Below are 60948 nucleotides of genomic sequence, written 5' to 3' on the forward strand. Positions count from 1 at the left end.
TTATTTATTTTTTTGGGTGAAGAGGTTCTTCATTTTTTGAGTGACAAAGAATCCATCAAAATCTTTTGGGAAGTGGTTGGATTGTTTTTGAGGTTTGATATGTATAAAAGCACTATAAAATCCTCCAAAATCCAGCATTTAATGAAATCCTTAAAAATCAGTATATTTTTGAATATCAGCAGATTTGAATGGATAATTTTAAATCTTAATTGAATACATCAAGATTTTAAAGGACTGTTTAAAATCTCAGTTGAATACCCACAGACTTTTAAAATACAAAAAAATATTGTAGACTTCTTAATTGAATACACCCCCCTTAATCTAAAAAATCATGAAATATCATATTACTTGACTAGATTAAGGCTCTACTATTTTAATATGATTAGCATATTAATGTATATTGACGTTTTATAAATGACTGTATTAATTACTTGGCTTAGTTATTGGAAATCTATAAAAATTTATTATTGTTTCCTTGCTTAGAAATAAGTTTTGTATTATTTGAGTTCTCATCCACCAAACATCTTGTTGATCAAGTATAAAATTTTGAGTTGAGCATTCAACCAAAACTATATTAGTAGTTTTTCCATAGTATAAGGAAAATTAGACTTTTTTTTATATTTCTTTTAATACATAAATATATGTTTTGGTCATTTAACCAACTTATAAAATCTGATTAGAAATATAAAATAATATGGATGTGTATTAAGTAGTTAAGGGTGTGTACGTATTTAAAATTTCTCAGTTATAATTTAACAAAATAGAGAAAAAAAAAAGAAAAAAAAGGACGAACTACAAAAGCAATAAGGAGATAAATTCTCTCACGTTCAATAATATATCCTTTATTGTTTAAAGGATTAAATACTTGTTACTTCCTGTACTTTGTCCAGTAAAACAGTTTAGTTCAAAATTTTAAAATTAAACAGGTTAGTCCTTATTCTCTCTAATTTTCACACAATAGGTCTAAAATGACTATTTTACCCCTCTTTTTTTAAATAATTTTTCCGTCTTTTTATTATTATTATTATTTTCCCTCTTATTTATTTATTTATTTATTTTTCTGCTTCTCTATCTTTCTCCTCTCTCTCTCTCTGAGATCGATTCTTATTCTCTGCTCTCGCTTTCTCTCTTTCTTACTGTTTTTTGTTGTTGTTAAATACTGTTTAGTCCTTGTATTTTGCCTCTCTCATCGTTTCAGTCCCTGGCATTCTAATTTAATCTAAAAACTCTCTGATCTCACAATTTCTCTCTAATAGGTCCCTTCCGCGTCAAATTAGGAGTTAGCCTTGGGTGAAATGTCCAATATACCCCTATGTTATTTCTTTTTCCTTTTTTTAACTTTTTCCTTTTTGTTGTAGAGAAACTGAATTTGAGAGGAATTTGCTGTGTATTCTCATTGATAATAGGGACCTCTTTATATAGAGGATTACAATGCATATAATCTCAATCATACAAGGAAAGTAATCGTATATTGAATAGGAATCTAGATCATTCTAATTTAACCCTATTACCACTATGTCAAGTAACCTAGAGTTTGGGTCAAACACGAATTAGGGTTTACTTGAACACTCCCCTTTGTGTTGCCCAAACGCGGTGTTTCTCTCGTTGCCTTGTTAAAAACCTTGTCGAGTAATAAAAACCTAGTGGGACAAAAATAACCTCGGTCGAAGGGGAAAAAGAGCACAACACACCCTTCATGTTTCGAGGTGAACATGTAGACATCTCTCCCTGATATCTGCGTCTCCCCCTGATGACTACGATCATGGGAGTTCAAATAATTTTCGCAAGCCAATTCTTGCCACATGTTTCTTGAACGTGTATTTGGGCAATGACTTAGTAAACAAGTCTACCACATTATCCTCAGATCGAACCTAGTTCACTTTGGTATTTGAGGAGAGTCTGTTGTTGCTGATTATGCTTGGTGTTGTCGCTTTGGATGTAGCATTGCTTCATTTGTTCAAAACGAACAGCATTATCCTAAATGCTCGTAGGCTCATCTTGTGGTATACTTCAAACCACAATTGTTTGAACATGCGTGATTATGGATCCAATCCATAAATATTCACGAACCACTTCGTGAAGAGCAATAATCTCTGCATGGTTCGAAGATATAGCGACTACGGTCTATTTTGTAGACCACCAAGATATCACAGTCTTTTCCCATGGTGAACACTTAACCAGTTTGGCAGCGACCTTTTTGTGGGTTAGAGAGGTACCCAGTATCAGCAAAACCTTCCAAAACACTTATATCGTTTTGAGATGGGAATAGAGGAAGCAGGCCAGTGTTGGCGGCGTTCCTAGTGTGTGATGGGTCCGAATCCATCATCTCTCTGTAGGGATAGAGCAAGCCCATATCAATCGTACATCTCAAGTACTGAAGATATCTTTTACACCAATCAAAATGGCATCGCGTTGGTGCATAGCTATACCTTAGCTAACAAGTTCACTGCAAACGAGATGTCTGGTCTTGTGCATTGAGCTAAGTACAATAATGCGTCTATTGTACTTAAGTAAGGCACTTCTGCCTCTAGCACATCTTCGTCGTCATCCTTCAGACGAAGAGGATCCTTTTCAGGATCAAGACTATGGATGATCATGGTGGTGCTTGAAGGTTTGACCTTGTGAAAATGCCTAAGCATCTATCGACACTATGCTCAAGTTCCAAACTGAGACATAATCGTGTTCTCCCATAATCCTTCATCTCAAAATAGGATTTCAAGTGTTCAGCGGTTTCCCTTAACTCTTTAAGGGCTTCTAATGAAGATCATGTCCAACATGAACCGCGAAGGAATCCAAAACTTGTTATGGAAACGCGTTGGCATATCTCTTCCCAATCAAGTAGTCATTTTAGCGAGCATTTCAACCTCTTTGTAAACGCTCTCCGTAGTCTAGAGCCACTTGACTTGGGTAAATCAAGTTCACCATGAACCTTCATGTATATTCTGTATCTAGATCCCTATAAAGATACGTAGTGACCACATTTGTAAGCTGCATGTTCAGTTATTCGAGAACTACCAAACTGACAGGGTAGTGGAATGCAATGACATCCAAGACGAGAGAATATGTCTCATCGTAGTCGATTTCAGGGCGTTTTATGAGGAGCCTTGCGCCATAAGGCGAGATTACCATCTCTTTTTCTCACTACGCTTTCTAACGAAGACCCATTAGTCAACAGGTTTTATGTTAGGAGGTGTTGGCATCACTAGCTCGAAAACCTTCGTCTTCGTTAGAGAATCCATCTTAACCTGGATCGCATCTTTCCATTTAGGCCAAATCTCTCTACGTTGGCATTCATTCATCAACGGAGCGTGGTTCGATATCATCGAACTCAACAAACTCTTGTGCAACGAAATGCGCGACTACATTATCAATTATGATGGAGTTTCTATCCCACGTCTCATGTACACTAGTGTAAGTTTCATAGAGCTCTATATTCTCGGGAATAGGTTCTGACGTTGAGGCGTCCCCCAACAATAGCCCTAACCCGGAAGATTCTCATGAGACGGATTTTGAGTCTTGATGATCAAATGATTGGAATGTGCCAAAGTGTCATTCGAACCTACGGGCCTCCCACGCATCCTAGCTGGGGCCATGGCCTGTGACGCTAGAGTGTTACTCTCTTTGGCGTTGGCGCCATGCCTACCTCCGTATAGGGTGGCGCTAGGTCCTCTCGTAGGGACGTCCTTCCTTGCAGGCTTGTTTGCAGCATATTTGTATGATCTCGTCACTTTAACAGGGATCGAGATGAGACATAGTGGGGACATGCCACGAAAATTCATGTCGTTCCTGCTTAACATCCGTGTTCTTATCTCCTCCCAACGACGGGAAGACTGTCTCATCAAAGTGACAACCCGCAAATCTAGCGGTAATGAGATCGCCTTGCAAGGGCATTAAGTGGTGGACGATTGTTGGAGACTCAAATCCAACGTAGTTGCCCATTCGTCTATAAGGACCCATCATAGAGCGCTGTGGTGGCGCAATTGCACATAAATGGCTCACTCAAATATGAGTAAGTACGATACTTGTACCCAGTCACTAGCTGTAACGCAGAGGTACATTGAGTGGCGGTGGGTCGTAGACAAATTAGCATAGCTGCATGCGATATTGCATCACCCCAAGCGGATGTAAGAAGATTGGTGCTTATTACCAATGTTCGGACTACCATCGTAGTCGTTTCCGCAAGACCATTTTGGTGTGTAAATGGGAATATGATGTCCAACATCAGTCCCATTGCAATATCCATCGAAAGTCTTTCGATGGAAACTCTCTAGCATACTCAAATCCAATTGGCTGAATAGGATGATGTGGGGAGTGAGCCCGTTGTCATATGATATGTGCTAGGAGTGTATCATAAGCAGCATTTATAAGTGGACAATGGCACAACATGTGACCAGCATGTTTGCGTGTCAACCACCATCATGAAATATTTAAGCGTCTGCAAGTTGGTTGAATCAATCCACAGAATCCCCATGGATTCTTTGTAAGAACAGAATGAGTACGTTCATTTCCTTTGCATAGGACGGTCTTAGTCCTAATTTCCCTAAGGAACGGGCTTTGTAAAACGATCGAGAGGCTTTAGAAGCAACCAATGAGTATTTTGGTTAGGTCTGAGCGTCTGAAATTCTATTTGAAGCAAGTTGGTGATTGCAACATCACCTGGGGCGTCATTACCATGATGGACGCTATCCATAGCGTTATGGATAGGGAATGCGCTAGCCCTAGGCTGGTGGTGGACGGAGGCAGTACCCTAGGCAGCTGCGTCAGTCACACTTAGTCCAGAAATCAATTTTTGATTCATGCTTCATTTCGCTTGAAGGAAATGATGCCCATGTGAAGTCTTTAGTAGATGGATCATCATATCATGACCAGGATGACCTATCCTGTTGTGACAAAGCCAGTATGTGTCTAAATCCAAGAGATCTTCTCTCGTAACTTTAATGGATTTAACAGCTCGAATAGTGACATAAAATCCACTAGAGAGACACATAAACTTCTCTAAGATGCGCCTTTATTCGCAATCATTAGAGGTATTGCAAAGGAACTCATTTCCGTTCTCTACATGCGTTTTCGCAAGGAATCCATCGGCTATTTATAGTGTGATTCACCCTAGAAGCGTAGAGAGTTTATGTGACAGTAATTAAGGTGTCATTTGGCAAGTGGAACTTGGGCTATTCCATGTCCTTGAATTAATACTGATGGCCCAGCCATTGTAGTCACAAAAGTCATATGCTTAGAATCAAAATGGAGTCATAAAGAACTCGAAGTTTTATTCATAAGCCAATAGAGTTACATCATTGTCTCTATGACTAAACGAAATCTAATCCAAAATGATAGCTAATGCAAAACAATGGTAGTCATCTAACTTCTTTCAGTAATTCCAAAATAAATGTAACCAGGTGAGTAGAGAGATGTCGGTGGAGCAAGGCTCGCTTAAGTACCACTAATCTCAGAACCTTCCTAGTCATCACATTTACTTTGAGTGAGCCTACTTTGAAGAAAAGCTAAACCATTGGCATTTACTACAAAAATATATGGCAATTGCCTATTACATCTTTTGGAAAAATAAAGACTGAAACAGAATTAGCGATCTATTGATCCCAGCCAGATTTGTAGTCTTCAACCCTTTACTCTAGATCATCTTCTTGATCTTCTTATTCCATATAGTGAGCTTCCCTTGCTTCACAATATGCTTTGTAGGCAGTGACAATTTATTCACGAGCTCTACAAATGTATGCCCAATGATCAGACACTCCACATCGAGAACATACATCTCTTTGCTCAAACTCCATTGATTGAGGCGCTTTGAAAGCGACATTTAGATGGCTCTTAGTATTGGTGGCGCCACCAATATGTCTAGAGGCGTTGCCTCCTTCTCTCTTTCCACGTTTACCTCTTCGGTTGCGTGTTCACCTATTTTGGTGATTACCTTCCCAAGTAGAGTGATTATATGGACCAGAATGTCCAAATGTATTCCTAAGATTAGGGTTTCGCTTTTGGAGCCCTCTCTTTGGGGCGCGACTATAATTGGATTTTGGAATATGCTATGTTCCCACGGATCTCGAATTATAGTTCTTCACAAGGATGTTGTCATGCTTTTCAGCGACATTCATACCTCCAATGAACTCATGAAACCTTGTGATTTGTCTTGTAACATCTATTCGATAGTTCTTAGCAACCATCAATGCAGAGACGGGGCAAGTAGAGAGAGTCTTTTCAATCAACATCGCATTTGTGATCTCTTTACCACATAATTCCATTAAGGATTTAATGCGAAGCGCTTCCGAGTTGTAGTCAAGAGCTGACTTGAAATCACAGAAGCGGAGGCTATGCCATCTCACTTCTAGGTCAGGAAGCAGGGAGTCATGGACGTTGCCAAATCTATCTTCGAGTGAGACCCACAGCCTTCTGGGGTCTTCTTCATTCATACACTCGTACTAGAGCGAATCATCCATATGATGAGTCATTAGGATGATGGCTTTCGCCTTATTTGCCTCTAAGGCTGCTCTATTTGCTTCCAAAGCTTGACCTTGTACTAGAGCGAATCATCCATATGACGAGTCCTTAGGATGATGGCTTTCGCCTTATTTGCCTCTAAGGTTGCTCTATTTGCTTCCAAAGCTTGACCTTGCTCAACAGTTAACACATCCTGGCTAGGCTCAAGAATCGTATCCAAGATTCCATCGGCCTTGAGATGCTGGCGGATATCACGAACCCACATGTGATATTCAGAGCCAGTTGTTCCCAATGGAGCAAAGTCCAATTTATTCAGGTTACTCATCCTGAAAGAGAACAAGAAATTATGATTAGTTTCGGAGCGAAAAAGGCTACCACGAAAACAAATAAAATTCATGAGCGTAGTCGCTTCCAAGAAATTCGATTCCAAGAGGGGTTGGATTAGATCGAAACAATGATGTTTGCGGTCGATCATTTTATCTCAACAAACTCTAAGTTTGGAGAAATCTACAAGCTCTAAGCTTGGAGTGAGCACGAACCCCCACAATTCGGCTTAATTTGGTCTCCCCTATGATAAAGAAAGGGGGGTAGAAGAAGGGTGGTTGCGAGTCCCCGAGAAAAAGAAGTGAAAATGAATATAAAAAAACTTCAAAAATAGGAACTTTTAGTAAACCATACCTCTTAGGATTGCAGAGCGTATTCGATCCTCATTGTCGGATTGCAGACGAGCTTCAGTCCTAGGAGAATCAAACTTGTTGAAATTCGGAGCAAATTCACTTCTGAACAGCTCCAACTTCGATTGGTGTACAGGTCTCAAAAATACTCCAATAGGGCTTAAATTTGGAGGTTAGATAGAGGAGATAGACATGAATAACTTCTATGAAGGAAGAATTTTGATCTGAAGTTCTGAACTAGGCGTTTCGGGGCTTGCAAACTGACTGATATGCACAGGAACGAGCATGCTGAACAGCTCCCACCTCGAATAGTGTACACGTCTCAAAACGACTCCAATAGGGCTGAAATTTCTAATTCAAATAGAAGAGACAGAGATGAACAACTTTGATGAAGAAAGTATTTTGATCAGAGGTTCTGAACAAGACCTTTTGGCGCATGAAAGCAGATTGATCTGCACAGAAACGAGCGTGCTGCTGTGTTGCAGGGGCAGCAGGCGTGCGGCAATGCTGTAGGGGCAGTAGGCAACACACGGGTGCGCAAGGGCTGCAGGGGCAGCATAGGGCATGGCTAACAAGGGCTAGGAGCTTGCGGCAGTTTTGGTGAGAAGAGTTTTCCTTTTTGTTTTTAGGGCTAGGGTTAGGGCTCGTGCTAATAACGTGTTGTAGAGAAACTGAATTTGAGAGGAATTTGCTGTGTATTCTCATTGATAATAGGGGTATCTTTATATAGAGGATTACAATGCATAGAATCTCAATCATATAAGGAAAGTAATCGTACATTGAATAGGAATCTAGATCCTTCTAATTTAACCCTATTACAACTAGGTCAAGTAACCTAGAGTTTGGGCCAAACACAAATTAGGGTTTACTTGATCACTTTTTAATTTATTTTTTTCTTTTTCTTTTTTAATTTCTTTTTCCCTTTTTTTATTTTTATTTTTTAATTTCTTTTTTCCTTTTTTCTTTTCCTTTTTAATGACCATAATTCTTGCTGCATCAGTAGCGCCATGTCGGCGAACCAATCCAGAACGACCCGAAATCCCAATTATTGTTCTCCACACCGACGACCATTTTTCTTTTCCATCACTATTCTTCTTCTTCACTTATGGTTTTGGTCAACTTGGCCATCAAAAACCACCATTTCAACCAGACCCAAAATCCAAATCACCATTTTGAGTAAGACCCAAAAACCTCAGAGTCTGAAAAATTGGTAGTTTTCAGTTAAAAGTTTCCAAATTGAGGCCTGATGTGGAGAGAGAAAGTGGGATTTGAGTGAGAGCGAGAGAAGTAGGCTGTGAAAACAAGAGGGGAGTGGTTGAGCGGCGAATCTCCGAGCTGATTGGGATCTGCTTATGTTTGAGAGATGGCATTGGCAACGATGGAGACGAGGGCGGATCCGCTAAGAGACAACGAAGGGAGATGGCTTCAGAGAAGGTGAAGAAGTGATCGATCAGCTCCTAGCCTCTTGCTTTTGCTCGATGTCCATCTATACACCGCCAAGCTAGGTCTTTGCTGGGTTTGGTTTCAATTTGGGGAGAGAAACAGATGGGTTGTGGAGTTTGATCGGAATGAGATTGGTGGGTTGAGGAAGGAGAAAGTAGGCATAACGAAAAGAAAAAAAAAAGTAAAAAGGAACAAGAAAAAAAGAAGAAAAAGCAAAAAAGAAATTAAAAAGGAAAAAGAAAAAAAAAATTAAAAAGGAAAAAGAAAAAAGAAAAAAGAAATAACAGAGGGGTATATTGGAAATTTCACTCAAGGTTAACTCCTAATTTGACGCGGAATGGACCTATTGGAGGGAAATTGTGAGGTTAGTGAGTTTTTAGATTAAATTAGAATAGAATGTCATGGACTGAAACGATGAGAGATGCAAAATACATTGACTAAACAGTATTTAACATTTTTTTTTTTTTTTAAAAGAGGATCAAAGGTTTTCATTAGGGGTAGGCACTTTGTACCGAAAATGTGGTTACCGACCCGAACAGCACCGAAAAAGCGGTTCGGTAACCGCACCGAACTAAAACGGTGTCGTTTCATGGTCACACCTCACCGAACCGCATAAAAGAGGTTCTGTTGCGGTTTCGGGTCATAAACCGCCCTATTTAAACTGACCCGCACCGAATTTTTTTTAATTACATTTTATTTATTTATTATTTCTCTATTGATGGAAATGTTGGTTTTTAATATATAAGAAGTCTATTTTTGTTTAGGTTTTCAGTTTGTAATAAGTTTCTATGTTTGCTTGATCATTGATATATATATATATATATATATATATATATGGGTTTGTTAAGTGTTCAAATATGGTCTTTTTGCAAGTTGCTTGATATTTGGGTGACATTTGCCAATTTGTGTGAACTCTAAATGCATTCAAAATTTATTTATGCGTTATTGAAACTGTTAGGTAAAAATAAGCATGATTTTGACCCTCTCTTTCTAGTTGAAATTAATAAATTGGTCCAAACCGAAATCGACCTGCACCGCACCGAAAAATGGTGTAACCGAAATAATCGGTTCATCCCTTTTGTAATGCAGTTGCGGTTTGATATATAGGCCAACCGAAAAAAGCGGTTTGGGCCTTAAACCGAACCGAACCGCACCGCGTCCACCCCTAGGTTTCACTTTTGCCCTCATGGTGACTCGAACCCATGAATTCGTACATAGGTAGTGGGTGCTCGAACCACTGAGCTAACACCACTTCGTCTCTCTCTTTCTGTTTTAGTAATTAGCTAATCACCTATTCATATTCAGCATGTGTGCTCAAATTTGTCTGTGTCGGCAGACTCATCAGTGAAGCTATGTATGGTAGAGATCCATGGGGCCTCCCTAAACGCGGAGGATTCGGCCATTGACGATGACTGCAGCTAGAAGTTGCATGACCTCGATCGGGCTTGGGTCGATGAGGCTCAGGTCCGACTCCGATAGGATCGAACTTGAATTTAGATATTGTTAGTCCATACCCATAAGCATAGCCACATACATACCCATAATCAGTTACCATTTTAATACTTATTGTTTTTGCTCTGGCATTGCGCTCCAACAATCAAAGGTGAAGAAGAACAATACCAGATTCATCAACCCAGACCTGTCGAAGAACGAAGGAATAGACCTGGACGACATCTTCTACCCAAAACACCAACGTCTAAACACTAGACTTAGACCCAGATCGGGGTCCTGCTTTGCTGCGTTCAAATCCTGTCAGATTAGTCCTGAAGGAACTCACTGCTCCGAATTAGATTTCGGTTACCAACCTGCAAGACTGGATTTGGAGCATATGTTAACTCTTGAAATCAAAGAAGGAAAGGGAGATCCTGTCCGATGAACACCGTCATGGAAGAAGGAAGAGGAAGAAGAAGAAAAAGAAAGAAAGCAAAAAATTGAAGAAGAAGGAGAAAAAGGAAGAAAGGAAAAAAATAATAATAATAATAAATAAAAATTTGAAAATAAAGTAAAAAGTGAGGGGTAAAATAGTCATTTTGGACCTATTGTGTGAGAATTAGAGAGAATAAGGACCAACCTGTTTAATTTTAAAATTTTAGACTGAACTGTTTTACGGCGCAAAGTACAGGGAGTAACAAGTATTTAATCTTTGTTTAAATTATGATTTTATCCTTTATATATGAAGTTAATTATTGTTAAGAACCCTTAATAAATCAAGACAATTATAGAATTTTTAAAATTTCAACCATAAGCACTATTTGCTTAATTAACACTGATACATATTTTGGTTCATAATATATATATATATATATATATATATATATATATATATATATACGGAGGCGTTCCAAAGAGGACGTCCGCACTTTCGCTAAAGTGCGGACGGCGCTGCTGCAGCTCAGCTCGGGGAGCGACAAAGCGGCGAGGGTTGCCGGAAGGACGCCAGGGGTCGGGCGGAGCCGTCTGCAGTCGGTGGAGTCACCGGCGACGTCGTTGGAGGGCTGCCCAGAAAACCTGCAGTTGCAGGTCGGGTTGCTGCCCAGAACCTGCAACCCCGACCTCCTCCGACCTTGAACACTGCCCAGAACAGTCCAAGATGCCTCTGGCCTCCCTTCTGCAAGCCCCGCGCCGCCGCCGCCGCCGCAGCCTGGAACGCCTCCGTTGCATCGCCGTCCGCTTCAGAACGGGCCTATATATATATATATATATATATATATATTTAATTAACCCGAGGGGCGATAATATCATTCATCTCAAGCCAGAATAGACTGTTACATATCCTTCTGCTGCCATCTATAGACAGACAATAAGATAGTGGTAGTACCCACAGTGGTACATAGACATTAGACCTACTCATTATACATTTAAATACGTAGATAACGAGAATCCTCCTTTGGTACTACTCCAGAGCAAGGTTTTAAATATCTATCGGAACTTTGAAAAATGGAGATATCATAAATATCGGGGATATAGAAGAAAATATATCGTTTTTGAAAGAGTCAATTTATTAGAATTACATATAAATACATATGAATGACAACTTCATCTACATCCAAAAAGAGACTCTAGGTGTTGAAAAACCGCTCGCTGGTCTTCGAAATTGCAATAATTAGACCAAGACATATGACTTATATAGTACGAATTGTAGTAATGAACATGATAGTTATAGATTTCTTTAGAGCTGCCAACTGTTTCCCCTATAAGGGGATAATAAGGATGAATCTAACTGGATGACTGATTATATACTTCTCCATATTGATTATATCCATAAGCGTCATAGCCAAATTGATTGCTGCCTTCATGAGATTCATTTGAGATCTCATTGCGCTCTGTGCCTAAACTGATAGAGTCAAAACTTAAGGCAATTGAAGAAACATCAGATGGGGTACTTTGATCATCAGTTGCACTTCTAGTCCTCCTTCCATATCGGGTCTTCTCTTGAGCACCATGACCAGATATTCTCACTCCGTGGTCTTCATCTTGGGTGGTGATCAAAATTACATTCATAGGTAAATTAGTTTAATCCTCCACTCACAAAAGATTGTCCATATTCATATTTTTCACCTTCACCACCTGTTCCGCTTCCACCCTCTCCACTATCATCAGAACTATTTGGAGTTGCTGTACCACCCCACGCGCATCATCAATATCTGAATTATCTTCTGGGTTTTTAACAACTTCTTCATATAAGCCATCTCTACGTTGATTCCAGCATTAGTTGCAGTTTTTACAACTTGTGGAAGAGGTCTTCCAGCTTCACCATCGAGGTGTGCATGCATAATCCAATCATGAAATTGATCAATGTCATTACCAAGCGACACACCTAGATTCGCCTTGAGGGGATTTTATCATCACCTAGATTCGCATTGAGAGGATTTTCTACTCACCTAAATTCACCTTGAGTGGGCTTCTCCTCACCCAGATTTGTGTTGAGGAGATCTCTCTTCACACAGATTTGAATTTAGAGAATTACTGAGTTTTTTCTATTTTTTTGTTTTTTGTTTTTCCATCAGATTTTACATATATTTCTTTACTTTATTTAGGATATATCCCAAATATCTAATATATCGGGGATAATTGACGATGTCGGAGAAATTTCACAGAAACGGTAAAAGATAAGATATTCACCCCCTAAGATATATCGGACCGTCGAAAAAGGGAGATATCGGAGGATATATTTGAAATATCACAGATATTTAAAACCCTGCTCCAAAGGAACTAGAGGTACATAGAGTGCACCAAAAAAAAGAGCCTTAGTTTCCTAAAAGGAATTATTGTAAAAGACAAAGCTAAAACATAGTAAAGAGCTAGGGCAACAACCCCAGCCCAAAATACTAAGCCCAAGAGCCTCAGAAGGAAGGGTTCCAACTCAGAGCTCATCAAGTTGGCTTGGTCTAAGCCTAACATCTCCCTGACGTCATGTCATACGCAGCAATACCAGTGCCTTCGCTCGATTCGTTCTGCCCTGACCCATGCCACCGCGCCCCACACCGCGACGAACCCAACCACCTCGCCCCACGCCGCCACAGCTCAGGCTGTTAAGACCCGATCTAGAATCACGCCTGTCCAATGCGCAAAACATCTACACCACCGTTGATTCAGAATCCAACGCTACCGATCCTGAACACCCACAAACCCCGCTGCCAGTCTTGATTCGAAATGTTGCCTGAAAACTCAAACCAACGCCGTCTGGTACCCCCGAGCACACAACACCCACCCAAGAAGCTTCCTCGACTAGTTACAAATCGAACACCGGTCTGGCAGCACACCTCAGACGTTGACGAGGCTGGAGGTCAACTAAGACGTCAGGCGCCACTGGACGAGCACAATTTCAAAATTAGAAAAAAACCGGTCTTAGGGTGTTTAGGTTAGAGAGAGAGAGAGAGAGATAGAGAGAGAGAGAGAGTTTTACATACTAATTTGAACATATTAGACTTTGCTATATTGCAAAATATGAACCCCTAATCATGCATATATGTCATAGGAATTTGAAATTAATAGAACTATATTGAAAAATAACCCCTTTGTTGTAGAGAAACTGAATTTGAGAGGAATTTGCTGTGTATTCTCATTGATAATAGGGGCCTCTTTATATAGAGGATTACAATGCATAGAATCTCAATCATACAAGGAAAGTAATTCTACATTGATTAGGATTCTAGATCCTTCTAATTAAATCCTATTACCACTAGGTCAAGTAACCTAGAGTATGGGCTAAACACAAATTAGGTTTTCCTTCAACACTCCCCCTTGTGTTTCCCAAACGCGGTGCTTCTCTCGTTGCCTCATTAAAAACCTTGCCGAGTAACAAAAACCCAGTGGGACAAAAAATAACCTCGGTCGAAGGGGAAAAAGAGCACAACACACCCTTCACGATTCGAGACGAACATGTAGACATCTCCCCCTGATGTCTGCACCTCCCCTTGATGACTACGATCATGGGAGTTTAGATAATTTCCGCAAGCCAATTCTTGCCACATGTTTCTCGAACGTGGAATTGGGCAATGACTTAGTACACAAGTCTGCCTCACTGTCCTCAGATCGAACCTAGTTCACTTTGATCTCGAGGAGTGTCTGTTGTTGCTGATTATGCTTGGTGTTATCGCTTTTGATGTAGCCTTGCCTTATTTGTTCAAAACAAGCAGCATTATCCTAAATGCTCGTAGGCTCATCTGTGGTAGACTTCAAACCACAATTATTCGAACATGCGTAATTATGGATCCAATCCATATACATTCACGAACCACTTCGTGAAGAGCAATGATCTCTGCATTGTTCGAAGATATAGCGACTAGGGTCTATTATGTAGACCTCCAAGATGTCACGGTCTTTTCCCATGGTGAATACTTAACCGGATTGGAAATGACCATTGTGTGGGTCAGACAGATACCCAACATCAGCAAAACCTTCCAAAACACATGTCGTTTTGGAATGGGGATAGAGAACGCAGACCAGCGTTGGCGGCGTTTATGGTGTGTGATGGGTCAGAATCCATCATCTCTTCGTAGGGATAGAACAAGCCCATATCAATCGTACATCTCAAATATCGAAAGATATCTTTTACACCAATCCAATGGCGTCGCGTTGGCGCAGAGCTATATCTAGCTAACAAGTTCACAACATATGAGATGTCTGATCTTGTGCATTGAGATAAGTACAATCAAGGTTCTAAAAAACGCTAGGCGCTAGTCGGGCGGTGACCCAGGGACTAGCGCCTAGGGGCCTAGGCGGGGACTAGGCGGTTTTTTTTTAAATAATTTTTAAATTATTTTAATGACATATAATAATATAAATGACAATATTTAAAGTCTAAAAATTAATTATAAATATAAAAATAGTCAAAATATAGAATAAATTAGGGTTTATGACTGCCTAGAACCGCCTAGCCCGCCTAGTCCCCGCCTAGTCCCCGCCTAGCACCGCCTAGTCCCCGCCTAGCACCGCCTAGCACCACCGCCTAGCCCGCCTAGTCCCCGCCTAGAAGCCCAGCGCCTAAGGGAAACGCCTAGGCCAAAATCGGAGCGGTTCCTTGCCGCCTAGGCGGCCGCCTAGGCCGATTTTTAGAACATTGAGTACAATAATGCGCCTATTGTACTAAGTAAGGCACTTTTACCTCTTAGCACATCTTCGTCATCATCCTTTCGAAGAAGATAATCCTTTTCAGGATCAAGACTACGGACGATCATGGGGGTGCTTGAAAGCTTGACCTTGTCAAAATGCCTAAGCATCTATCGACACGATGCTCAAGTTCTAAACCGAGACATAATCGTGTTCTCCCAAAATCCTTCATCTCAAACTCAGATTTCAAGTGTTCAGCAGTTTCCCTTAACTCTTTAAGGGCTTCTAATGAAGATCATGTCCAACATGAACTGCGATAGAATCTGAAACTTGTCATAGAAACGCGTGGGCATATCCCTTCCCAATCAAGTAGTCACTTTAGTGAGCGTTTCAACCTCTTTGTAAACGCGCTCCATGGTCTAGAGCCACTTGACTTGGGTAAATGAAGTTCACCATGAACCTTCATGTATATTCCGTATCTAGATCCCTATAGAGATACGTAGTGACCACATTTGTAAGCTGCATGTTCAGTTATTCGGAAACTACCAAACTGACAGAGTAGTGGAGTGCAATGACATCCATTACGAGAGAATATGTCTCATCGTAGTCGATTCCAGGGCGTTTTGTGAGAAGCCTTGCGCCATAAGGCGAGATTACCATATCTTTTTCTCACTACGCTTTCTAACGAAGACCCATTAGTCAACAGGTTTTATGTTAGGAGGTGTTGGCATCTCTAGCTCGAAAACCTTCCTCTTCGTTAGAGAATCCATCTTAACCTGGATCGCATCTTTCCATTTAGGCCAAAAACTCTCTACGTTGGCATTCATTCATCAACGGAGCGTGGTTCGATATCATTGGACTCAGCAAACTCATGCGCAACAAAATGCGTAACTACATCATCAATTATGATGGAGTTTCTATCCCACGTCTCATGTACACTAGTGTAATTTTCATAAAGCTCTATATTCTCAGGAATAGGTTCTGGCGTTGAGGCGTCCCCCAACGATAACCATAACCAGGAAGATTCTCATTAGACGGATTTTGAGTCTTGATGATCAAAGGATTGGAATGTGCCAAAGTATCCTTCGAACCCACGGGCCTCCCACGCATCCTAGCTGGGGCCATGGCCTGTAACGCCAGAGTGCCACTCTCTTTGGCATTGGCGCCATGCCTACCTCAATGTAGGGTGGCGCTTACGTCCTCTCGTAGGGACGTCCTTCCTTACAGGCATGTTTGCAGCATATTTGTGTGATCTCGTCACTTTAATAGGGATCAAGATGAGACATAGTGGGGACAGACTACGACAATTCCTGTCGTTCCTGTTGAATATTCGTGTTCTTATCTCCCCCTTACGACGGGAAGACTGTCTCATCAAAGTGACAACCAGCAAATCTAGCGGTAAAGAGATCGCCTTGCAAGGGCATTAAAGTAGCGGACGATTGTTGGAAGCTCAAATCCAACGTAGTTGCCCATTCGTCTTGTAAGGACCCATCATAGAGCGATGTGGCTGCACAATTGGCACATAAATGGCTCACTCAAATGTGCGTAAGTACAAAAGACGTGTACCCAGTCACTAGCTGTAACGCAGAGGTACATTGAGTGGCGGTAGGTCGTAGACGAATTAGCATAGCTGCATGCGATATTGCATCACCCCAAGCGGATGTAAGAAGATTGATGCGCATTACCAATGTTCGGACTACCATCGTAGTAGTTTCCGCGAGACCAATTGGGTGTGCTCATGGGAATATGATGTCTAACATCAGTCCCAAATGCAATAACCATCGAAAGTCTTCGATGTAAGCTCACTAGCATAATCAAATCCAATTGACTAAATAGGATGATTTGGGGAGTGAGCCCATTGTCATATGATATGTGCTAGGAGTGTAGCATAAGCAGCATTTATAGGTGGACAATGGCACAACACGTGACCAGCGTGTTTGCGTGTCAACCAACATCATAAAATATTTAAGCGTCCGCAAGTTGGTTGAATTAATCCACAAAATCCCGACGGATTCTATGTAAGAGTAGAATGAGTATTTTCATATCCTTTGCATAGGACGGTCTCAGTCCTAATTTCCCGAAGGAACAGGCTTTGCAAAATGAGAGAGGGGCCTTAGGAGCAACCAATGAGGATTTTAGTTGGGCCTGAGCGTCTGTAGCGCTATTAGAAGCAAAAAGTGTGACTACATCTCCCATCATGGCGTCGGAGCCATGGAAATTAGCATGTATGGCGTCATGGCCACAAGGAGGAACAACCATGGAGTTATGCTCATGGTTGGCGCCTTTTATGGCGTCATCAGATTCTTGCTTCATTTTGCTCAAAATGATGGATGTCCGAGTGAAGTCTGTAGTAGACGGATCATCATATCATGACCAGGATGACTTATCCTGTCTTGACAAAGCCAATATGTGTCTAAATCCCAGAGATCTTCGCTCGTAACTTTATTGGATTAATAGCTCGAATAGTGACATAGAGTCCACTAGAGAGACACATAAACTTCTCTAAGATGCGCCTTTATTCGCAATCATTAGAGGTGATGCAAAGGAACTCATTTCCGTTCTCTACATGCATTTTCGCATGGAATTCGTTGGCTATTCATAGGGTACTATTTGCCCCTAAGAGCATAGAGAGTTTCTGTGACAACTGTAATCAAGGTGCCATTTGGCAAGTGGAACTTGGGCTATTCCATGTCCTTGAATTAATACCGATGCTCTAGCCATCGTAGTCACAAAGTCATATGCTCAGAATCAAAATTGAGTCATAATGAAAAGAACTCGAAATTTTATTCATAAGCCAACGGAATACATCATTGTTTCTATGATCAAAGAAAATCTAATCCAATAAAAAGTAATATGGCAATCGCCTACATCTCATGGAAAATAAAAAGACTTAATCAAAATAGCCAATTTCTGGGTCTTGATCCTTGTAGTCTTCCACCCTTGGATCTAGATCGCCATCTTGATCTTCTTATGCCATGTAATTTGCTTCCCTTGCTTCACGATACGTCTTGTATGCGTTTGCAACATTCTGGGGTGCGGTACATGTTTTGGCCCAATGTTCAGTTGATCCACATCGAAAACAAACATCATTATGGTCAGGCTCCCTTGATCGAGGCGCCATTGGGGCGCGATTTGGACGACCTATCCTCTTGGTGGCGTTACCACCATGGTCGGAGGCTCTGCCTCTTTCTCTCTGCACACGTTGACCTCCACGGTTCCTTGCACGCCTCTCTTGGCGATTTCCTTCCTCTTTAGGGCGAACATATGGACCGGAACGTCCAGAATTGTCCCTATCCTTAGGGTTTCGCTCCTTGCGTCCTCCATTGGGAGCGCGACTATAATTAGACTCCGGAATAGGCTTAGTTCCCACAGGTCTAGCATTATAGTTCTTCACAAGGTTATTATCGTGCTTTTCAGCTACGTTCATGGCGCCAATGAGCTCATGAAACCTTGTGATACGTCCTGCATTTACATCAATCCGATAATTCTTTAAAATCATCAGTGCAGAGACGGGGAAGGTAGAGAGAGTCTTCTCGATCAACATCGTATCAGTTATGGCTTGGCCACAATACTCCATCAGAGACTTGATACGAAGAGCTTCTGAGTTATAATCAAGCACAGACTTGAAATCACAAAAGCGGAGGCTATGCCATCGCACTTCTAAATCAGGAAGCAGGGAGTCACGAACGTTGCCAAATCGCTGCTCAAGTTCTACCCATAGCTTTCTTGGGTCTTCTTCATTGAGGTATTCATTTTGGAGCGCGTCATTCATGTGCCTTATCATGAGAATTATGGCTTTAGCTTGTTTTGCTTCAAAAGCAGTAGCTTGCTCAATGGAGAGCACATTCTGACTAGGCTCTTGGATGGTTTCCAGAATTCCATCAGCCTTAAGATGTTGGCGCACATCTCGGACCCACCTATGGTATCCTGCGCCAGTTGTCTCGAGTGGAACAAAACTCAACTTGTTCATGTAACTCATCTTGAAAAACAACACAAGATTAGGGTTAGTTTCAGAGCGAAAAGGCTACCACGAAAAACTATTAAATTTCTGAGCTTAGTCGCTTCCAAGAAAATCCGATTCCAAGAGGGGTTTTGGATTAGATCGAAACGACGATGTATGTGGTCAATCGTTTTCTTCTCAACAAACTCTAAGTTTGGAGGACTCTACAAGCTCCAAGCTTGGAATGAGCACGAACCCCCACAGTTCGGCTATTGGTCTCCCCTATGAAGAAGAAATGGGGGTAGAAGAAGGGATGTTGGAAGTCCCCGAGAAAAGAAGAAGAAATTGAAAAAAAAAAACTTCAAAAACGAGAACTTTTAGAAAAAATTACCTTAAAAGATGGTCGGAAAAGTCGTCGTCGGAAATTTTACTATAGCAGCCGGAAAACTTGCCGGAAAGTCGCAGGAAGTCTGCCGGAAAAGTTGCCGGCGGTGGTTGACAGGAGTTGACTGTGGTTAACCTGATCGCTGACGTGGCACTGGTGCTGACGTGGCTACTGCTAATGCTGACGTGGATGATTGCGTGGCAGATGACGTCAGGGTCTTCTGCTGCTGGGCTTCAGATTATTGGGCTTCAGGCTGCTGGGCCGAGTACTTAGGCTACAGGGGCTTGGGATGACTGCAGCTGGGCCTAGGGTCGACCGAGTTGGGTTTTGTTGACCGAAGCACAGATAGGAGGTGCAGGCGGCGGTTCAGCGGTTCAGCGGTTCAGTTGGTTCCGGCGGTCGGTTCGAGTCGATCTAGACCGGTTCCGGTGGTGATCTTTCGGATCTGGTGGTCTGAGGTCCGTTTGCAGCTTCTGGTGGAGTTTGGTGACGGTGGGCAGGGGGGAAGGCGTCGAACCGGGTAGAGAGGTTAACTGTATTTCCGGTGGCCGGTTCGTATATTTTCTGGCCGGTTCTGGGGACAGAGCCGCCGGTTCTGGACTCCTGGAGTTGAGATCTTCAAGGTGGGCGGCGGTGGTTTCTGGGATTTGAAGGCTACGAATTTAGGATTTCAGGGCTAGGGCTTCGTGCTGATAACGTGTTGTAGAGAAACTGAATTTGAGAGGAATTTGCTGTGTATTCTCATTGATAATATGGACCTCTTTATATAGAGGATTACAATGCATAGAATCTCAATCAAACAAGGAAAGTAATTCTACATTGATTATGATTCTAGATCATTCTAATTAAATCCTATTACCATTAGGTCAAGTAACCTAGAGTTTGGGCTAAACACAAATTAGGTTTTCCTTCAACACCCTTAACCAATAAAGAATCACTGATGAAATTTGAAATTAATAGAACTATATTGAAAAATAACCCCTTAACCAATAAAGAATCACTGATGAAGCCTATGTTGTTGGGTTGGGCCTAAATTTTGAACCGAATTTGGTAGGGTGCATCAAACTATGTAGTGCAACACAAGGATAACACACCCATAAAAAAATTAATTTATTATCGTGAAAATCATTAAACAAATAACAACATATACTACACTTTAAAATCTTAAAAAACATATACTACACTTGATCTTAGCCAAAAAACCAAGAAAGGTATGCTTGATAACATGGCCTGTCTCCTATTTTGTACGCTCTTTCACTTCCCTGCTTTTCGCTGTCTCCTATGTGGGATGTGAAGAGACCAAGCTTAACAAAACCAGCATGTTTAGCAGATTTCATTGCAAAGAACCTAGTTGACATCATCAAATTAACAGGGGAGAATTCAAATCTTCTTTTATTCTGGTTATACCAACTGATTTTTCTCTGTCAGTTTCCTGGCTAGAAGATCATAATTCAATTGGGAGGAAAAAAATAAAAATAAAAGCCTCTGAATAAGAAACCAAGCATGTGTAACTTGGCTTCATGGACACCTTGAATCATCATCTACGGAGACTCTGATGATGACTGGTGGAGGAGAAGGTTGCTCCTGCTCCTTCATCGCTTCGGCTTCTTGGGCTAGTTTTGCCATATACTTCTGCATTTCTTTATTCTTTCCCCAAAGAAGAATATACAAGCCAATTATCACAATGATAGACCCCAACAAGCTGCTCAATGCCAATGTAGCACCCAACGAGCAAAGTTAGCACCATATGTAGTTTATTATGAATTATGAATAAGTATCAGCAATCAAGTCTGGAATACATAGGAAAATTCACCTTCCAAGGTGGAGTTGTTCATGAAACATGGGGATACCGATCACCGCTGCCATAATCTGAACAAGGGGGCTAAATGCTGCAGTAAACACAGGTCCCCTTTTCTTCACACACCATGACATCCCCACAAAGCCCAAGCCTGATGCTATCATCCCCTGAACACACCAATAGCTTTCTTATGAACCAAGAAATCACTTGGAGACACAGAAAGTTTAGTAGTTCTTGTGTAATTAAAGTTGTTTTCTAAGGTTCACAGTAAAATCTTTTAAAATCAGGAAACCAATAATGACACTCCAATTTTAGCTTTACACATTAAAATGTTCGGTTTGTAGTAGAAGCTAAAATTGGATTGTAATTGTCGCTAACCGTGATAAGAGGAAGAGTATGCTTACGGCAAACATGACAGTGAGAACTTGTGCTTTTCCCTTCAGAACCCACACGGAGAGGTTCTTACTAGTGCACAAACCTAAGATTCCGGACTGAATGGCACCAAAGAAGTTCATTATAGTAGTGCTGGAATACTGACATGGATATAGCTTGCCTATGTTTGATTGCACTAGAAACCATGAAGACCATAACAGTGTTCCTGCAACCAAAGCTATTGAACCAACAGTCCATCTCCCTTTGTTTCTGGTGCTGCTCAGCTTGATACCATGATCCATCATGGTAATTTGAGTACTTGTAGATTTCGAATGATCAAACAAAGGAACTCCTTTGTAAAGTGTCAATATCGCTGCACCACATAAGCACACCAGTGTACCGAGTACTTTGGCTCTACCGCTATTGCATTTCAAGTTCACCTTCTCTAACCTGTCAGCAGAAGGAGAGTAACATACATTTTCGTGAAGTAGCCGAAAATATTCATGATGTAACTGAGATTTCTGTGATTACTTCTTACCCGAATGGTACTGCCATGATGAATGTGACCATAGGCACCATGTTGACAAAGGCACAAGCAAAAGTAGCAGATGTGTATTGGATTCCAAGGAGAAAGAAGTACTGTGTTATGGATGACCTTCAAGAAATTAAGCATTATATTTCAGCTGAATAAGAATGGAAAATACAAATCTAGATGGGAAAATTAATGAATCTGTTTTTAGATTTAACTAACCCAACAATGGCACTCAAGAAGAGGTAACATACAATCCTTGGTGTGAGTTTTGGTCTACTATTCCTGCAAGCAAAGCTTTGTATGTATGAATAGATATCCAAAAAATGAGTTTCCGCAAATAGCATTGAAACTGAGAGAATCAAGGTTGCTTACCTTTCCCAAAAGTAGCTAATTGGAGCCAAGAAGATGGTCGAAATTGTCAACCGATACGTAATGAGAACCAAATGGTTCATTCCTTCATCAAGCACTTTCTTGAGCAGAATATTCACTATGGCAAACGCAAAATCTATGGCTACCATAGCAATGAAAGGCTTCCATTCGTCGAATCCCTTCATCTCCCCGGCCATTCTATCAGTCTCAGTTAGACTAGTAGAAGAAACTCTTCATAGCTAGCTATCACTCACTCCTGGAAAACAAAGTTTCTCAAGTTTTATAACAAACAAAACCTAGAGGCAGGGAGACCTACAAGACCTCTCAATTTCTGCCTTTTTATCACTGATTTCTCATGTGCTTGATGAGAGGTAATTAATAGACAAGGCTCCAGAATAAGTGGGTACAAAGCAAGATTAAAATTCTTCAAATCATATCATCAATGCTTTAAGCAACCAACTTTGACATTATAAAATGTTTGATTCCCCTTCTTTTTTGCTTTCTTTTGACTGATCCTTTCCATTTCTTAATGTATATGGTAGTTTATCAGGAAATGGGAATCATTTGCAAGGCTCATATACAATTTATGAAACCCCATTTGCTACTTTTTTTTTACACTTAAATACCAGGTGATGTTCTTGAACTTGATCCTGCTTTTTACTCTTTAGAGTCAACAATTTTACTGTATATAACTTATCATAGGCTTTTAGGCATCTTTTTAGTGGTGGTGTAGGGAGATAAATATATACTCTGAACTCTGCTATTGTACCATGCATGGCATCTAATACTTCCTCTTAGAAAACAGAATGAAACATCAAATGTGTGGTCTAGAACAACTTGTCAAATCTTACGATATATCAAAGAAAAAGATGAACAGAGAAGGAACATAATGTTTAACACAAGGGCTTATGCATAATTTAATTATAAGTCAACTGAGCATAAAATTAATGGATTAATTAGCATGTATTCTCATTTTTAAACCACGAATGGCTCATTGGTTGACATGGGATCCTAATTCAAATATGAAAATTCGGAAATGATGGGAAATTGTCGACCTCGTCGGGTGTTGGTTAGTGTTTATATATGTTGCTTTACTCTGTTCTCTACTTACCTCAAAGGCCATGATAGTAGCTGGACTTGTTCTATAGGGATTATCAAGAACTGAATTACCAAGAATCATTTTGCTTAGCCCCTCAGTTATTCTCATTTTAACGTCTTCTGCTAGCGTTTGTTATTTATGGTGTCAACTCCTTCATGATTTATAGCTTTTATGGATACAGAAATGAGGAACAGACAGAAGATGATAGAAACTACTCAAGCTTTCTGTCATGCATAGTTAAGGCATGATTAATGAATAGGAGATGTGATTAGTCTTCTTTTTATCCTTTTTGTCGTAATTATTAGTGATGTTAGTGATAGACGAAGAATGGAAACTCGACACCTTGTAATGATAAATGCTTTTAAGCACTATACACAAGCAATGATCCGCAATATCTGTCCTTAATTTCACTGTTTTGCATGTGATTAGTCTTCTTTTCAATCTTTTTTTCTCATAATTAGCAATGTTAGTGATAGAAGGAGAATTGGAACTCGAAACCTCTTGGAATGATAAATACTTTTAAGCACCATACGTAAGCAACGATCCGCAATATCTGTCATTTCCTTAACCTAGCTGTTTTGCTTTTGAAGTTCTTCTCATCGTTTTTTCAATCAAATTAAGAATCATATGCATGGATATTTAGTACAAAATTAAATCACGAATATATGTACGTCTCATATGAGTACTTTCTGGGATGACCAGGACCATCAAACAGCTATTGCAGTTTTGCTTTTGTTGGGTGACTACGACCACTCCTTTGGTTATTGGGACACCTTGCATGTCCATTCGACCTTTTATTCAATCGAAGCCAAGCTAACGGATCATGACTAAGCTCTTTAACTCATAGTAGGATTGATCCTTTTAGATAGGCACTAGTTCCTTGATAAGATGGTTTTTGAGTTGATTAGAAATAGGCATGAGCCATGTACCAAAAAAAAAATAGAAATAGGCATGAGCCTAAGCTCAACAAGATCATCTATTGCCATATCTCGAAATCTATTTTTCTAAAGGAGTTAATGTATATCCACTCTTTGGTGGAGATATTTGCCTACCCAAGAGGCATGCACCATTTTTTTCTGAAATTTTGAAACTGAGTGTCAAATTGTCAATTACTTACACGTGTATCTTTATTTATTTTTATTTTAGCAGGGTCCTTTTAGTGAGGGATCTCATTTTTTTGGTCATTTTAATAGATCGCTCATTAAACTAACTTTTTGATCACATATTAACCATTCATTTTTTAGGTATCTATGAGTAGATTATCTCTGTAAATTTTCAGACAAATTAATAATCATTAAGGCATTCTGGTTTAGGTTGGACAAATTTTGTTCGTCCATTGATTTAATATAGTTCGATACCTTAACGATCATCATTTTGGTTGAAAATTTGCAGAAATCATCTATACATTAAGACCTAAAAACTGAACGGTCAAAATGCCGAATCAAAAAGTGGGTCCCACAAGAGATCCCTTAAAATCACCAAAAACGGAGATCCTTTAGTGGAAGGACCCCCATTATTTTAGCTAGTATGATTACATCGGAAGATATTTTTAATTTGCACTAAAAATATTAGTGAGTCACAACTTAAGTACTAACGCTTTACATTAGGTTTACTAAGTCACAACAAAATCCGGATTCTTTGCATTAAAATACCTACCCTAGCTCTATACATGTAAAGAAAACATAAAATTTGGAGCGGAAACCATTCTCATATTCTAGTCCAATAAAGCTTTTAGTTGCATTTTGGAGTTAAAAAGTTTATCGAGCTTACTCCAAGCTCAATAATTGGAGCAATGATATTTCCAAAAGAAAACTTCGTACGTACGTTGTTGGTGACGAAAAATTTCGTAGAGGATTTTGACTCACCAATGAATGCGAACTGGAGCGGGAGCTGACCAGTATTGATCGAAAAGCTTCCTTTGAGCATTGACTCAGAGTTTGACCGTCGGCTCGAGGAGGGGGGGGGGGGGGGGGTACCTGCAGAAAACCCTCCAATGCCTAAGTTAGTATGTTTTTTAGTAGTGGAGTAGAAAGAGTTGGAATGAGATTGTTCACCTTGACGTCGGGCCGCCTTAATATAGGCGATGACTTATTACAGGACAAGCCGCCATTACTCCCGCTTTTATGGTTGCATTTACTTTCACATTTATGATGATAATCATTGCTGCATTGACGACGGTTAATCATGACTTATTTAAGACGGTCATTCATCACATATTCATAACTGTAATCATTGCACGTAGTTATTATCGTAATAATCGCCGCATTCATGATTGAAATTTAACGGCATGCTAACTACGGAGTTAATCGCCTTAATTACGGGCCCAACAAAAGTTGACCACTCCCGCATACTCTTGGCATTGAGAACTACTCCACCATGCCTTTGTGACTAATCCAAGTGGTAAAGGAGGGTAGAACAGCGAGTTAGTTATAACTAAGATAAGTCGGAGGCTTGATATTCTTTAGGAATAAAAAATATGAAGCTTAATTCAAAATCAATAGTTAGATACTTAGATCATTGATATTTCCTAGAGGAAACTCCCTATTCTTGGTATTGAGAATGACTCCCATGAAGCTTTTCCGACTAATGCAAGTGGTAAAGGTGAATGGAGGAGTGAGTTAGCTGGAATTAAGATATGTTAGAGGTTCGATGTTCTCTAAGAACAAAGAATAATTCTTACTTGTCGGGTTACCTTGCTTATTTTCAACAATCTTAAAACACTTTGTTGTGAAACTAGCTTTTCATATTTATTCAACAATATTCTGTTACCATCAATTCATAGCAATTCAAATACTTTATATGATGACACTTATATCAAAATGAACTTTATATTGATTATGGTTTTTTCTTTAGTTTTTTTTTTTTTTTTTGAAAAGGTTGCCTAGCTTTTTCTAAACTTTAGCAGTTGTTAATCGAAACATAATAAATTAGCAGTCTATCACGACCGAAACGCACAACTTACTTGCTCAACGCCTCAACTATGTACGTTGAAGTGATCTTAAATTCCAAATATTGAAAACAACAATTCACCCAATAGAACCAAAACAATAAAACCCAAGCAAATTGCTTTCAATCAAATTTGACTTTTTGAAATTTCTTAAATTTACCCTAATAATTTTACCTCTTACCTCTTACCTCTTACCTCTTACCTCTTACCGATCGACGACAAGAAGTCACCGACTCGCTTTCTATGCACGCTAAGACCTAGGGACTCCTTTTCTGGGTTTAATTTCACTCTTAAGCTCACTTAAACCTCCGCATATAAATCTCATTACCTACGTCACTCATCTTTCACTAGCCAAACTCTCTTCCATCTCTCATTTCTTCTCCGATCAAATCCGGTTTCAACCTCCGGAGCTCCCATCGCCGGCAGTACCGGCCTTCTTCGAATCCCTATTCTCTCCAACAGTTTCAGGAACACTCAGAAAACCCTAACACTCTCAATTGTGCTCTATTAATTGCAATTAATCTACGATAAATTGAAGAATGTTGAACCTAATGTATGCTCTAAATTATTTCTCATCATCTAGTTCTGCGGTATAGCAATCCGTTCTGAGTTTGAAATTGTTCGTTGTTTTTGTTAAGTTTAAATTTGCGTTGCAATGTGTGTTGAATTTGTGCTTTGTTTTGGTTTCAGGCTGGGATTGACTAGCTGCAAAATGGTAAGAAATCATGTCTGGTTCTACTAACCGTAAGCTTGCTCATCTCTCTGTTATTTTTATTTTTTATTTTGTGTAAAATGATTCTTGAGTGAGAGAAATTGTTCTATCAATTTTGCAGATGTATATGAGGATATACATTTTTTTTGTAACATGATCAGGACCTCCATTTACTGATAAATTGTCTGTGGCGATGGTTATTTTCATCTGGTGTTCTGTTTACATCGGATTTGTTTCGTTGAGGGATAATTGTTCTAGGTAATTTCTTTTTTCTTTTTCGCTATGAAAAACAATTTAATTTGTGGAATATTGTTTACCACCTTTTGGGCACTCATATAGGAGCCCATTTGTTTCCCAATCTGTCGCTGGCCGGGCAGGCCAGGAACATAAGTACCAATCCTTTTGCTCCCATGGCCTTTGGTAGTACAACCCAATGGAGCTCACATTCGGAGCTAGGCGTTTATTCAGTGGTTCCTTCCTCGGCAACCTTCGGTGCTTCATCCTCACGGCCTCTTGGAAGTACAATGCCTGCTTATGGTTTTGGAGCCTCTTATAATCCTGCTTTCAGTTGTTTATGGACACCATTTGTTGTGGTAAGACTGTGAATTGTTCTGATTTTCTCCAGTGTTCCCACCCTAAAACTTTTACATATCATATTCGAAAAGATGGTTCTTAGAAATCGTTAACAATGTCTCTTCTTAATCTCCATGGATTTGTATGGAATTTCCAAGTACAATCACTACAATGTATGGGATTATTGAGAATTGCTTGCATATATTGTCTCCCAAATTTCAAGTCTGTTGAGTTTCTTTTCGTTTTCCAAAAGCTGATCCGTATATAAATGTATCTTGGTTTCTGTATGAATCTAACACTGTTGATTTTTTGTTTTCTAGCTGATTTCTGGAATTCTGGAACTATAATTTTTTTTGCTATTTCACATTATATCAACAATTGGGAGACGTCTAAACAAGTGCAGAGCTTCACTTCCTAATAATATATTGGCATCAAAATGAGTCAAACTTATGACCAATTCCCCCTAGATGAATGGTTTGGAAAACTTCCCATATAACTTTCTAAAATCTCAATAATGACATCATACTAGTCGTTACGTACTCATCCACAATTCTGTTCAAAGCAAGAGTATAAAGAAATTCTAAATGTTTGTCTGTAGGGGACATTAACTAGTTAAAAAGAATAAATTTTTTTTTTATCTTCCAATAAACATGGAAGTGGCTTATGATTAAATGACGAGATCGAGTAAAGATGATATATCTAGTAGAGATGATATATCTATAAAGTGAAATCCGATCCCTTTTATCCAATAATAATTTTTCAATTATCAAATAAAAGAATCACCATTATTTACTACGATAATTGAATTTTATTTATATTGCACCGAACCTGAAAAACTACCCTGAATGAATGATACGCAAATGGATTTAAGCTCTGGTACATATTGGCGGATATTTCTTCTACACACCGGCGGTGCAAGTGAACCACTATATTCAATAGATCTCGATCAGCTGTTGATATTTATCATAAGCCACTTCCAGTTAACATTTCTTTAAGTTAGATTCTTACCAGGAATAATGGATTCAAAGGGGCTCGAATGATCACTGAACTCATTTTTTTTTCCATGACTCCATTGCAAATCAAATGTAAAATTTTCTCAAAAGATGGGTCTAAAGTTTCTTGTTCTATCATGATTAAACTTCAAAGCATCATAATAGAGAGATAGAATGACTATGCTAGATAAGTTTTTGATGAAAAAGAAAAGAGAGAATCAAAAAGAGTTTTAATGTCCTCTGAGTTTGCGAGAAAATAAGGTGGCGTTCGGTAATGTTTTCAAGTCATCTTTTTCATTTTATAAAATGAAAATGGCTTGAAAATGCGTTCGTTGGTCTGTTTTAAAAAATGCAGAAAATAATTTTTGAAAACAATTTTTTATTTTACTCGTAAAATAGGAAAACGACAAATAGACGTTTTCACCTTTTCATTCTCATATTTTAGAAAACACGGAGATATATTTTCCAAAACAAAGAAAAAAAAGAATGTGCTCTCTTCTTCCATATTCTCATGTCGCTATCTTCTTCTCAGGTCTCTCTCTCATCTCTAGTCACAATCTTCTCTCGTTTTTGAAAATTGTTTTCGGAATAAGCTACCGGGCACATTTTCGGATCTCAAAAATCCAATCTTGTTTTCTCGTTTTTATTTTCAAAATCGGTTTTTAAAAAATCATTTTTAAAAACATTACCGGACAAGCCCTAAGGGTTTAGGATTTGAGAATGATTAATTGAATTGCCAAATAGAAAAAAGAAAAAGAAACATAATTATAAGGAAGGGTAGTTAGGGTAATTTTTAAAAGAAAATTGAATTAAAGTAATAGAAAAATAAAGAGGGTGTGTGAATAGAGAAAAAGAGTGTGTGAATAGCACCACCCTTATTTTAATAATCAAAAGATATACTTTGATGTTATCTACTCATCAATTCTTGTTGATGCAAATGCACATTAGTTTAACACATACGTTATCCGTTAATTTGTGTTCAAATAATTTTTTTATGAAAGTGAAGGGTTTCAATCCATTAATAATGAAAGCAGGTAACAAAAATAAGGTTTAAAAAAAAGGGAGAAAGAAAAGGAAAAAAAGAAAAGAAAAAAAAAAAACCGACATGAATTAGGGACTGCAAATTGACGCAGAGTTCCCGCGGTTTGTGCTTAGTTTCGACGCAACACACACATACACGTATATATACACTTCCTACTTCAGATCGATGGCCACTACTTCTTCTCTCTACTTTCATCCACGTACTCTCCCCTTCTCGCAATTTCAGGTATTTTCGAAACCCTAATACATATTCTCTTTTCTGTTCATCACATTCATAATTGCCTTTTAAATCCTGTAATTCAACTCATATTTCCGCGATCTGCACCCAAATCCTGAACCTATGTTACTGCATTGACCATATTGTCTTAATTATTGTATGATTTTTTTGGTTCCAATTGCTGATCATAGTTCTGAAATCAAAATGCATTGTCAAATTCAATTCATGTTCATCTAATTTAATTTGTTTCATTTTTGTCAAATTCATGTTGTGTATTTGTTTCAGGTCGATTTCGATACGCTATCACCGGTTTTGAGCTACACACTCACGATAAAGGATGCCTTCGTTCGGCTTCTATAACTGTAAGCTTTTACATGCATTGTCATGAATCTCATTTCTATTCCTTTTACTAATGGTTATTGGTGACAGTTGTTTTAAGGCATTATCTTGTTGGATTCGCTTTCCGGTACTATGAGATTGCATTGTGGTGATTTTGTTTTAAGATTGTAAGGATTGATCATGACCTGTATGCATTTTATTTGTTTGTGTTGCAAGAAGAATATGTCCTGAATTCCTTTAAAAAAAAAAAATATGTCCTGAATTTAGCCTAGCTACTTGTTTTGAACTCATGCCTCTCTCTCTCATGCAACAGCTTTTGGTGCTCCAAAGCCTGTTTTTGAAACCAAAACAGGCTCTGGATGGAGTCCTTTTGGCACTACCACAACCCCGGCTTTCAGCACTACCAGTTGCCCGGCTTTTGCCACTAGTAACCCAGCTTTTGACTTTACCACCTTTTTTGGCGCCCCGGTTTTCAACACTGCTAGCACTCCAGCTTTTGGCACTAATTGTACCACCACTTTGGCCACTACAGGTACCCCGGCTTTTGGCACTACTAGTACCCCAACTATTGGCACCCCGATCACCATAACCCCTGGTGTAGGCACTTCTACTGCTCCAACTGGTGGCACTAATGCCATCGCCATAACCTCTAGTGTTGGCACTGCTAGTACTCCAACTGTTGGCAATAGTATCACCATAGCCCCATCTGTTGGCGCTACTGTCACCATAGCCCCAGCTTTGGGTACTAGTATCACCATAACCCAAGCTGCGGGAACTACTATCACCATAACCAGCAACCCAACTTATGGTGCTACAAGCACCCCAGTCATTGGCGGTGCAAGTACTCCATCCTTTTGCTTTCCAACACCCACTGCTCCTACAAGCACCCCAGGCATTGGTGGTGCAAGTACTCCATCCTTTTTCTTTCCAACATCCACTGCTCCTACAAGCACCCCAGGCGGTTTTACTAATTCTTTTGGCTTTCCAACATCCACTACTTCTACTTTTGCGCAATCAACTTGCACCTCTTGCAGCAGCCAAGTTGGTGCTTCATCTCCTTTTGGACCGCGGAGACCTCCATTTGGTGAGTATTTTTTTAAGTATATGAGTGATTTACATTTAGGGTTTTTATCATAGGTGGGGTCTGAACTATGTCTGACCGGACTGAATGGTACCTGGACTTTTAAAATGATCAAATAGGTACCTGAACTTCCAAAACCACATCATTAAGGTACTTCCGTCTATATTCCGTTAATCCTCCGTTAATTGCAGGGATAAATCAGACATTTCACCCAAATTGACCACTAAAATGACTGTTATAACCTCATCTGACATTTTGTCAATTTCCCTCCTTTCTATCTTAATTTCCCTCCAAAAAAATTGACTCTTCCCCAACACTATTCATGTAAAACTTTTCATCAAATTTTACCTCCAATTATTGTCTTTCGATAAATAATAATCAACATCTCAACATCAAGTTTTCTTGAATAATTTTTATTGTTCTTCAAAAATTAGCCTAACATAATGAAATACCAAATTATTCAAGTTTTACCTCCAATTATTGTCTTTCGATAATAAAATTAGCCTAACATAATGAAATACCAAAATAATTTTATTGTCTTTCGATAAATAATAATCAACATCTCAACATCAAGTTTTCTTGAATAATTTTTATTGTTCTTCAAAAATTAGCCTAACATAAAAATTATTTTGGTATTTCATTATGTTAGGCTAATTTTTGAAGAACAATAAAAATTATTCAAGAAAACTTGACGTTGAGATGTTGATTATTATTTATCGAAAGACAATAATCGGAGGTAAAATTTGATGAAAAGTTTTATTATGTTAGGCTAATTTTGGTATTTCATTATGTTAGGCTAATTTTATTATCGAAAGACAATAATTGGAGGTAAAACTTGAATGATTTGGTATTTCATTATGTTAGGCTAATTTTTGAAGAACAATAAAAATTATTCAAGAAAACTTGATGTTGAGATGTTGATTATTATTTATCGAAAGACAATAATTGGAGGTAAAATTTGATGAAAAGTTTTACATGAATAGTGTTGGGGGAAGAGTCAATTTTTTTGGAGGGAAATTAAGATAGAAAGGAGGGAAATGGACAAAATGTCAAATGAGGTTATAACAGTCATTTTAGTGGTCAATTTGGGTGAAATGTCTGATTTATCCCTGCAATTAACGGAGGATTAACGGAATATAGACGGAAGTACCTTAATGATGTGGTTTTGGAAGTTCAGGTACCTATTTGATCATTTTAAAAGTTCAGGTACCATTCAGTCCGGTCATACATAGTTCAGACCCCACCTATGATAAAAACCCTTACATTTACATAAGCAAAAAGAACTGGACTACTTCCAAGTATACGAGTGGTTTAAGTAGGACTACTGCTTTGAAGGTCAGAGTAATACCTCAATATTGTGTTATACCTTTTATATGTTGTAGGAGCTCAGTCAACACCAATAGTTGGGAACAATGCCTCTAGGCAGTCAGCTTTTAGGGGCCACCACGGGCAGGGAAGTAGAGTGGTTCCTTACACTGCATCTGCTGAAATAGATAGTAATGGTGCTGGTCGTATGAAGTCAATATCAGCAATGCCAATTCATGAGCATAAATGTCACGAGGAACTGAGATGGGAAGATTATCAATTGGGGGATAAAGGTATATGTTTTCAGCTTGAACTATTCAACATTTGCCTTAACTTTGTCAGCAATGGTGACATTTGCTAAGTTCTGTATATTTTTTAAAATCAAATTTCAGGTGGAGCGGTTCCTCCTGGTGGGAGTGGCTTCAGCTGCCAGTTTACCACACAGTCATTTCTTCAGAAAGAAAAACCCACTTCCTTTGGGCCGTATGGAAGTCCATTTGCTCACACATCCTCAAGTACTTCCAATATCTCAAGTTCATCTCCATTTGGTCAACCATCTTCAAGTCCATTTGGTCAACCATCTTCAAATCCATATGGTCGAACATCTTCAAGTCCATTTGCTCCACCATCTTCAAGTCAATTTGTTCAACCATCTTCAAGTCCATTTGCTCAAAGCCTCGGTTCATCAATTTCGGGGAATTCCAATCTTTTTACACCTTCATCAATTGGGCAAACTTCACCTCCACACGTAAATATTTTGTGTTTATAATCCAACATTAGTATTACATAATTAAGGCCTTAAACTACAGTTATTTTACGTTTCTTTTAAAATGCTATCTCCACCTACAAACTTGATTATATATAATTATATATGACACCGAGTGTTTTCCTGTGCAGCCCTCTTGGTGCATGCATTCCCAAGTGTCTCAGCCGGTTCAGACTAGTATTCCTCTCTTCAACAGAAATCAAACAAACACAGGTAACTTCATTGGTATATATCTTCATCGATGTAGTGGTTTGTTTATCAGTTGATGTTGCTGACTTTATTAATTGGTGGTGTTTAGGCCGGTGGCTTTGATCATTCTCCAGTCTTTTTCCAAATAACTCTGGACAATTATATGTCACATATTCTCCTGTCACTAATGACTTTTTTGTGCATATCATATTTACTATTATTGTATTTCGCTTCGCTATGTAATGTGCATATCATAGTTCAAGTGAATTTTTGGGGTGAAGCACATCCCACTTGAAATGGAATCTCTTGGTATTTAATCAGTCGCTCAGTTTCATCTTAAAGGGGATATTTATAAGATTTGTTAAGCTTAGTGGACAGAAGCTACTTTTAGAGTTTTGATTTGTTAAGCTTAGTGGATATAAACCTTTAAGTTTCTAAAAAATGTTATTTTCTCAATCTCTTGAATCCTTTGATAAACCTATTTGATTGGTCAAGGATTGTTATTACTACATTGCTAATTAGCGCCTTCTGTTTGCTGATCTTCACTCTATGGTAAACAGGTGAAATGTTAATTGGTACTATGTTTCATATCAGCAAAAAACCAGAGCTATTACTCACTACATCAAAAAAATTTCATTAATGAAAGATGTAAATCCATTGGAAAATCAAAAATACGCATGTTGGATGAAATGGTTGTTGGATGTAAATTACGTGCTCACACCTTTCTGCTTGTTCTTGTGTTTTGCAGCAGGTTCCTTGTCTATCTACTAGACTGTGATCATAGAGGTACCATTTTGATGAAGTCTCAGGCCAAAGTAGCAGATGTCGTGTGTGGACTTCTAGGAAGGAAGAAGTATTGCGTTATTGTCGATGTCCTAAATAAAGCATATTAGGTGTTTTTAGTTCAGATGCGAAAGGATCAAGTGTTTAACATCCCAAAAACAGTCTTTCATGGGTTATGTAGAATTTTGAGTTTAAGAGATGAATCAGATGATGGTAAAAATTTGAGCTTCGTTTCGTTTTTAATATTTCAGGCATCAATGAATGAGTAGCAGATGCGTTCAGGCTAACAATATTGAAACATGAAAGTATACTCTATATACTGTTTACTAAAAGGGAAAATACGCGCACACACACACGTAGCTCAAAATTTATCCCAAAAGGGGTAAATTTTGAGCTGGTTTGGTGGGGTAAATTTACCCTAAAAAATATATATTCGTAGCATTAATCATGAGTATGGTTTGGTGGTTTTCGACCTTCCTCCCATTCATGCTGTCAGTGCTTTTCTTGAAGACTTTGAGGAAGCAATTAGAATTAGAAGATCCTCTGCTAGGCCAATAGATTAGTTTGTTTTGCCGGGTCTTTTTAGGCTCCCTTGTAACTTAAAAAAAAAAAAAAAAAGTTTTCCCCAAAATGAGTAAGCTGCAAGCTCCGCCATAACCCAAGCCCAAAACAGTAAATGAATCCGAGTGGAGCGTAAATTTCATCAGGCACGACAGAACACGACATAATATCACGAAATTACCTAAACTAATGGGCCAAATATATGAAGCAAGAATGGGCCAAACTTAAATTGCCCGGCCCGTCTACTTTGAATTCCCGCGCCTCCCCCGCGTAGTCTTCACGCCAACCAAACTCCCCTATAGATGAATTTCTAGGTTCTCACTTTCTTCTTCCTCTTTCTCTCTTCGGCTCTCTGCAACTTTCAGGTACCTCCGGAAGACCGGAACCCTAATCATCTTCTTTTCTTCTGCTTTATCAGATTTATGGTTGCATTTACTTTTAGTATGTAATGTTTCAGTACTATCCTTCGCCTAGTCTCGTTAATTCAACCTCTGTATTAGCGATTTGGCTCACTATTTCGTTGCTAGTAATTGCAATCTGACCTTGATCAGTTTCGATTTCAGTGGCTTACTGTTCTGTAGTGTGTGTATTGCTCGGTCATTTCATCTTTCCGGCTATGTATTCCCAATTGTTAAACTCAATTTGTGTTGCGTCTAATTTTTGGTTGATTCTGTGTTCTATTGTTTGTTTCAGTTTTATATCGAAAGGCTATCCCTGGTTTTGTGCTGCGGAATAGAAAGGATGCTTGTTCCTTGTTAGTATAGGTTTGATGTATATTGGCATTCCTAATACAAAAGCTAGAATCATAGGTCTGCTAGAGTTATCAAGTGTAATCTGCTGGAAGTGATATATGGTCATGCAATGCTTCAGCTGAATCTTGGGAGTACTTCAGGTGAGAGCATTTTGCATTTGCATTTCATAAAGGTCAACTTCATGCATACTGGGATTGCAATCTGTTCTGCAATCCCTATTAGGTCAAGTCGTCGGGTATTGTTTCCTTCTTTTCACGTTTTGTACGCATTAATTAGTTGTGTCCTAAAAGGATATTTCTCTACATGATTTGGTCTGTAAAGTCTTATCGTTTTTATTAGGGATAGAATCATAGTTACTCGTTGAATATCTTTTTATGAGTTGTCCCTTCCTTATTAGGAGTCAATTAGGTTTTGGAGTCTTTATGGTCCAAGATTTTAGGGTGAATCTGGGATATATATACCAGAAGAAAAAGTATTCAGAAGGGACGGTTCTGAGCGTAAAAGAGTGTGTGAAGCTACAGAGTCAAATGCTTTTCATTTGTTTGTGAGAAACCGTGTGTTTTTTATTTGAATCTATGAACTACTTGTTCCATGTTTAAGTAGATCATCCAGTCAAAACACGTTCATCATTCATCATTCTTTACACCCTACACATCAAAGTACTCTCGAGGTCAGTTGGAGTCGTTGATGTGCATGCAAGGTTGAAGGTCGAGGTCAGCACCTATCAACAAGTGAAGACAGTCCAAAGGTGGAGAAGATTTGCAAGGATATGATCAGACGATCTACTAGTGTGTCTAGTAAATAAGCCAAGGTCAGAGCTTTGGGTTGTTTGTAAAGAACTTGTATTCTTTCATATAGTGATCTGTTTTCATTAGGGTCTTTAACCTTAAAGGCCCCGCAGATGTTTCCTCAATTTTGAGGTTTACTGCGCAAACAATTCTGGTCTCATGGTTGCTATGTGTTTGTGATTATCTTTGCTTGACTTGTTATCTTATTGCTGAGTTGGGATACATATCTGTGTTACAATCCTTAGTATGGTAGGTTACTTTTGAATTAAAAGAAAGTGTGATTTATGTGAGAACGGCCTATTCACCCCCCCTCTAGGCGTTTTTGTTTCATCCTAGTATTTTCACTAACTGTAAGCTTTCTCCATTTTTCTATCTGTTTCCGGTTTAGGTATCTAGTCATGTTTTGTTGCCTCTATTTTCAGTTTATTCCATATATGAATAGTTGTTCATTCTGGTGTTGTATTTTCCAGATTGTACTTTTCGCATTTTCTTTCTTCTTTTTCTGGTTGCAAATTGCTTTATCCAAAAAATTTTCGTTAGTATACATTTTCTCTTCTTCCATAAAGTTTTCGTTGTTTTTTTTGTTAAACCAAGGTATCCCCCACCTGTAGGTAAGGACTAATCCATCTCGAGCCGGATCGGACCCCATTTAGGGGGGAAGCTCTCCCAATACTGGCTGCTCCATTCACAAGGCTTGAACTCGAAACCTTACTTAAGGGGAACAAGCTCCTTACCACTTGAACCACCAAGTATTGGTTATTTTCGTTGTTGCCAGGCAACTGTTTTGTATGTTTTTCAGGTTCCTAATTGTTTGTGGCAGACTGACAGCTCTTTAATTAGGCCTTTTGTATGGATTTTGTTTTGGAATTGTCCTTTTTGGTTTTTTGAACTTGGTGGTGGATTGGTCAATTTTAAAGATGCATATAGGACATGTAACTGGTCATATGCATTTAATTTGTTCTGCTTCAAGATGAACAAGAAATGAATTTAGGCAACTCGTATTGTCTGATGCGTTCCCTCTCTTTGCAGCAGGTTATAGTAGTTTTCACATTCCTGTTAATCCACAGTCTGATACATAATCCAGTCTACTATCACCATAAGTGAACCATCATCGAGCAATGGTAGATCAAGTCAGCCTGGTTTTGGCACTACTAGTAGCCCAACTTTGGGTACTATATCACCATATATAAACCCAAGTTCTGGCACTAGCATCACCATAACGCCAACTTCTGCAACTACTATCACCATAACCCCCAGTTCGACCTCCACAACTGTCACCATAGCTCCAACTTCTGGCACTACCTCAACTTCTACATCTGGACACACTCCATTTCCATCCGTATAGTAAATCAGATTATGATAGATTTTCATTAAAAAAATCTCTTTTTTAATTGGATATGACATATGAGGATATTCTTGGAAACATGAACGAGTTATATAAGTAAATTTAATAATTAAAATTAAAATGTATGGTATAATGAGCAACAGTGGTGTTCACCTGGTCAGTTGCTGACCAAAGAATTTATGCTCAACAACCCTTAGATTTACATCCAAGGGTGGAAAACAAAACACCTCAACTTAATAATAATTTTCTCTGCCCTTAAATTTACATCCAATGGTGGTTGAGCATTAATTTCTTTGTCAATAACTGACCAGGTGAACATTTTCGTAATGAGCAAATAAGGTGAACAAAGAAAATGGTAATATGACAATAGCCGCCCCCTTAGATATAGCACAAGTCATAAATTTCTCATTGTTATCCGCTCTCATGTAATCATATCAATGATATGTGTAAAATTAATTAAAACAAAATTTCTCATTGTTCTGCGCGCATTGTCATGTGACATTGTGACCATATGTCCATATTATTGAGATATATATTATTGTATGACTTTTCAGTATTTCACTTTAAAATGAAGCAGTAGCAATTGCAATAACTTTAGTATGTTGTAGGTATGCAATGCTAGAGTCGAAGCAAAACACATGCTATAAACTGGAGTTAATAATAGGACCCAGCTGTTAACTTAATACTCCATAAATCCTTCATTCGAGTTAATGAAGAAGGCACAGAGGCAGCTGCTGCTACTGCTACTGTTGGTTGGAGTTTTTCGAGTGGTCCTCCTCTGAAGAAGATGGACTTTGTGGCAGATCATTCATTCCCTTTTCTGATCAGAGAAGAAGCAACTCGAGCAGTGGTGCATGTTGTCCTCGATCCAATTGCAATCTGATTTCTTATATCTCTTAGCTACCTATTAGGTTATGTATATGTTCATACTTAGGTTGTTTTTGTATTCAAGAGATATCAAAAGACGAATCTCTAACAAATAGCTATTCAGGTTCTTGTTTTTTAAACAAATCACTATATGCCACAGAGGTTCTCCTTGATTGATTTCTTTAAACCTTGTTCTTAATTTTTGTTATATTGAATTACTCTATCTTAACTGTATACACATTATTATGTGATGCTTACTATACTACATAGTTTTGTATAATCATAACATTAAAGAATTAAAAACCAATGTAGCAGAAAGATCATAAAAAGTTCTTGCAACCGAGGAATACTGTGTATATGTCAAAACTTAACTAGAACATATACACGTACATTTGTTAAATGAGGATGATGCCGCTGTTAACATTTAACATCTAACTTGACAAAAAAAAAAAAAAACATTTAACATCTAATTCTCTCTATAATATTGCAACCCAGGAATACTCCAGTTGAGTTCCAAAATCATCTGTTGGCGAATTGCTATAAAGCAAGTTTCATCTGTCGTTTTTGTCAAGTTTTTGTTCTATACTAGTTAAATGAGGATGATGCCTCTCTTAACATTTAATATCTATTCATGTTTCGAATTCCTTATTCGAGGCAATGTCATTTTTGTGATGGACACCCTTTTGCTTTTATTTCTTGTCTTTAATTTACAGGTTCCTTAACATTTAGTTATAGAAGCGACAGACACCTTGCAAATAGAGGAGCTGGCAGAAGTAGAATTGGCGTATACAGTAGAATAAACAAGTATTGTGGTATCAATTTCTACAAGATCGGACAAACTTGTAGTGGAGATTTTGGAGAAAAATTGCAATTGCTGATCTCCTTCTTGCTTTCACTGATAAGTGCTTCTCCCTTCTTTAAACAGATCAGGGAGAAAGTATCAACTAATTAAGCTCGATCATGGCAAAGAACATAAAAAGTTCTTGCAACCCAGGAATACTGTATAGATGTTAAAATTTGACTAGAACATAGATATATACACACACACGTATAAGAAGCGAAATATTTTCTCTACTTCTCATGATCATTCGCTACTGGAACACAAACAGTACGTGTGATAGCTTATTTGGGAGCACACATAAAAGAATGATTAGCCTTTGATGAACTAAGGTTAAAAATATAAAACCGAAAGAACCCAGAAATCAAGAATAGCACGGAGGGGACCAAGTATAAGTTGTAATTAACTGATTTATTTTAGATCAAATCACCCCAGAAACAGAGGGCTGATAGTAGAGGCCTTGGGATTCCCAAGTGCCGTTAGCAGCAGCTGCCCAATTGTTGTCACAGTGCATATATTGCTGATCTGCAGACCAAGCACCACCTCCCATTGCTCCTTCGATCTGTGACAGCTGCTGCGTCACGCCTACGGCGGTCACTTTACCATGATCTCTACTTGTTGTTGGCAACTCCATCGAACACTGATCTGTATATGACATACTCACAATTGACTGATCAGTTGGTACCGGCCATGTAGGCATAGGAAGTGTGTTGGACCAAGTCACTTCATATGCTGGAGGTTCATTGGTCCACACCATGCCCGAGTTCGATGCAACGTGACCGGACACGGCCACCTCTGTCTGGTCACTGATATGGAATACCACGTCGTGGCCTGTCACGTGATCATTTTTGTGAGAGGGAGGTTGTATACACCGAGTGTGACTAAATTTTTTTTCCTTTGAGGACCTTGCTATATATGAACCGTCCTGATTCGGAGGGTTTGCAAATCCAAAACCACCGCCACGTGGCACAACTAGAGGAGACGAATCAATCTTCTCTTGCACCCGACTAAATCCCTTGCCATCAAGCAACTTGGCCTTGAGCGCACCAAGCAAGCCGTCTTCTTCAGCTCCATTGCCACAAACATCCTCAAACGAAAACGGTTCCACATTTTCCATCCCCGAATCTCCCCCGCCCGCACCATTCGATTGAGGCAGTTCGAAATTGGTGCGGGCATTTGCGCCGCGCAAAGTCCGCGCAGCGTCATCATAAGCCCTAGCAGCATCCTCAGCAGTATCGAAAGTGCCAAGCCAAAGCCTGACCTTTTGCAACGAGTCTTTGATCTCGGCCACCCATCTTCCCGACGGCCTCTGCCTCACTCCCACAAATCTATGGTGCCCTCTCGACGATGACTTCCTCCGGCCGCGGACGCCATCGTTTTGAGCTCGTACAGCTGCCATGGTTAGCTCTAGCTTAGCTTGATTTGAAAACCGAGAGGTATGAAGGGGTGGTCGATTTATAATGCAGAAAAATATTCCAGTTTAGTAAAATGACAGTAGGAAATGGCCAAAAACGTCACCATTGTATCCTTGCAGGCGTGATTGTTTGTAACGAAAGACAACAACATAAAAAACCACAGAAATGGTCAGCATTATTTTTCTGTGTACAAATCAATGACGTAACTGCATACGAATGATAAAAAGGAAAAACCCAGAAAACCAGACAGTAAAACAGTAAAAGGTATTGGTTTAACCAAACAACTGCCGTAAGTTTCAAGGATGGTTGGATTTACTGTTGGAGAAAAGAATTAACTCCATTGGAGTTACCGCTGTAACTCCCCGTTTTTCTATATGAAATGATTGAAATCATTGGATTTACGTTTAACTTGCAAGTAGTATGGTCAGGAGGATAAGACACATATTGGTTAAGTTTGAACATGAAAGTTACCAAGCTAATGGTAAAACCGTAAAACATTGCAACGGAATTCACCGGGGGGCGAACTCGATCTTTCTTATGATGGAGACCGCGTTATGTTTATTTCTTTATTTTTCTTTTGCCTAAAGACAGCGTTATGTTTATGTGGTGTCACCAATCCACCAATCAATGACCGACGCTATCACTAATCCACCATTTGGTGTCACTTAGTTATGAGAAAACTTAGAGGAGAGGATTTAGCAATTGGCGATTAAGCGTTTTATGTCACCTAATTGAGCAAGGTTTAAAGGTTTTTGTCGCTTTTAAAACTCGTATCATTTCTTGAATCCTAAATTTTGAATTTTTTAAAGCCTAGACGGACGACAAAATTGGAAACTGGTGAGAGCATGTTGGTTGCTAGGAAGTTTCAGTTTTTGTGCATTTCTCTATCAACCAGCAAGTCTAAACCGATTGACCGGTTATTTCAAGTTGATTCCGAGGTTGTAAATTTTTTTTATCTTGTTCCTTTCATTGCCTCTGTAGACATGTCGAACAAACCATCAAACCTCTAAAACGATCACGGCTCCTCATGACGAAATCTTCTACACGATGCATAATCACGATGAGTCATATGTATTAACTCAATTGATGGAAATGTGTATCCTCCTTTTATTTTGTCCTTTTATTTTGTCATATTATAATAGTGACATTTTGGGTATTCCTCAATTTCAATTTTACTAGGTTTGTTTTGAAAGGTTTCAGTTTGGTCCCCCACTCTTGTTGTTCGCTTCTTCTTTGATTAATTCAATAGTGTTAGGAAGGTTGTGTTAGGGTATTAACCCTAACTACTGGAAATCAGCAAATGAAAAAGGAAGCTAAAGAAAAAATAAAGAAATTGAAATTGCAGATATATTGATCGATACCATAAGGATCAATACAATGTCTAATTTATATAGCCCAAGATGAGCTACCTATCACGGACACGTGTCATCCACATATTGGTTACAATTAACAGAATAACTAACTAACCACTTAACCTTAACTAACTTAATTAACAACTAATTAGATAACACGCGTGCCAAGTACATGACAATTCAACGACTTCTCCTAGTCGGGACAGGAATACTCATTTCGACCTAATTTCATAACAATGCAGCCCCCTTAACAGAAACTTGGACAAGTTTCACATTCTGAGGCACAATATGGACACATCTGACAATTGTTTTGAACTGATCAAATCTCCCAGTTGGATCATCAGGGAGGCCCTCTTTCCAATCATGGTATAAATGTATAGCAACAGGCATTCCAGCAAAGAAGTGAAACCAATTACAGTACAAATGTTTCATGAAAAATGTTGTTGCAGCTGCTCCATATATCACAACTCTTCTATGCAAGATGGCTGGTGGCAGTATCACATATCCTTTGAAATTTGAAGAGGTATAGACCACTTGATGACGGCACATTATTCTTTTTTGAAAGCCTCTAGCTAATGTCACACACTCATATGTAGAATTTGCCTTGATCAATTATTTGTCCCTGCCTGAGAATTCCATAGCATCATCAACTAATCCCAAAACAGCATAAAGTACGTTGCTTCTTTTTAGCTTTCTCAACAATTTCATCAATGTGTGCTTTTTCTATAGTCTTCATCACACCACAAGCAGTAACACACATAACTAATGCCACATAAGGAAGAAGAGTGGTAATGATTGAGATAACTAAAGAAGAATAATACCTCAAAGGAGCTGATGCAGACTTAGTATGAGAAAAATGTTTAGCAAGTTCATCATTGATCACTTTGGTATAGGTAGCATGATTCTGTCTCCGGCAATGGCTGCTATCTTTATCAACAAATTCCCCAATAACTTCAAAGCTAGAAGAAGGCAATATAGCCAATAAGTTGTTCTTTAGTTCTTTGTTATTACTAGAACCTTCCTCATTTTTCCAAAGGGTAGTGACTGCTCTCCAGACCTTCTCCTATCCCCTTCAATACCTGCAAATTTAAATGCTCATACAGTCATACATCACTGCAGAAATAGCTTCACAAACTTTATGCAGTGCAGATGCACAAGAACCTGAGGACATGGGGTTTGATATTCCAGCAGCAAGAAATAATAGTAAGCGTCTAGCAACTGTTTGAAAAGCAGAGATCCACTTAGAATAGGAGTCATCAATGTCTGCAAGAGAACTATGCAGAATGCACATGATGCCCTTTAGTTCATCCAAAGGCCTAGTGGACAAAATCACAACCAACTGCATAATGACCGAGAAATCAAAGATTTAATCTTCCTGTAAGAGTACCTCAGTAACCCCATTAAGAGAAAATAACTTGGTTTCCACATCCTTCCAAGATATTGGTGCATTTGCAGAGGCCCAACCACCAGATAAATACTTCTGTACAAATGTAGTAGATCTTAAAAGCTGACAATTATCCAGTAACAGCTAAAAAAAGGTCGTTCTAAAATAAACAAGGCCATTAGGCAGCTCCGATGTTCCTTGGTCATCATTGAACATAGAATCATCTTCAGTATAGTACTCAATTGCAGCAATTACTATAGATTTCCATCTTCCCCAAATGTCATCAAACTTCATTCCGGTATTCCCTTCCCTTTCCTCAAATTTATCAGCAAAAAACAAACTCATTGTCTCCAATTTTTTCTCTAGAAGTAGACAAAAAAGATGACCATTCAACCAAGCATTCAGAGTAGTGACAATACCAAATTCAATGTTAGCAAATATAGACAAATCTACTACTGCTTTAAAACTTGGAGAAGTGTGAATCACATGATTAACTCCTTTGTGTACTTGATGCACCTAAAGCAAGCGCATAATTTAACCCTGAAATATCGTTAGTAGTATAAGCAAATAGGGATCGTTCTATTCCGGGGATTGAGGGTACACCTGTAATTGTGTAACAAATAAAGAAAAGTATTATTTACAAAAATAAAATAAAGAATAAATATATACAATTGAATAAACAAATAAAGAATTAAAATAATAAAGTATTATTTACAAAAATAAAGTAAAGAATAGAAATATATACAAGTAACAAAATAAAAAGGAAGGGGGTTTAAGAATTATAGAATTGAAAATTAAGATAAAGAAAATATAAAAACACATGTACAAGAATGAAACATAAGAAACAAAGATTAAACCCAAGTTTATCATTGAATTCGAATTAACCCTACATTGTTCTTCCAAGTCATGTGAAAGGAGTTGATCATGTGAAACATTCGAAAGCAAACGATTTCCCATATTTTACTTTTCAATGCTAATTAATCTAAGCGAAAGCACCTAGATTAATCCTATTAAACATGAAATCAAACCCTAGAAAGCTAGTCAATCATGTCATGTTTAATGCATTACACATAGAGAAAGGCTATCAACTCAAGTGTACAACTTAGTATGAATAAGTTCACCTAATTGCAATCCTCTTCAATTGAATTCGATTTTTGTCCAAAACCTTTACTACTTTGATTCAAGTTTACACAAAACGAAAAGTCGATTTCATGTTCTTAAACCTAGCACCAATTACATGCAAATCCTATAAGTGTCGACCCAAATAAGATAAACATATAAAAGTTTTCTATCAAGCAAATTCAATCGAACAATCACACATAAGCAACTTTGGAATCACAACATAAGAATCGAAATTCTTTATTCAATCATAAAATTTCAGAATATAAACCTTGTTCAAACATAAATGTTAACTAAAAACAATTCTCACGAAACTAAGCAAGATTACAAAGAAAGAGGTTGAATTACACCGTGAGATGGAGATGGGGATGAAGGATGAAACGTTATGGATTCTTGAATCTCGAAAGCAAGCTTCAAGGTGGAGGATGGATGATGATGCTCACGGCTCCTTCTTCTTCTTCTTCTCCCTTGCTTGAAACGTTGAATGCACTAGAGGATGGAGAGAAAAATGGAAAGGAAATGGAGAGACAAAGAAGATGAGATGGATGAAGGAATTCGTGTTATGAAATGGTGAATTGGTCTCTATTTATAGGCTTCCAAGCAACACTATTTGGCCTTTAAACAAATCATAATGGGTTAGGTTTGAGCACTTAAACACTTGGTGGATTTGTTAGGTGAGAGCACTTAAACACTTAGTGGATTTGTTAGGTGAGATCACTTTCTCTTCCTTTATTCCTTTAATTTTTATCTCCACTAAGAACTCAGTTTTAGCCTTTGACTTCTTCATATGAAATGTTCCATTATGAGTGTAGATCATTGTGGTAAAATTTCAGAATGTATTGCCATGTGGTTGGGCCGGAAATGCTGCTGGACCTCTTACAGGTCCAGTTTTCCGGTTTTGCTTCTGTAGAAAATTGGGCTGATTGTTTGAAGGCCTTCCACTCATAGTTTGCTCTGGCACTCTTCATAAGAAATGTTCCTTTGGGTGTCTAGAATGGATCTGGAAGGTTTCAGCTCATTTGAAGTTCATTTGGTCAGGCGGCCGCTCCTTCTTGTTTGCTTGGTTTGGTTTCTCCTAGCCGGAGTAGGAATATGTGTAAAATTGATCTTTTAGTACATTTCCATTTTTCTCCATCATTTCCAGGTAATTATGGACCTAACGCTCATTTCACCTTCATCTACTCCAATGTACCTAAAAATAGAAATTGAATTAAAAATCGATTCAGTTAAGGAATTAACTAAGCAAAATGTGAGGAATTAACTATTAAAATATCACATTAAAATGCTCCTATCAGTACTACGTCAACATATAGCTACAAGTTATTCATCCCTTGGAGCAAGTTAGAGAAAAAGACAACTATGCATTCATCACTTATATTCACCAAGGAATTAATAAATTCAACAAGCCCCTGATCATGGTGCAAATTCATGCAACCACTATTAATACTAGTCACTGACATCTTGGTAAGCCGCCTCACATTTTCCTCAACATATATATATCCACAACTCAATGATCCAATCAAGGCGATTATCAGTGAAAAAGTACACTTCAAGCTATTACCAGATGCCACTGTCTCTAAGTTCCCAATTGAGGATATCAAGTTGGAAAATTTTACCCAAGGCAGCCTCATATTCTCTGCAAACTTTTTATTTTGAATAAAAAATTCATCTATTGAGAGAGTGTGGCCACTACCTTTATCACGAACCTTCTTATCAAACCCAGGAAGGCATAGTTGCAGTACATTATGACAAATCTTGTTTAAACCTTCAATGTAATGCTTAAGCCTTATACGCAATGCACCCTTTCTACCAATTTTACTTCCGAAACTTTCATTCTTCTTCACTATACAAGTAGTCACCTCCATAGTAGTTAACTGAGACTTACAACTATTTAACCCAGTAGCAGTTATGACAGGCATGCTTGAAAATCCATATTGGATTGATGGTGTAGTTTCCACACAAGCAATTGACAGGCATCATGTCAAGCATTCCAATTGGGCTTGCAGCAGGTATTGGTTGTTGTACAGCTACATAGCCTTGAGCTACATATTTTTTCAAAGCAGCAGCTAATGCCTCTACAGCAACAAGGCAGACAATATAATGGACCTGGGAACGTGCTTTGGGAATGCCTAAATAGTCAGAAGCATCAACAATTTCACGATGAGTAGCGAGTCCTCCACCTTTGTCTCGAATTCTCATAGGAGAAATAATGGTCCTTCCTACATTACACCACCCTTCTGACGTTGGCATTTTATCGAACAGTTGGAAGGCATGATATTCTAACATTCCATTGCTCAGTTGCTGCTTATCTTCAATAGAACCACCCTCGTCCTGCTTATCATTGCCACTCTTAAGCTCATTGAACTCTCTACCAACCCCACTTTTCACCTTAACCATCTTATCAGAATTCTCTCCCTCTCCCATATCTAATTTCTCATCAATACCAATCAATTTAGCAACAAACACAGGACTCAAAGCACCACAATCATCATTCAAAGAGAAATATTATTGTTCCTGGTTCATATTTTGATTGAAATCACCAATTGAGACCGAGTGGTAGGTGTACCTCATGTGGGCTGAGGATGGTGACTCAGCCAACACGTCGACTGTGACTGATGGTCTAAGCGGCGGCAGAGGTGGTGGTTGTTGCAGATGGTAAGGGTAGCGATTCGCAGTGGCCGGTGGTGGTGGTGGCGGTTTGTAAGAATCGATGGTCCCAAATCGCAGCCCCGAAGAGACAGGTTGAGTCACTGGAAAAGTTATGATCGGTAAGGAAGACGTTGGCACCGACGGCTCCATCACGTGAGTTCCAATCGAAATTGCCTCAACTCGTTAACTCGGACTAGAACAACGCCATACTTTTCTCGAGTTCACGGCGCCACGCAGATGCCTGTTCAGCTGCCTGTTCTCTGTCGATTTGAATCCTCTTCCAATTCATCTAGGTCAGGTGGACGTGGAGGTGTTGACGAGTATGGTGGTGGATTCCCAGCATTCCTTGGCCCCATGATGAGGGCTCTGATACCAATTATTAGGGTGCTAACCCTAACTACTGGAAATCAGCAAATGAAAAAGGAAGCTAAAGAAAAAAGAAAGAAATTGAAATTGCAGATATATTGATCGATACCATAAGGAGTACAAGGTCTGGTTTATATAGCCCAAGATGAGCTACCTACCACGAACACGTGTCATCCACATATTGGTTACAATTAACAGAATAACTAACTAAACACTTAACCTTAACTAACTCAATTAACAACTAATTAGCTAACACGCGTGCCAAGTACATGACAATTCAACGACTTCTCCTAGTCGGGATAGGAATACTCATTTAGACCTAATTTCATAACAGGTTGCCCCTATCTTTTACTCATCTCTCAGCCAAAAAAAAAATTCCTAAAATCTGACAAAAGTTTCATCTTTGTAACGTGGGATTCTTAACCCTCAAATGGCTCATCCCGTTTAACACTTATACACATACATATCGTGATATGGACACAGAGCTCCCGTGCTATACCTATAAGTAGTTGCGACTCCTTTTCAAAAATAAAAAATAAAAAAATAGTTGCGATTCAGATCCAAATAAAATTTTGCTTTGGCAATCTCTCTAATTCTCAATCTATTTCTTCCATTCGTGTCCCTCACTTTTAGGTACGTGCTTCCGAAAACCCTAATCCCCAATTTTCTTCTTTCGTCTGTTTATCAGATCTAAATTGCCTTTGCTTTTCAGTAATTATAATGAATTAGCACTATTGCATGTTTACCAATTCATCAACTTCTACTTTAGCGAATTGGTCCGTCTTGAACCTGATATAATGGTCTATGTAATCACTATGGGGTATCTTTATTTGTGTTCAATTATAGTCTTTTAGGCTGTATAATATGTGTATTGTTGATCAGTGAGTTTCGTCTTTAAATTCCGGTTACATGTAATTTTTCATGACTCATGAATACCATAATGGACTGGAGAATGAGTTCCGAAATCAGTCGTTGGCGTTGCTTTGTTAAGTTCAATATAAGTTGCATCTAGTGTTATTGTTGAGGTTTTGTTCTATTGCTTGTTGCAGCTTGATTTATACGTCGACAAGCCATCACTGGTAACTTGAGGTGCTGGCCGTGGGTGCAGAATCGTAAGATTTCTTATCGTTATCACTGTATATTTTTTGAATAATGAGGCAGGTTTTGTCACTTGTATCTTAACTGCATGGATTGAATAATTGAAAATTCACTGACATCTAGATATGAAAATTTAGTCATACAACATATTGTTCAACTGTTTTGTTTACAAATCTATTTTCTATTTGCTTTCTTCGGCTTTATGAACTTGGCACATATGATTACAAGTATGTATGTATATATATATATATATATATATATATATATATATATATATAGGATCTTTTATTAAGCTAGTTGGTCACATGCTTTTATTTGTTCATGTTGCAAGATGAACATAACTTTATTGAATGCTAACTTGATTGTTCTCTCTTTTCTGCAACAGCTCCTTATCAGAAGCCTGATTCTGGAACTACTACTTCCGTTGCTTCTAGTATCACCATAAACCCAACTTCTGGTACTGCTGTCACTATAACCCCAGCTCCTGGCAGTACTGTCACCATAACCACCTCAACCTCTGGTAGTACTACTATCAATATCCCCCAGCACTTTTGAAACTAGCTACTTCAAGTAATACACCTTCGTCAACTGGAGAAACTTCATCTCCATTTGTAAGTATCGAGAACTTAATCTTCTGGTGGATTGTAGTATTCTATCACTGTTGATGCAAGATCTCGTTTGCATCAGGTCAATAAGGTTCCGTTGAAATCCGAGGTGGCAGGTAGTGGGGTAGGATCTTGGATGTGGGATCCAGCTTCTCTCCATGGGGTTGAATGGTCGATTCAACATATGGTGCAGAATGTCTCGGAGGTCCAGGGTGATGCTGATCCTGATATTGAAGAGGGAAAAAGATAACTCGAATAGACACCAGCTTGGTGCTGACCTATTAGGCTCTGATGACCAAGTCAGAAAGTGAGAAGGAGAGAAAGCATTTTTAGTGTAATGGAAAGTAATCAAAGGATTCCAGAGAGCCCCCAACGAATGAAGAGTCCTTTTTTTTATAGGGCTTGGAGGTGGTTGAGGTACACTGTTGAGGTATGGGCTTGGCCCCAAAAATAAGGGTTTCAGCTCCTTGCTGACATGCCACCAGCATGGGTTTGGCTGAGTGGGTGACAGATGACACCATTTAGTGGTCTCTTCTAGTCACTTCGCCCTTAACCCACGTTCATGGCCATGTTGGTCATGAGATTGTGACACTTGTCCAGTTTAGGTTTTGAGTAAATGAAGCCCTTGTGAGCTATCTCATGTAGAGGGAGGCTTTAATAGTCCAACTGAGAAGTGGCGGTCGATCTCGACAGTGCAGACTTGGGTGATGACCGAGCTATAAGAGTGCACGTGACATTCCAACTTTAAGACCCACGACATTCGAGTAACGAGGGTTGGAAGTCGAGGCTAGGATAGTATGATTGAATATTTTTGTTCGACATTTATTATTTTGTTATCGTTGAAAAGTCAGAATCCGTCGTGGATTTTTTGACTTTTCAACGCATCTTACGTGTACAAGGTTTGAAAAGTCGTAGACATTATCCTGTCCAAATTCCGACACTAACAAGCCTCTAGTGCCTCGGCCAACCGAGTCTTGTGTTGGGCGGAGAACTTTATCAATTTTCACAGGATTTGGTTGTTCTTTTGAGTGGTTTTGCAAACTCTTGATCTTTGCGTGGAGAAAATGTCTCTAAAATTATAATACTTCATATGTTAAGCGAATATAATTTCATAAGGAGAAATTTTCAAGAATCTTCACAAAAGGAAAAAAAAAAAAAATTTTAATTATTTATTATTATTATTATTATTATTTTTTATAGTCTGAGATGATATACATATATATCTAAATAGTGAGATCATTTTCAGAAAAATAGTGAACTATAAATTAATGAGGAAGTATTCAGAGCACTGCCGTGGGCATAGAATAATTTCCATAAATTAACATGTATGGCATGTTCACACCTTCTGACGTTCACATCTATAAATAGTCAAATTAGATGTGAATACTGAATACCCAATGCTCAAACATCTATGCTTCATCATATCGTGCCATAGCTTTGGGGTGGGGTCATAAGTGTGCAAGTGTAAACGTAAACATGCAAACATGTTGTTTGAAAGTGTACAAGTGGGGTTGGATACGTACGGTCAGAGTTCGAAGGGTTGCCTCTCGAAAGAGCAAAATTTAAATGTAAGCTCATTTATACATATATATATATATATATATATAATTGTATATTTTGAAAAGATGCTTTTTATGTGATAAGACCACCTTGGGCAGCCTAAATGGTAGTTTGAGTGGGAAGGTTGATATTGCCACTTGTCATGATCTAAGGCTGGGTGATTATAGGAATCAAAGGCTAGATTCCAACCTTCTGACTACCCTAGGCCTTAAATTATGAAATAGGCCTGCATGTTGCGATTTTTTGTGATTCTTTCTTTATCTGTTGATTCTCTCTCTCTCTCTCTCTCGTCTTCTCTTGAAGCAAATCAATTTCCTTATTCTTCTTTTTTGAAGAGGACGAAGGACTTGGTGTGGTTATCTTTAGGAGAAGAAAGAATAGAAATTAAGTACTGATATCATACCGGAGAGGTTGATATAGCCTTCATCTTTGCTGGAAGTTCTACGGTTCCTAAGCCTTTCAAGGTACTAGTTTCTGTTTTTCTTTCATTTTCTCTTTGTTTCCTTGTTTTACGTTGGATTTGTGAATATGTGAAAGTTCTATTCATGTAAAACTTGTTTTGAAAGCTTGACGCTTTAACCCGTAGAGAAAAGCTGATAGTTGGCTTCTTTTGGTGAGTCGGGGATAGGGGCGTGTTTAAAACTTAACTATTGGTTGTGGGTTTATGTTGGTGATACATGTTGGGGCTTTAGGGCAGGATAGAGGAGGCGTAGGAAACCGATTCAATTTCGAGAATACTCTTCCTTAATGGCTTCCCTTTTTTCTTCTTTTTAGGAAAGGGAGCCTGAATACTCACGATTTTTATGGAGGATTCCACAAGTGGAGACGAAAGCTTTAGTAATGAATCCTTGTCGTCTAGCGACTCTGACAGGTCTTCTCAGGGATCAACATCTAGTTCTGATGAAGGGGGGGCGTCTACTGGGTCGTCGGAAAACTTGCGTGCATGGGTTAGAGAAGGAGTACATAGGTCAGGGATTAAAGTCTGGTAGTCGGGGGTCCTCTACTATGTGCTCGGAGTCTAGTGGCTCCTCTTTCAAAGGGGGACTTCGAATGTTGAGTGGGAAAGGCAGTGGTCGTAGGACTTCAGTTGGCATGTCATTTGGACCTAGTCTCCTGGGCACTTTATCTGGAAGATTATGCGGCAATAGTGAGGCGGAGAATTTTTATGTGGGTCGAAGTTGAGTAGAAAAATGCAAACAAAGGCTAGGAAATGGCTGTTGGCGTATATGGCTACTCGTTCTCCGTGGACGGTTGACCAAGAGATGACCGAGACTAGTGCTGACGCTCTTAAGAGAACTGAGGTGGAACTATCAAATACCTGACTCCGTAGAGCTAAGATTGATTGAGGATGACGAGTTACCTAGTAGTCCTCCGGGTGGGTTTGTTACTCTATACCCAGCCATGCTAGAATTAGGTATTAGGATACCATTCCAGCCCTCCATGCATGGTTGGGTGAGTGAGCTTGGCATTGCTCCAGCTCAGATTAATCCTAATGGCTATAGACTGATTATTGCTTTGATAGCATTATGGAACGATAAATTCAATTGTGACCCACCAGTTGAAATTCTTCGTTACCATTTGAGGCTTAAGAAGAACATATCAGCAACCAAGGATCCTATTGAGGGTTTTTATTGTATTGTCCCTCAACGTCCTGCTATTGTACTTGAGCTTCCATCTATGGTTAAAACTTGGAGGAATAAGTGGTTTTATGTTAAGGGTTGGGCGTCTACCTCTAGTGGTGGAGTTCCAGCTCCTGACATCGTTACCCATTTTTAGGATGCAGGTTAGGTTGGTTATGGAAAATTTCTCATGTCTTTTGTTTCTTATATATATGTATCATGTCCTAAAGCATATAATTAATTGATCTTGCAGGGAAGTGGCAAAAACTGAATTCCCTTTCTAGAGTTGCAAAGGAGAGATTCGAAACTTTGCTTGATCTTCCGAGGGAGGAACGACTTTTTAAGACGATTGTCACGGAAGCAAAATTGGGTGGGCTTGGGATAGCAGCTCTAGCCAGAAGTAAGTTCCTGGTTTAATGACTCTTGGTCTCTGGTCATACACCATATCTTGATTGTGTTTTATTTCGGATGCAGACATGACACTTGACAAGAACGATCCTGGACTTCGTGCAAGGATTCTCCAGCAACGTCAAGCCATAAAGGGGTCAATTGTTCCCAGACCCTTAGTCCCTCCTAATGAAGGCATGTCTTCACCTAGGCCCCCAAGTCCCAAGTTTCGGGCCCGACCACCCAGGCCTTCATCACCTCCTGGATTTAGGAGGGCATCGATCAGATCTCCCATTGATTCGTTTGAAAAAGCTTTGGGTAAAAGAAAAATGAGTGAAGAGGCGCAGGGTAAGCAAGACCTTCTCAAGAAGAAAATGAGGGTGGATGATGAGGTCGAAAATCTCATGGAAGATGCCCGGAGGGAGACTCGGCAGTCTAAGGCTAGGCAGCGAGTTGACACTCCAGGTGTGCGCTACCGTCAAGTTGACGTTCCAGAATTTCTTTCTGATTACTATGGGGACATGATGGGGCTTGTTGATACTAAGGCTTATGCTGCAAATTTTTTGGGGGGGGGGGGGGCGAACTCGAGGGAGAACTTGATTCCCTTGTGGAAGGGGCTAAGAGTTCTTTGATTTTGGTACTTATGATTATTATTATTGTCTTTTGTTGATATGTCAAGGTTCACATCTATTGTATGCCTCTTTTTTTTTTCTTTTTTTTGTAGGCCAATTTGAAAAATCATCTCATACTTGACAAGATGGCGGAGAGGATTCGTGAATTGGATTCCCAGATGCTTGCAGCCAACAAGGAGCTGAAGGCGACTAAGACTCAGCTCGGTCAAAAGAAGAAGGATATGGCTAAAATAGAGGATTATCACAAAAGACTGAAGGAAAAAGAGATGGAGGTTGATCAGTTGGGAGAAAAGGTTAAGGGCCTGGAAAAGGAACTCAGGGTTAAGGCCAAAGAGTGTATGAAGAGCAAGGATTTGGTGGTGGAAATCTAGGACCTTAAAGAGAGGGTTGAGGGCCTTAGGAGCAAGGCCAAGGTTGGTCGTAACAGTATTTTGAGGGAGTTCCAAGATTCTAAAGAGTACAAGGACATCTTAGAGAATAGCTGCTCAAAGGGGTATACTGACTTGCTCAACCTATGCATAGAGAATTTTGGTGACAAGGGTATGAAGTGGGCGATTTCTTTGGGTGTCGATGCTACGCTTTCGGAAATCAAGGGTAGCCCCTCTAAGACTACACTTGCTTGCCTGGTCAACTCCTTCACTGTCCAATCCATCAACTTCATGACTGGATAGGGTAAGACCTGGACTTGCATTAGCAAGTGTAGTCTTGGAGGGGCTACCCTTGATTTCCGAAGGCGTAGCATCGACACCCAAAGAAATCGCCCATTCTATACCCTTGTGACCAAAATGATTTATGCATAGGTTGAGCAAGTTAGTGTACCTCTCTGAGTAGCTATTCTCTAAGATGTCCTTGTACTCTTTAGAATCTTAGAACTCCCTCAAAATACTGTTACGATCAACCTTGGCCTTGCTCCTAAGGCCCTCAACCCTCTCTTTAAGGTCCTGGACTTCCACCTCCAAATCCTTGCTCTTCTTACACTCTTTGGCCTTAACCCTGAGTTCCTTCTCTAGGCCCTTAACCTTTTCTCCAAGCTGATCAACCTCCGTCTCTTTTTCCTTCAGTCTTTTGTGATAATTCTCTATTTTAGCCATATTTTTCTTCTTTTGACCCAGCTAAATCTTAGTCGCCTTGAGCTCCTTGTTGGCTGCAAGCATCTGGGAATCCAATTCACGAATCCTCTCCGCCATCTTGTCAAGTATGAGATGATTTTTCAAATTGGCCTACAAAAAAAATAAAATAAAGAGTCATACAATAGATGTGAACCCTGACATATCAACAAAAGACAATAATAATAATCATCAATACCAAAATCAAAGAACTCTTAGCCCCTTCCACAAGGGAATCAAGTTCGCCCTCCCCAAAATTTGCAGTATAAGCCTTAGTATCAACAAGCAGTATAATCAAAATTTGAGGAGAGAAGGAAGTAGGTCGGGCCAAACTCCCTTGGCGTGACCTATGCGCTTCTTGAGAGTCATTTTGATGATCTTATTTATGGCCTCTACTTGTCCATTGGCTTGTGGGTGGTATGGTGTTGCGTAGCGTGCCTTTATTCCCAACTTTGAGCAAAATTCCCAGAGTGATGTGCAATCGAATTGTTTGCCGTTATCCATCACTAATGCATAAGGGACCCCAAAACGACAAATGATATTTTTCCATAAGAACTTTTGCACTTGGAGTGAAGTGATGGTTGTCAAAGCTTCGCCCATTTAGTGCTATAGTCAACACAAACTATGACATGAGTAGCCTTATTATTTCCTTTAGGGATAGGTCCTATCATGACGACACCCCAGATGACTAAAGGACATGGTGCACTCATTGATGTTAAAGGTTCTGCTGGTTGGTGTGGGATGGGGAGTTCTTTTGACATGCTTTGTAGGTCTGGACCATCAATTTCAAATCTTCTTTCAGGGTTGGCCAGAAATATCCTTGCCTGAGCGTCTTGAGAGCCAAAGAGCGGGCACCGGAGTGGTTCCAGCAGAGCCCCTCGTGGATGTCCGCCAGTACATTTCTTCCTTCCTTAAGGGTTACACAGCGCAAGTAAGGGGCGGAGTAGCCGCACTTGTACAAGGACCTATTGGTTATTAGGTAGCGGCCAGCTCGGTACTTGATTTTTCTTGATTCGAGAAAGTTGTCTGGCAATTCTCCTTTAGCTAGGTAGTTGTAGATAGGGTCTATCCAACTGGGCGCACCATCGTTTTGGGATATTTCCAGGTCTTCTTTGATGCTCGGCTTATTCAGATGCTCAATTGGGGTACTTCGCCTGACATCACAGTCGATGGCTGATGCTAGTCGAGCCAATGCATCGGCACGCTCGTTTTGTGCCCTCGGTATTTGTATGATTTCATATGATGTGAAGCTTGATAAAAGGGATCTCACTTTCCCAAGGTATGCAGCCATTGTGGGATTTTTGCTTGGTATTCGTCCAATACTTGGTTGACCACGAGTTGAGGGTCGCTGTGTACCCAAATTTGAATTTGAGCTGCTCCTAGTTCTCTTGCAGTGTGAAGACCGGCGATGAGAGCCTTGTATTCTGCTTCATTATTGGATGCTTTGAAGTTAAATCGGAGGGCATATTCAAATTCTGCCTTTTGTGGGGTTCTGAGGACCAGGCCTTCTCCACTTCCTACTTGGTTGGAGGATCTATCGACGTGGAGTGTCCATATTGGACTTTGATTGCTGTCCTCTGGTGCCTGAACTACTTCTCTCAGCGGTGGAACTTTTTCTGTTGATGGTTGAACTTCTTCTCTTGGTGGTTGATCACTTTCTTGGGCATTAGTCGTGACCTCGGAGTAAAGTGGGTAAGTAAATTCTGAGATAAAATTTGCCACAACCTGGCCTTTGATGGCCGTGCGTGAGTGGTAGTGGATGTCGAATTCCCCCAATTCAATCGCCCACTTGACAAGCCTTCCCGATGTCTCGGGCTTCCACAACACCTGCCTCAGTGGTTGATTAGTCATTACTTTGATGGAATGGGCTTGGAAGCATGGCCTAAGCTTCCTGGCTGAGGTTACGAGGGCTAGAGCCAACTTTTCAATCTCCAGGTATCAGGATTCCACATCCGTGAATCTCTTGCTTACATAGTATATTGCTTCTTCAACCTTCCCTCCTTCGCGAATGAGTACGTAACTAATTGCCGCACCCGATACTGATTGGTAGATCAGGAGTATTTCCCCCGATTTGGTTTAGAGAGCACATGTTCTTTTCCCATATGTTCCTTCAGACTGATGAAAGCCTTCTCGCACTCCTCGGTCTAGTTAATGCTCCTTCCTGCTCCTTTTAAGGTTTTGAAGAATGGGAGACACCGGTCGGTAGACCTTGAGATGAAACGGTTCAAGGCTGCTACTCTACTAGTGAGGCTCTGGACCTCTTTCCTCGTCCTTGGGGACTTCATGTCAAGCAACGCTTGGATTTTCTCCAGATTGGATTGGCTTCTATCCTTCTTTCGCTGACCATGAAACCCAAAAAATTTCTCAAGTGGACGCCGAACGCACACTTTTCAGGGTTCAACTTCATTCCATACTCCTTCAATATTTTGAATGCCTTCTCCAAATTTTCCACATGGTTTGTAACATGCGTGCTCTTGACTAGCATATCATCAACATAGACTTCCACGGTGCTACCGATGAGATCAGCAAACATGTGATTCACAAGGCGTAGGTATGTAGCTCCGGCGTTTTTGAGACCGAAAGGCATCACTCGATAACAATACAACCCCTTGTCGGTGATGAATGAGGTATGTTCTTGATCTTCTTTGTGCATGAGAATTTGGTTGTATCCTGAATAGGCATCCATAAAGCTTAAAAGCTTATGTCCAGCAGTAGCATCCACGAGTTGGTCAATGCGCAGCAAAGGAAAGCTATCTTTTGGGCACGCCTTATTTGGGTTTGTGTAATCCACGCACATCGCCATTTCCCATTTGCCTTTTTTACCATTACGACATTCGACACCCATCAAGGGTAATCCACCTGTCTTAGGAATCCATTCTTTAGGAGTTTGTCAACCTCTCCTTTAATGGCAGAGTATCTTTCTGGATCGAATGGCCTCCGCCGTTGCTTGATTGACTTAGCCCCCTGGTCAATGCTGAGCTTGTGTGTGATGACCTTGGGTTTGATTCCTGGCATGTCACCATGAGACCATGCAAAGACATCGACATTTCGTTGGAGGCTGCTAATGATACCCTGTCGTACGTGACCGTCGAGGTCGGAACCAATTTTCACTATTCTTTCGGGGTGATCATTCGATAGGACAACAGAGATCAACTTTTCTACTGGCTCGGGTTTCAGCTTTCTTTTCTCCTCACACATCTCTTGGGCTGGGATTACCTCATTAGTTAATTGATTATCCCCCGATGATATCATCATGTTGTCCATCATTGCAGGTCCCATGCTCTACTTGGAGTCTGCAGCGTAGCAAGCTTGTGCTAGTGCCTGGTCTCCTCTAATTTTCCCTACACCGCTTGACGTTGGGAACTGCAACGTTAGGTGACAGTATGAGACTCTAACCATCAGGTCCCTGAGTGGTGGTCGTCCAAGAATGACATTATAAGCTAATGGGCAGTCACTTATCAAAAACAAGGTTGTGTAGGTCCCAACATTGGGCCAAGTCCCTAAAGAGAGTGTCAACGGCATGTGTTCGATGGGTTGGATCTAGGCACCTCCATATGGGGTCAGTGACGTAGTTCCTCGTGTCAACATTCCGGGCTCGGCCCTTAGCTTCACAAACGCTATAGCCCAGATAATGTTTACCGCACTACCGCCGTCGACTAGGAAACGAGCTACCTCGCAGACCACAATCAGAGCCGTAATGATGATTGGGTCGCTATGGGGGTAAATCAGTCCTTCGCCGTCTTCATCAGTGAAGGTGATGGGTTCTGGTACTAGTCATCTCGCCTTGGTGGGTCTAGCATCCACCGAAAAAATGTCTACATTAACCAATCGAGCATATGCCTTGCGAGACCTATTGGAGTTCCCCGCCAGCGTTGGGCCTCCAGAAATTGTGTTGATGACCATCCGGGGGTTGTTGGGGCGCGCCTCCTGACCAACGGGCCTTGGGTTACTAGCTTGGTTTCCATCTTTTTTGATGAAGCGTTGTATGCTTGGGGCACCCCTATCTATCAAATCTTGGTATGCATCTGCCAAGTGTACGCATTTTACCAAGGTGTGTCCGTATTCCCTGTGGTATCGGCAATAGTGAGACTCATCTATTCTTCCTTTCATCGGAGGTCTGATCTTCTTAGGTTTCGGAAGATCTCGTGAGACGACAGTAAAGATCTCCGTTTTTGAGCCAACCAGCGGAGTGTATTTCCCATATCGTGACAGTGGCACTTTTGGCTTAGTTGCTGGGTTCCCTCCAGTGGTGGTGGACCTGGGCTTCTTGTTGTTATTGGTTTGGGTTCTTGCTCCAAAAGAAGTATCATTGGTTCTCTTTGTTCCCGCGGCAGGTTGAGGGTCCATGATCATGTCTCTTGCACAATTAAGGTTCTCCGCCCGAGTGAAATTTGTTGCCTCACGCATGAGTGCTTTAAACCTAGCGGGTCTTGCATGATTTTTATCAAGAATGGACCGGAACGAAATCCTCCCATAATGGCAGCATACGCTATTTTCTCATCTACCCCTTCACATAGATGATAGTCTCTTTGAAAGCGGATTACATAATCTCACAAATTTTCCTCGGGGAGTTGACGTATTTGGGTGAGGTCGTTTGGAGTGTAGACCCGGTTAGAGACTATCATGAACTCGTCGAGGAATGCCCTACACATATCTCCGAAGCTTCGGATCGTGGCAGCTGGAATGCGACGAAACCAGTTAAGGGCTGAACCCTTGAGTGTTTGGGGAAAGGCTTTGTAGCGGTCAGCCTCTGTCGCATCTTTTCTGTCTATAGTCGACCGGAAGTTGTCCAGGTGGTCATAGGGGTTAGTTGAGCCATCATAAAGATCAATTTTTTGGAATTTGGTATGCTTGGAAGTTTTGCCCAGCATTATGGACTCCGTGTATGGAAGCGGAAGTTCCTCCGAGCTAAGATCAGGAATGTAGGGTAACTTTCCATTTGATCCATCTTTGACATATGATTTTCAGACCCGATCTGGTCATAAAATCAAACATCAAGGTCACCATCTGCGACCTATCACCATCAGTGACATATGATCTTCAGACCCTGTCTGGTCATAAAATCAAACATCAAGGTCACCATCTGCGACCTATCACCATCTGTGACATATGATCTTTAGACCCTGTCTGGTCTTAAAGTCAAACGGTAAGTAAATCGCACCTAACCTAAAAACGTTACAACATCTAGTTTCGGCTTTCCCCATCCCTGCTCACCATCTGTGACCCTTGGTACAAGGACCAATACATCTAAAATGAGTCACGCTTGACTCAAACATGTAACATCAAATTCACTACTTTTCAAACAATAGAAAACATCTTTTTCCACAATATTGTTTCCTGAAAAGTTGCCTTCAACAATAATATGAACACCATCATGCATATTATTCATCACACATCATTCACAAGAATACATATATATATATATATATACACGTAGTTGTTAGCATTAAAGCCACCCTCAAGTGCAAGAGGTACAAGTTATAGAATAGGGGATTAAGTAAGGATGTCGAACCCACAAGGATTGGTAAATCATTTCCTAGCTAGGGAAAACCTAAGGAAAAACGAGAAGAATATGCAAATGTACAATCACAAACAAAGGCTCACAAGTGAACCAAAGTTCATGGTGAGTGTGCAAGATGGTGTGTAGAGATTTGATTTTGATTTTGAGATTGGTTTCTATTCAAATTGAAACAATGAAAGCAAGTAATATAAACTAACCTAAACAAAACAAGTTGTTATCAAATGGATGGGAGTTAGGGCATTGGGTTTCACCTTTTGCCTCCCTTGCAAGCATTAAAACAATTGAATATGAATGAAGCTAATTGTCCAACTACCCTCTTAGCGTCCGGATAGGACTACTAAGGCTTAAACCCCTTTCATTTTATTAACTCTAACCGGATCAAGGTTTTAAATATCGGTATCGTTGTATATATCGGTACTTTG

General features: G+C 39.6%; 3 protein-coding genes and 1 pseudogene across 5 annotated transcripts; 1 reads left to right on the forward strand and 3 right to left on the reverse strand.

Annotated features, from left to right (window-relative positions):
* Positions 1 to 20497: 20497 nt before the first annotated feature.
* On the reverse strand, positions 20498 to 20662 carry LOC112181045 (annotated as a pseudogene).
* On the reverse strand, positions 20536 to 23027 carry LOC112179515 (WAT1-related protein At3g30340). The gene is made up of 6 exons (XM_024317948.2): positions 22522 to 23027; positions 22369 to 22431; positions 22156 to 22272; positions 21650 to 22067; positions 21261 to 21412; positions 20536 to 21149 (listed from the first exon to the last, which is right to left on the reverse strand). The coding sequence occupies exons 1-6, from the start codon at positions 22713 to 22715 to the stop codon at positions 20966 to 20968; spliced, it is 1128 nt and encodes a 375-aa protein (XP_024173716.1). The 5' UTR covers positions 22716 to 23027; the 3' UTR covers positions 20536 to 20965.
* Positions 23028 to 30037: 7010 nt separating this feature from the next.
* Positions 30038 to 34801, forward strand: LOC112180251 (nuclear pore complex protein NUP98A). 3 transcript variants are annotated; one of them, XM_024318767.2, is made up of 7 exons: positions 30038 to 30108; positions 30385 to 30461; positions 30752 to 31522; positions 32902 to 33117; positions 33217 to 33572; positions 33722 to 33803; positions 34528 to 34801. In XM_024318767.2, the coding sequence occupies exons 2-7, from the start codon at positions 30437 to 30439 to the stop codon at positions 34548 to 34550; spliced, it is 1473 nt and encodes a 490-aa protein (XP_024174535.1). In that variant the 5' UTR covers positions 30038 to 30108; positions 30385 to 30436; the 3' UTR covers positions 34551 to 34801. The 3 variants fall into 3 exon arrangements, with proteins under 3 accessions (XP_024174535.1, XP_024174536.1, XP_040367792.1); XM_024318768.2 differs by having other exon boundaries at positions 34531 to 34801; XM_040511858.1 differs by lacking the exon at positions 30038 to 30108 and adding an exon at positions 30180 to 30256.
* Positions 34802 to 40105: 5304 nt separating this feature from the next.
* Positions 40106 to 41146, reverse strand: LOC121050735 (ethylene-responsive transcription factor ERF055-like). The gene has a single exon (XM_040511739.1). The coding sequence runs from the start codon at positions 41110 to 41112 to the stop codon at positions 40135 to 40137; it is 978 nt and encodes a 325-aa protein (XP_040367673.1). The 5' UTR covers positions 41113 to 41146; the 3' UTR covers positions 40106 to 40134.
* Positions 41147 to 60948: the final 19802 nt, after the last annotated feature.

Source organism: Rosa chinensis, chromosome 7, assembly GCF_002994745.2.
Source record: "Rosa chinensis cultivar Old Blush chromosome 7, RchiOBHm-V2, whole genome shotgun sequence".
Lineage (NCBI taxonomy): Eukaryota > Viridiplantae > Streptophyta > Magnoliopsida > Rosales > Rosaceae > Rosa > Rosa chinensis.

Coding starts and splice junctions, on each gene's coding strand:
- LOC112179515 (XM_024317948.2), bottom strand. CDS start 22,715: ATGGCCGGGGAGATGAAGGGATTCGACGAATGGAAGCCTTTCATTGCT. Junction 21,413..21,649: donor TTCTCACTGTCATGTTTGCC/GTAAGCATACTC, acceptor TGGTGTGTTCAG/GGGATGATAGCATCAGGCTT. Junction 21,150..21,260: donor GAACAACTCCACCTTGGAAG/GTGAATTTTCCT, acceptor GGCATTGAGCAG/CTTGTTGGGGTCTATCATTG.
- LOC112180251 (XM_024318767.2), top strand. CDS start 30,437: ATGCCTTCGTTCGGCTTCTATAACT. Junction 33,118..33,216: donor TTATCAATTGGGGGATAAAG/GTATATGTTTTC, acceptor ATCAAATTTCAG/GTGGAGCGGTTCCTCCTGGT. Junction 33,573..33,721: donor GGCAAACTTCACCTCCACAC/GTAAATATTTTG, acceptor TTTCCTGTGCAG/CCCTCTTGGTGCATGCATTC.
- LOC121050735 (XM_040511739.1), bottom strand. CDS start 41,112: ATGGCAGCTGTACGAGCTCAAAACGATGGCGTCCGCGGCCGGAGGAAG.